Here is a 72,089-nt window from a genome sequence, read left to right as displayed (position 1 = left end):
ATGAAAAGTGGAAGCTTCCAGACAAGCTCAGGTCAAACCCCCGCCACCGCAACAAGAACAAGTGGTGTGAATTCCACGATGACTTCGGCCATACCACGGAGGAGTGTAACTCGCTGAAAGATAACATCGAAGACCTCATACGACGAGGCTACCTCAAGAGTTACCTGCTTGACCATAGGGCGGAAAGAGAAGAAAAAGAAAAAGCAAAATCTGGTAAGCTACAAGAGCAAGCCCAGAAAAGGGTCCATGAGACCGAAGGGCAAAAGAAAAAACCATTTCTAGTGGTGTTCGGAGGACAAAGGTCCGGCCACGCCAGCAAGAAACATCTAAGAGCTCTCTCCCACCGAGTCAACTTCAGCAATGTTGGGGAGAATCAGCCTACCCCCCCGAACATGACATTCACTGCTGATGACTGCCTCGGGACCCAGTACAAACATGACGACCCGTTGGTGATCGAAATGGATCTCAACAACCACAACGTCCATAGAGTACTAGTCGATGGAGGGAGCGTTGTCAACATCATCTTCAGGAACTGTTTTGAACAGCTCATCCTCGAAGAGGGAGAAGAGTCACTGACCAAGGTCAGTTACCCATTGATCGGATTCAACGGATCCACAGCTATTCCCCGAGGAAAGATCACCCTACCCGTTACAATCGGCCAAGGCCTGGCGGCAAGAAACGTCCGAGAGGAATTCTTGGTGATGGACTGCGACTCAGTGTATAACGTCATCATGGGACGAACCATGATCCACAAGATACAAGCAGTTCCATCCACATACCATCAGATGATGATGTATGTCTCGGATGCTGGCTTCGCCGAGTGGATAAAGGGCGATCAAGAGGTGGCAAGGTCAACCTGCCACACGGCCATCCGAAAGCCGAAACTAGGAGACAGTCCCGAGGACGAAGATGAGAAGAGTTCTCCCCCAGGTGGAGAAAAAGATGCCAAGAGGAGAAAGGCAGGACCGAGCAACCTGGTAAAGCCCGCAGAAGTTGATGCTCGACCAGAGACCCTTTCTCCCGAATCAGACCAAGAGATGGAAGACATTTCCCTAGAGGACGAGTCAGACAGAAGTGTCCGAATAGGCAAAGGCCTAGGCTCGGGACTTCGAATAGAGTTGATCCAGCTGCTGAGGGATCACAAAGACATCTTCGCATGGTCGGCAGCTGATATGCCAGGGATAGATCCGAAGATGATATGTCACAAGCTGGATGTCAGTCCCGAGGCTCGACCGATCAAACAGAAGAAAAGGAACTACTCCTCGGAGAAAAACAGAGCTATCGCCGAAGAGGTGAAGAAATTGCAAGAGGCAGGCTTCATCGAGCCATGCATGTACCCCAAATGGTTGGCCAATGTGGTCATGCTCAAGAAAGTGAATGGCTCATGGCGCATGTGTGTGGACTTCACAGATCTGAACCGAGCCTGCCCAAAAGATTGATATCCCCTCCCGAGGATAGATCAGCTGGTGGACTCTACCAGTGGCCACGCATTCCCGACCTTTTCAGGGTACCATCAAGTATTCATGCACCCCGACGATAGAGCGAAAACCGCCTTCATCACGAGCGCGGGAGTGTTCAACTACAGAATGATGCCCTTCGGATTGAAAAATGCCGGAGCCACCTACCAAAGACTAGTTGATCACGTCTTCGCCGATCAAAAGGGGAGGAACGTCGAGGTTTATGTGGACGATTCCATTGTGAAAACCGTGAAAGAAGAAGATCACATCAAAGACCTGGCCGAAACCTTCGCCAACCTGAGGAAATACAACATGAAACTGAACCCGAAGAAGTGTGTCTTCGGGGTGAAGTCAGGGAAGTTCCTCGGATTCATGGTAAGTGAAAGGGGAATAGACGCGAACCCGGACAAGGTCCAGGTTGCGCTAGATCTACCCGAACCGAAGACAAAAAGAGACATGCAAAGGCTAACGGGCAGGTTGGACGCACTGTCAAGATTCATATCGAAAGCTTCGGATAAAGGGGCACCCTTCTTCAAAGCTCTCAAACCCAAAACCCTCCCCGGAGGAGAAGCAGAACTCATCAAAAAGAAAGGTGTCCCGAGGAAAGTGGACCCCGAGCTGACATGGGAACAAGAGCAAAAAGATGCATTCCAACAGCTCAGGGCTCACCTAGCTCAACTGCCGACACTGGCCAGGCCCAAAGAAGGGGAAGCTCTATACTTATACGTCGCAGTCAGCCCCGGGACCGTAAGCGCAGTACTCCTCCGAGAAGAAGAAAAGAAGCAACAGCCAATCTACTTTACCAGCCGAACCCTGACGGACGCCGAAACTCGGTATCCACTCATTGAGAAAGTAGCATATGCAGTGGTGGTAGCAGCTCGGAAACTAAGGCCCTATTTCGACTCCCATCAAATAGTGGTACTAACTGACCAGCCACTGGAGAAAGTGCTAGACAAGATAGAAAGGTCGGGAAGATTGGCTGCTTGGGCTTTCGAGTTGTCTGAGTTCGGGATCAAGTATCAGCCGAGGACGGCCATCAAAGCAGAGGCACTTGCGGACTTCTTGGCCGAATGCTCATATCAAGAGGTGCTAGATGACACCAAGAGAACATGGGAGGTCTACACTGACGGATCTTCCACAGTGAACGGCTCGGGAGCCGGAGTAGTACTGCTACCCCCAGTGGGAAAGAGCATAGAGTACGCCCTGAAGTTCGGTTTCAAAGCAACCAACAATGAGGCCGAATACGAGGCAGCAATCGCAGGAATAGAGCTGTGCTTATCTCTTGAAGCCGAACATGTTTGCCTCAAGATTGATTCTCAGCTCGTAGCCAACCAGATCCGAGGGGAGTACGAGGCCAAATGGCCAAGCATGATAGCTTACCTAGCAAAAATCAAATCCTTAACGTCAAAGTTAAGATCCTTCGAAGTCATACTCATTCCCCGAGGTCAAAACGCACAGGCGGATGCGCTGTCCAAACTTGCAAGCTCAACGCTCTCTGACCTAAACAAGTCAGTCCATGTGGAAGTACACCAAGAAAGGAGCATCGACATGCCACCCCCTACAGTTTGCAATGTACGTCCCGAGCCAAGTTGGATGGACGCAGTCATTGCATACAAAGAGAGGGGAGAACTCCCCGAAGACAAGCTGCAAGCAAGGAAGCTGAAAAGGTTCAACCGGTGGTTCATCATTGACGCCAACGGAGAGCTCATGAGAAAGTCATTCTCAGCCCCGCTGCTGAAATGCGTAGGCCCAACCGATGTCGATTATATCCTAAGGAAAATCCACCTCGGCATATGTGGAAATCATATCGGAGGAAGGGCACTGGCACACAAGGCACTAAGGGCCGGATTTTGGTGGCCCACCATGGTTTCCGAAGCAAAGGCGCTGACAAGAAAATGCGAGAAATGCCAAAAGTTCGCACCTGTAATCCACCAGCCAGCCCAAACCCTTCAAGCAACACTCTACCCCCTACCATTCGCGCAATGGGGTTTGGATATCATTGGTCCATTCCCTTCGGCTGTGAATCAGAAGAAGTGGTTGATTGTGGGGGTGGACTACTTCAGTAAGTGGATTGAGGCCGAAGCAGTCTCCTCCATCACGGAGCAGCAGGTCCGCAAGTTCATCTGGCAAAATATCATCACAAGGTTTGGGATACCGAGGCTATTGGTCTTTTACCATGGGAAACAATTTGACAACACACCGCTGCAAAGATGGTGCAAACAGTTCGGTATCCACCTCCCCTACTCAGCAGTGTGCCATCCTCAGAGCAACGGCCAAGCCGAAGCCGCAAACAAGCTCATCCTCAATGCACTCAAGAAGAGAGTCGAGGACGAAAAAAGCAAATGGCTAGAAGAGCTCCCAGGAACACTCTGGTCCCTTCGGACCACCGAGAAGGAAGCCACAGGACAAACACCCTTCCACCTGGTCAACGGTTCCGAGGTTGTCATCCCTGTAGAGATCGGAACAGAAAGCTTAAGGGTCCAGGCATACAACAGGTATGATGGAGTCCATGGTCAAAGCAACGACCAACTTCTGTCCGAATCATTGTATCTACTAGATGAAGCTCGGGACGAGGCCAGAACTCTGAACGCAGCATATCAGCAAAGAGTCAGCAAGCACTACAACCGAAGAGTCAATGCCAGGCCTCTAAAGGTCGGCGACCTAGTGCTCAGAAACGCCGATGTAGTTCAGAAGGGAAGGATCCATGGGAAACTCTCGGCAACATGGGAAGGACCATACATCATCCACTCTGAAAAGAGGACTGGCACCTTTATGCTTAAACAGTTAGATGGAACCATCTTGAAGAACCATTGGAATGCCGATGTTCTCAAGAAATATTTTGTATGATCTAGCTTCCTTCCTTTTGTAATCCAAGTAAGTCGTTTAATGAAAAGAGGAAAGCCACAGGCACCATGTGTTTCATTAAACATATCCTTATGTCTTTTTATTCTATCACTATCCATGCAACTTCGGATCTGATCAATCCGAAGCTAAAATCAACCCGAAGTAGCCATTCCTTGGGTTCCAAAGGCCGGAGAAATAGCTAACTCAAAAAATGACCCGCAAGGTACCGTCCAGAACCTTCGGATTCGCGGTACCCAGGGATACTTCGTTCGCAACAAAGTCTCTCGAATACAGTTATAGCAAGTACGGCTCAAATCCACGGATTCCCGAAGCTAATAACTAAGAGGACTTGCGATTTCTTGCCCAGGTTTCCGAACCACAAGAACTCGGAAGAACGGAAGTAGACACTGGAAGAGCTCAAAAGTAGACTCAGCAGATCCACGGATCTGATGAGCTCAAAAGAAGACTCTATACATGTCTACAAACGACAAAGAGCTCAAAAGAAGACTCTTAACAGATCTACGGATCTGGAGAGCTCAAGAGCAGACTCTAATGTCAAATTCCAAAGAGCTCAAAAGCGGACTCTTAATGGATCCGCTGTAACGCCCCGACCTCTAAATCACTTATTAAAGCATAATTAGCAGCGGAATTAACCTAATTTGGTCGGGACATTACCTGCCGTAATTCCGTCTTGGAAATTACAAGGCAACATCATACATAAGCCATAAAAACCTCCAATTAATATAATAATCCTTTATATTCTCAAAGTAAAAGTACATAACTTACTAAAAGTCTTTAATTAAACTATTATAACTTTAAGCATAAACTAGGTGAATATTATTAAAGTGAAATTCCTCGCCTCAACTCTTTTCCGTCGATCCCCGTAGTACCTAAAATGGAAAACAAAACGGTGAGCCGAAGACTCAGTAACGACTACCCTAGCAACGTAAATTCATTTCAACTCATTTTATTTAATAACACAGGGAGAATAGAATATGTAAAACATTTAATAAAACATCATATTTAATTCATTCATAAACTTTTAATGAAAACGTCATTCATAAACTTTTAATGAAAACGTCATTCATAAACTTTTAATTAACATGCTAGTTGTCGGCAAGTACGAACCGTGAAGGAATTCTCCACTGGGCCTGGGCCCATAAGAGCCTGGGCTCATCGTAACATGGGGCCTGGGCCCTGAGCCTGGGCTCATAAACCATGGGAGCCTAGGCTCGTAATCCATGGGTGGACAGGTGTCCGTGGTGCATGCATGACCGGTAGATAGGAAGATGGTAGTTTATATACCGCCAGACAAACCAGGTCTTTCACTTTCATTTATCATGTTTTATGTATTTTTACCAAGCCTTGGCTTGTATTTCAGTTGAAACAACATAACTCTTTGTAGATCATAAAGCATCATTTGGATCCTGGGATCCATAAAACATCTTTTCATTCGTGGCATCATAAGAACATCATTTTATGAGAAAACTCAATCAAATCATATTATAACGAATAATTCAAACAAATCATAATTCATGCCCACAATCCATAAAACATGTCAAAACATTTAATTCATAAATTCAATCATAACGTCATAATTTCATAATACATTTATAAGGGGATTGCGGGTACTAGCCATAGACGTTACCTAACTTCCACGATTTTGCTAAGGATTTTCGGTGGTTCGTTCGTCCTGAGCTCCGAGTCCAATTTCTTCCAAAATAATAAATTATGGAATTAGTACTAAATCGATAAATAATTTGAAATCAATATTTTATAAATCATAAATTTTATAAGTAACGAATTTATAAATAACGAATTTTAATAAAAAGTATAATTTCGAAATCTAACGAAAAACATTATTATTAATCGAATTTTTAATCGAAATATATATATTTTATAAATCGATTTTCATGTAAATAATATTTTAAATTCCATTTTGATAAATAAAACTAGAATCTTATTTTTATAAAATCGATATTAAAACCTGAAAATAAGAAACAATTTATTAGTAATTAATTAGATTATAAAAACTATTTATTAAAACGCAAATACTATGGAAATTCTGAAAATTTTAGATTGTTCTTACCCAAGCCCAAATGGTTATGTGGCCCAATTTGTGAGGGGGTTTTGATGAGAATAAAAAAAAGAAACAAGGTATTTTGGTTCTCCCCTTTTTTTTTCCTGGAAATAGAACACGGCATGGGGAAGGGGAGAGGAGCGAAACAGGGGAAGCACGCAGGGAGGAGAGGGGGTGGTGGTTGGCTGGGTGGCTCGGTGACAAGGTGATGTGCCGGTGAAGGCGACGGTGGTGATAGGTGGTTGGTTTGCGGCGGCGGTACAGCGAGGGAGGGGAAAATGGGTGCGAGCAGGGGAGGTTCGGGGGGGGTGTTTCTCGGCGTTTTGGGCGGCGGTAGGGCGGCTCGCCTAGTTTTTTTTTGGGCGGTGGTTGATTGGCAAGGTGATGAAGGTGGTTGAGTTGGTGGTGGCGGGTGTGGTGTTGCGAGGCGGGGAAGGGGGAGGCAGGGGATGCGTGAACAGGGAAAGCAGAGGAGGGAGATGCGGTGAGGGGGTGGTGTTCGGTGGTGCTGGGGGTGTTGGGTGGCTGCGGCGGTGGTGGTTTAGCAGTGGTGGTTATGGTGGTGAAATATGGTGTTCGTGGGTGGTGGTGGTGATAAAAGGTGGTGGTGAGATTTTCAATTTCTATTTTTGGTAATTGATTTTGGTTGAGGAAATGGGTGAAAATTTGTGTCTGATAATAAGGTGAAGTAGAGTGAAGAAGAAGGAGCATTGCTTGGGGTCCAAGGAGTGAACTTGGACAGAATTGAGGGAAGGAGGGAAGGAAGGAATTGCTTCCTGGTTGTACGTGGAGAGCAAGGGAAGAGGAGAAAAGGGAATTTTGGTTCCTTGAGGGTATTTTAGTAATTTCACATGGTTGGACTAAAATTCAGAAATTTTGTTGCTATTTTAGGAAACTACTAAAAATAGAAATGTTTAACTAAATTAATTCTTTATAAAAATATCGTTAACGAAAAATAAATTTAGTTTCCGAATAAAATAAGAACGTTAAATAATTAATTTAGTTTCCGAATATAATAAATAAATTTAGAAATCCGAAAATAATTAAAATTTAAAAAGGTCGTTAACGAAATTAAATTATAAACTAAAAATAAATAAATCGTGTAGCAATATTAAAAATTCAAGCGAAAATAAAACTTCATTAATTAAAATAAAGTTCGAGTTTAGGATTTAAAACGATTTTAAGCTAAATAAAAATAATTAAGCATAATTAATCGAGTTTTAAAAATTCGGGGTATTACATTCTTACCCCCTTAGAAAAAGTTTCGTCCTCGAAACTTGAAAATTAGATTTATAAAATGTTTGTTGAAAATTGAAAACGCTCAAATAAAAGTATGATGTTTTATTTTAAAACCAAGATCTCAAAATTTTATTTCAATCCCGACAATGTCTAGCCTTCATTCCGCCATCATCTTTTAGGACTCCGCTTCAACTCGAGACCTAGAATCGAAGAGTAAAGAATGCAAAAGGGGCAAAATTATATATTGATCCTTAATCGTCATTAAGGTCAATTACGTTTCGCCATCGTCTTTCGTATCTCCACTTGATTTCATATAATAGGATCAAGGAGCAAAGAACGTAAAAGGGGCAAACTTGTTAGCATAGACTAGGCTCCTATTTTACTTTGCAAGATCCTGTTTGAAAATATTTTCCACCAAAAGTAGTAGTTTTTAATGCAAAATTATAATTCTGAAAATATATGTATATATAATAAAAATAAATATTTATCTATCAATTGCAATACTCAAATAGTTGTAAAAGTTATTAATTATAATAATAATCTCGTACTCTGAGCTCAGGAGAACTTCCATCGAAGACGGCATTCGCGTATAACCATTAGATTACCAGTATAATCATGTCAGCATAAACATAATCCATATCATAGAGACATAGTTCATAAATTGAAAATTTCAAATTCAACATAAGCATAACATTCATAATCATTTGATCTAACACACGAGCATGGTTGACAATAACATAATCATTCATAGAAAACATAGTCATTCATACATCATATTGTTCATGGGCGAATAATTAGAGACATTTCACTTTCATTTGCTATTGGCTCCTTTGCTGCAGAAATCTTTGTCGTTGACGTTCATTATTCGATTCTTTTTTATTTCGATCTCCGGTCTTTCGTCTATGTTGAGTGACTTCGTTAACTGCGTTCGTTGTAGGGGTTCGAATTCAATCACGTGAATAGGAATATATCGTTAGACATACGACTTGGTTACTTATCCTAAGGTCGAAAAATCTCATATTTTGCGAAGAATGCTAAGCCATCAAGCATGCCTTTATCATAAACAATCTAGCTTCTAGAAAACTTAGTTCATACTACCTGATTTTACAGACATGTCATTTTGTCAATTTCTATTCTCAACTCCATTTCATTCCTCAATCATTCATAACTCTTTTCGAATTTCATAACATTCATTAATATCATCAACCTGATAGACAGAATTCTTGATAACTTATTTCAATGCTTTATATGCAACCTCAATTTCATGTCCTCGCCATAAATCGTACTTTTCCTCACAACATTTTTGCAAAACCTTACATTCCCTAGTTCAACTTCCTTTATGGAGATTCTCAAGCATCCCTTTTAGATAAATACACAAAAATAATCCCTATTAAAGACGCAGAAAGGTAAACCAAGAATACCATCAACCTAACTGACATACTAATTCCTTATTACTTGTTTTGGTATAATCCTCAGAACTTCATGTGTAAATTCAATTTTATCTTTTCACCATAAATAATATTCTTGCATAACTTTTAAAAGTCCTAGCTTAGTTTCCTTATCATATCTGAATACACACTTAGGTACTCACAACCATAGAACAATTATTATAAAGGGTGCGGAATAGTAACTCAAAAATCAATTACACTCGCACGCTTTAAACCTTGAATAACCTTGATTTAATCGGTGACTCGCCACTTAAAATACAAACTTATGTTCTTTCGGTATCCTATCATTAACTTATCGATAGACTAATTCTTGATAGCTTATTTTGGTAAAATCCTCAAGATCTTATTCATGGGTCAACTCAACTGGATCTCTTATCATAACTCATGTTGGGTTTATAACTTTTCTGTATAACTTCTTAGCTTCCTTACTCAATCATTCTAGATAATAGACTTTAGTACTTATAAACATCAAAGTATTCATCGGAAATGTAACCCAAGAATCACTTTTGTTCATGACTTTAACACTTTAAAATTCGAATAACCTTAACATAATTAGTGATCAACCACAACCTTATGCTCGTTTCGTACTCCTAACGTTTATACTATCCTTAAAGATTTCGCAACCATCAAAATTCCTCAAAACCATTCATATCCACAAAATCTTTGAGTTCGCACCGTGTTTAACTTAACTTCTTCCAAGGAAATTCTTAAACCTTGCCTAGTCTATCTAGGGTAGAAAACTCATAACATGACATGTGACAATAAACATGAAATCAAGGGAAGTTCGATTCTAAAGCGAGAGAGAGCAAATCAGAATAATATCAGCGTTGGCGTCATCTTTGTCCTTTATCATGTAATCTCTTACGTATGTTGACAGGCGTGATGAATTTAGCATTTGTTATTGTTTCGTTCATGATTGGTCGAGGTTGATGTTCCGGCATTTGTTGGAGGTGGTTTAGGACAATCTTTAACGAAATGATCTTTTCCTCGACATCTATAACAAGTTTTCGTTTTAGCACGATATTCGCTTCCATTCGTTAGAGCATTTCGAAAGTCTCGAGTAGTTGATCCATATGATTAATCTAGTCTTCAAATTCCATCGAATCGGCTTGCGATCATAGATTGGTGGAGTCGGAGGTAAAAACTTCTTAAATAGTGACGCATTTTCGTTCGCATTAATTAGTGACTTTCTTTTTTCGAGAATATTTGACTAATTCAGTTGACATCGTACTTTCCGTTCCTAATCGTTCCATCATCTCCTTGTGGTTTTGTATAGATTAGTCGTCATAGGAATCATCATGGAAAACATCATTGTGTATGACGTCGTTGTTGCGCTTTGATGTGAGCTTCGTTCGTGGCATCGTTGGTAAGTTCGATAATCGATATTTCGCATAACATATTCAATCAAGAAAATATCAATAACATAAGAAATGAATCCCTTTTATCCCGTGCGTTCCTACGCTCACACTCATTTCATTTTAACTTGACTTGATTTTAACATATTCTTTTTAACTTATTCCTTAAAACTCTTTGCTTAAAGCCTATTGAATTCTACTATGCGCAAAAACCCGTAAGGTTTAGCACTTATGGTCCAGAACCTTTGCTCTAAATACCAAACTGTAACGCCCCGACCTCTAAATCACTTATTAAAGCATAATTAGCAGCGGAATTAAACTAATTTGGTCGGGATATTACCTGCCGTAATTCCGTCTTGGAAATTACAAGGCAACATCATACATAAGCCATAAAAACCTCCAATTAATATAATAATCCTTTATATTCTCAAAATAAAAGTACATAACTTACTAAAAGTCTTTAATTAAACTATTATAACTTTAAGCATAAACTAGGTGAATATTATTAAAGTGAAATTCCTCGCCTCTACTCTTTTCCGTCGATCCCCGTAGTACCTAAAATGGAAAACAAAACGGTGAGCCGAAGACTCAGTAACAACTACCCTAGCAACGTAAATTCATTTCAACTCATTTTATTTAATAACACAGGGAGAATAGAATATGTAAAACATTTAATAAAACATCATATTTAATTCATTCATAAACTTTTAATGAAAACGTCATTCATAAACTTTTAATGAAAACGTCATTCATAAAGTTTTAATTAACATGCTAGTTGTCGGCAAGTACGAATCGTGAAGGAATTCTCCACTAGGCCTGGGCCCATAAGAGCCTGGGCTCATCGTAACATGGGGTCTGGGCCCTGAGCCTGGGCTCATAAACCATGGGAGCCTGGGCTCGTAATCCATGGGTGGACAGGTGTCCGTGGTGCATGCATGACCGGTAGATAGGAAGATGGTAGTTTATATACCGCCAGACAAACCAGGTCTTTCACTTTCATTTATCATGTTTTATGTATTTTTACCAAGCCTTGGCTTGTATTTCAGTTGAAACAACATAACTCTTTGTAGATCATAAAGCATCATTTGGATCCTGGGATCCATAAAACATCTTTTCATTCGTGGCATCATAAGAACATCATTTTATGAGAAAACTCAATCAAATCATATTATAACGAATAATTCAAACAAATCATAATTCATTCTCACAATCCATAAAACATGTCAAAACATTTAATTCATAAATTCAATCATAACGTCATAATTTCATAATACATTTATAAGGGGATTGCGGGTACTAGCAATAGCCGTTACCTAACTTCCACGATTTTGCTAAGGATTTTCGGTGGTTCGTTCGTCCTGAGCTCCGAGTCCAATTTCTTCCAAAATAATAAATTATGGAATTAGTACTAAATCGATAAATAATTTGAAATCAATATTTTATAAATCATAAATTTTATAAGTAACGAATTTATAAATAACGAATTTTAATAAAAAGTATAATTTCGAAATCTAACGAAAAATATTATTATTAATCAAATTTTTAATCGAAATATATATATATTTTATAAATCGATTTTCATGTAAATAATATTTTAAATTCCATTTTGATAAATAAAACTAGAATCTTATTTTTATAAAATCGATATTAAAACTTGAAAATAAGAAACAATTTATTAGTAATTAATTAGATTATTAAAACTATTTATTAAAACGCAAATACTATGGAAATTCTGAAAATTTTAGATTGTTCTTACCCAAGCCCAAATGGTTATGTGGCCCAATTTGTGAGGGGGTTTTGATGAGAATAAAAAAAAGAAACAAGGTATTTTGGTTCTCCCCTTTTTTTTCCTGGAAATAGAACACGGCAGGGGGAAGGGGAGAGGAGCGAAACAGGGGAAGCACGCAGGGAGGAGAGGGGGTGGTGGTTGGCTGGGTGGCTCGGTGACAAGGTGATGTGCCGGTGAAGGCGACGGTGGTGATAGGTGGTTGGTTTGCGGCGGCGGTACAGCGAGGGAGGGGAAAAGGGGTGCGAGCAGGGGAGGTTCGGGGGGGTGTTTCTCGGCGTTTTGGGCGGCGGTAGGGCGGCTCGCCGAGTTTTTTTTTGGGGCGGTGGTTGATTGGCAAGGTGATGAAGGTGGTTGAGTTGGTGGTGGCGGGTGTGGTGTTGCGAGGCGGGGAAGGGGGAGGCAGGGGATGCGTGAACAGGGAAAGCAGAGGAGGGAGATGCGGTGAGGGGGTGGTGTTCGGTGGTGCTGGGGGTGTTGGGTGGCTGCGGCGGTGGTGGTTTAGCAGTGGTGGTTATGGTGGTGAAATATGGTGTTCGTGGGTGGTGGTGGTGATAAAAGGTGGTGGTGAGATTTTCAATTTCTATTTTTGGTAATTGATTTGGTTGAGGAAATGGGTGAAAATTTGTGTCTGATAATAAGGTGAAGTAGAGTGAAGAAGAAGGAGCATTGCTTGGGGTCCAAGGAGTGAACTTGGACAGAATTGAGGGAAGGAGGGAAGGAAGGAATTGCTTCCTGGTTGTACGTGGAGAGCAAGGGAAGAGGAGAAAAGGGAATTTTGGTTCCTTGAGGGTATTTTAGTAATTTCACATGGTTGGACTAAAATTCAGAAATTTTGTTGCTATTTTAGGAAACTACTAAAAATAGAAATGTTTAACTAAATTAATTCTTTATAAAAATATCGTTAACGAAAAATAAATTTAGTTTCCGAATAAAATAAGAACGTTAAATAATTAATTTAGTTTCCGAATATAATAAATAAATTTAGAAATCCGAAAATAATTAAAATTTAAAAAGGTCGTTAACGAAATTAAATTATAAACTAAAAATAAATAAATCGTGTAGCAATATTAAAAATTCAAGCGAAAATAAAACTTCATTAATTAAAATAAAGTTCGAGTTTAGGATTTAAAACGATTTTAAGCTAAATAAAAATAATTAAGCATAATTAATCGAGTTTTAAAAATTCGGGGTATTACATCCGCAGATCTGGAGAGCTCAAAAGCAGACTCTAAATGTCAAACTCCAAAAGAGCTCAAAAAAGGACTCAACAGATCCACGGATCTGATGAGCTCAAAAGCAGACTTTGAACAAATGTTCGGACCCTGATTCAGCAAGGCCCTGATAAAGTCAATAAAAGAACGAGTCTCTTAACAGATCCACAGATCTGAGGAGCTCGGAAAGACTAAAAGAGATCCGAGGACGCAAACATAATCCAGGGATCCCAAAACAAGTTAAATACTTCGGAAATGCAAAAAAGATAAAACGAAACAGCGAAGTCATTTTTATTCAACGTTTGGGGAGCAAATACGATTACACCAACTAAAGCTCGGATCAAACCGAGGAATCCTCAAAAATCGAAAGAAAAATGACTTAAAGCTAAAATCGGCAGCCATCAACAGACAAAACGTCGGCCTACCGAAGTACTAAGAAAGCAAAAAAATGAAATTATTGAAGTACAGCGCAGCACCGAGGCAAAAGAGGGAAAGGAAAGCACATATTCGGAGGCCCTCAACTGGAACCAACCGACTCTGAAGAAGACGACTGCCCGAATCCCTAGCTCTTGGGAACCTCAGAACCATCTCCCTGAGGAGCGTCCTTGGAGGTACCACCAGCAGTGGTATCACCTTCGGAATCCGCCTTGCGAATCCGAGCCTCCTCAAGAGCCCTTAAGCGCTCAGCCTCGGCTTCATCACGATCAGCTTGGCACTCCTCTAGATGGTCCTGGGCCCTCATCCAAATTGGAATCTTCTCATTCCAAGGGAAGTGAGGCATATGCTTCGCGAACATTCGCCGAGCACCCAGGATGCCATTCCAATACTGCTCCCTACACTGATCAGCAGTGTAGAGTTCGGCCTTGCTCCGCTCCAGCTGCCGAATGTACTCATTCTTCTCCCGGATCGCAAGCTGAAGAACAGGTACCTTGTCGGCCTCATTTTGGATCATCTCCCGATTTTTTACAAAAGTTTGGAGCCTGTCCACCGCATCTGCGCGCTCGGATTCCTTGACCCTAAGCTTAGACTCCAGGTCTTTGAGAAGACTGTCTTTCGCCTCAAGATCGGCAGCGAACTTGGCAGACATATCAGCCTTCTCCTTCTCAAAGCCCTTAATCTTCTCGGCATCCTCCTCGACTTGGAAAGCGAGCTTACCGACTTCTTTACCGATGCCCTCGGATAAATCCCAAGCTTCGCGACTGTACTTAAGATACAGTTGCTTTACTTCGGTAAGCTCCTTCAGAATCTGCTCAGCCTTCCGATCCAAGACAGGAATGTCACGAGCATAAGCTTCTTGGTACTTCTTCAGCTTCCTCTCCTCCACCATGCTGCACTCAGCAGCAAACGAGGACCAATAAACGGCCTGGAGAAAAAGACAAGTTAAAACAAAATCCAACGGAAACGAAGGAAAAAGGCAAAAAAGCAAATGCATAAAACCAGTTACTCACCTCACCCAGGAAGAACTGGGCCATCATGGTAGGATTCCTCTCCTCGGCCCCAGGAACTCTCCACTGAGGATTGGCCCGAAGAAGATTCTCCCTAGCAGCCTCAGGACCAGCTATGGAGCCAGCATGGACCGAAGGATCCTCTCCCATGGTCGATGGACGAGCGAACCGAGCCATTGTTTCCCTCACCTCCTCGGGAATTCGCTTCAGCGGAACGTCCGAGCAAGGGTCGGCATGGATCAGCCTATCCAAGGCCGAAATGGAGGTAGAGCCAAGAGTCTCACGAACTCTCTTCGTTCCCCGACGCTGCTCGGCTTGCTCCTTCACGAAGTCCGCAGAAAGAGTAAGCTTCTCAGCATCCGAAGCTACTGGAACTTCAACATCGGGACCAGTGAGGTCCACCGTCACCTTCTCTGGACCCTCCCCTTCAAGTGGGACATCAGCAGACTTGTCTTCCGCTTCGGCCGAGAAAGGAACGTCCAAACCAAGAACGGAGTCGGTCTCAAGAGCCTCCACCACCTCGGTAATGTCCTCAACCATAACCTTAGAAGGCGTGATCGGCTTCAGCAGAGAAGGAATAGCAACCTCCTCAGCGAGCGGCTGATCGACAGGCGGCGGCTCCGAAACCACCACACTCTTCAATTTTTGCCCTGGCAAGGGCATGGAATTAAGAAGATTTTTGGGAGGTGGCATGCCTTCAGAAACCGTTCCCTACAGAAACAACCAAAGGTCAGCTTCGAAAAAAAATAATAATAATAATAAAAGCATAGACACAAGAAGTATGCGCTAGGGAAAAGAAATCACACCTCCTCTGAAGTATGAGACGATTTTGCCTTCTTCGGATGTGTAGAAGACTTTAGAAGAGTGCTTCATTTCCTCTTCTTCTGATCCTAGAAGGAACCGAGACTAAACGTCAGTGGCCCAGAAGAAACCGAGAAAGAAAGAATCAAGATAGAAAGCGAAGTACCCGGCTCCTCAGAAGAGTGCTATCTATCCGAGCCGGGGACGAAACCGAAGGAACGGCACGCGGCACAGCGTCAGTTCCAGGACCCTAAAAAGACGGGTCAGGACCAGGATGTTAGCCGACGGCCAACCCGAAACATTAACAAAAGAAACAAAACCGGAGTTAGAAACACATACCGGGTCCGAAGTTGTCTGGAGAGGACGCAGCACTGTCTTCACCGGAACAACCTGGGGAGAAGAAACAGAGTCCCACGGATCAGCCCGAACTTCGAAAAGCCGAGCAAGGGCAGAGGGAGACAACACGTAATCCTTCAGGCGAGGATTACGAGGATTCTCTTTCCCAAACTTGTACTCGGGGGCCGAATCGTTGATGGTGCGCAAGTCCAAAGAAATGCCCAGAATCTTGGGGTCAATACGCTCGAAACCGTACTCTGCAAAATAAGTTGGGAAAGCAGTCAGGTAAACCAAAAAAGGAAAGGGAGGACGAACTCACTAAAACACGGTCCCAGCCGAAGGAAACCTACCCTTGTCAAAAACCCTGCTGAGACCGGCGCAAGCAAGAATGTCCTCCCGAAGAATGTAATGAAGGTTCGGAAGCCAGTTGGCGGGCAGTTTATAATTATCCTCCGAAGCCAAAAACCACTGCAGGAGGTCCACATAATGTCGGTGCCTCCGATCCGGAGCAAGCACCCCCGACATGTCAGGATCGGGAGTTACAAACCACTTTGGAGGGCGGTAGAAATTGGGATGCTTCGGATCCGTGGGCACACGAACGAACAACCATTCCGTCTTCCAATTATGGTCAGAACTGAGATACGAATAAGCGGTGATGTAATTAGGCTCGCCCTTCTTCCGAGACCTCTTGTTAACAATGGTCCACCAACCATACCCATCACCCTTGGAGGCATGGTTGAAGGATAGATCATGAAGGTCTCTGAAGACAGCCATAGAGCAAGGGAAATTCACAAAATCACACACCCACCGAAATCCGATGATGTGCCGCATAGACTTGGGGGTGAGTTGAGCCAAGCTGATGTTGTACGACACCAGAAGCTCGGAAACGAATGGATCTAGAGGAAAACGAAGACCATTTTCCAGTTGATGGGTGTACACAGAAATGAAACCCCTCGGCGGATGGGTCACCCGAGGACGCTCTTGATCAGGAAGTTCGCACCAATACCCCAAGGCATGCTGGATCCCATACAACTCTTCAGCTCTCCGATGATAGGCTCCCAGCTTCGCCTCCACCACCCAGTTACCATTTACTGACTTCTCCAACGGACCATCGATTTTAGTGGTCTCATGCAAAATCGGAGCAAGCTTGCCCTTCGGATCAGCCTCAGTCCAATGAACAGGAAACTCAGGATAAGACTGGTGGTGACCCGAAGAACCAGCTTTCTTACCAGAAGCAGCACGCTCGGATCCACTAGACCCCCCAGCAGCGCCATCTTTCGAGGCGTCCCAACCAGCCGAAGCTTTCTTCACCGGTTTTTCCGAGGTCCAACCCCTCGAAGAATTTCGCGCCTTCTCCGAGGGAAAATTTCCCCTCTCCTCAGAGGGACCACCAACAAACTTACCCTTACCCTTATCCTTGGCCATGGCTGAAGAGCTTAAATCTAGGGTTCAGAGGGAGGAGTAGAAGAGAATGCAAGAAAAAGAGCAGAATTCGGAAAAGCAAGAAAAAGAGCAAGGCTCGCAAGCAAGTTACCTTCCTCCGACGCGGAATTTGCCGACAAAGCGAACAGAGCAAGTTCCCGAAGGTCAGAGCTAACCGAAAACCGTAGATCTGAAGATATGTCAAGGCAGCGATTCACCAGAAAAGAGAGAACTTTTGAAAAGGAAGGGAAAGTAAAAGTTTGAAAAGAAGTCGCGTCCAGTATTTATAAGAAAAAGAAGGGCGCATCGACTCCCACGATTCCCACTACTCACAACAAGTTCCAACACTTTTCATCAATGCAAAAATAACTTCTTTTTGAAAAAAGAGAGGGAACCCTTTCGACTTCCGACAGTTGGAAACCCACCCATTTACTCCCAAATGGGCCGGGTCTGGGGGGCATGTTGTTTGGGCTCCCAATTGAATACCAATTGGGCCATTAAGTCCAAAGCCCAAAGGCTCACAACAACAACATCAAACCCACTACAGTCCAAAAGGCTATTCAGCCGCCAATCAAGGCCCAAGGCCCACTTGCAATAAATGACCTAAGGGCAATCATTGCACGAACACTATAAATAAGCCGTCATGGCTCACTTACCAAGGTACGTCCATTTTCACGCCTTAAGACCACTCTTCTAGAGAACTTCTCTCTCTAGAATCCGAGCATCGTTCTTACTTAGGCATCGGAGGGGCTTTCCTCGGAAACACCCCCGAGGCTAGTAACTTGTTTATTGTGCAGGTTGATTTGGACACAACACATTCGAGCTAGCAAGATCTTCAACACACACAAAAAGGGCCTTCATTCGAAGCCCATTGTTTCACTCGCTTTAACACCGAAACAACGTCTATTGCATTCGCTACTATAACTACCAACAACATCGATTCTTTTGCCGCTAAAATAATGTATTTGGTATGTGAAATTAGGGAATTATAGCGATTGTAATCGCTACAATAAGCGATACTATTATACATCATATTTCGTATCGATTGTTTTGGTCTACCCCATTGAATGTAAAATCAATGCTAAAGTCTACAGCAACGGTGTATATCGCCTCGAATAGCTAATTTTTGGGTAATATTTTCGTGGCGAATATATTCGCTACTATAGGCCAAAATAATCACCACGAAAACCCTTTTTTCTTGTAGTGTAGGCCATACTAGTCACCTACAAACCTGCAATACATAATAATATGATATGCATTCACGCATTCATACACTAAGACGAATGGCCCAAGTAAGCTTACATATAAAATACATGATTAATTAAAGCTTTAGGAGTTCCATCTTGAAAACCACAAGGATGGCCTAACTTTAAGCTCCTAATCTGCCATGTCTCCTCTCCTCTCATATTCCTAATATGTATTTTGAATCTACACTTCCTAGGATGATCACACACATAGTTCAATTTCTTTGAATCCTTCCAAGGACAGTCACACCTATGTCTACAATACACATTAATCCTCTTTATGTCTACAATACACACTAACCCTTTTGTACAACATGCCACCTAATTTCCTTTCTCAAATAATCTGAACTTGGAACTCTTAAACCCAAAATTAAAGAAATATGCCTTTTAAAGTCAACATCTGGATTAAAAACAAGATACCTTTCAACTTCATCATCTTATCCATACAAGCTCCCTTCTTCCTCTGAATCCTCATTCAGGTCCTCTTCTTCACCCACAAAAATATCAGTAAAATCTTCTTCTAGTTGTGGATGAGGTGGTTGCTGATTTCTTGGTGGCTGAGATGGTGGAGGGGCTGCCTTGTTTCTTGGTTGAGCTTGCTGATTTGCTGGTTCATGTATTTAGGGGAGAGGATTAGGCACACCAAGGCTTTGGTTCATACCCTATGTAACACCCTTACCAACACTGTCTGAAAACAGATAATGTGTTGGTCTATCCTCATTTCCCCTCTCAATGTTCAGAATATCATCAATCAAAATACCCCTTTTTGTAAACTGTGGAACAAGTTTAGGGTTTGACTAGTTTTTTGAGGTAGAGGTTGTTGTTTATTTTTCCTGCAGGGAATCAGTTTTGAGGGTCTAGTTAAGTATGTTGTTTTGGGTAGATTTTTAGTTAGGTAAGTTGGGCCAATTTCTGGGCCTGATGTGTTCCCTTCACCAATATCCCAATATAGTTGTTGGTTTAGGCCCACATTTAAAAACACATCATTATCCAACTCATCCAACCCATCAAAATATTCCATATAAGCTTGATCCCCTTTTGGAATATCATTCACTTACTGCCTCCCCTCACCTTTCTCACTCTTTTCACCCTCTCCCTCTTTTCACCCGGCCTCTCCCTTTTCAGCACTTTTTTTAATCTCCTCCCCCTCCATTATCTTCACTCCCATCACCATCTCCACCATCCTTCCCAATTCCATTATCTTGTCCACCACCATCTCCATCAGAATCTCCCTCTTCTTCTTCCTCATCCTCTCCCTGATTGTCATCATCACCCCCCACAAACTCCTCTGAATTGTCTTCAATGTCTAATTGACTGTAATAACCCCTAACATAACTCATTTTCTCCAACACAACTGCAGATTCTTCAATGTGCTCCATGAAAACAATTATGAAGTTGTTGTAGTCTATTGAATCAACCAACTCATTAATAGACAAATCATCCTTCTTCAATTATTTCCTACCCTTTGCTAAACTAAGACCTTTCCTCCTAAACCATATTTTCCTCCCACTGTTATACCCAAGATCGTGTTTCACAACATCTACAATAGTGTAATAGCTAATCCGACTATCCCCTTCTTTAATGTAAATCCCCATTCCATCATATTCTACCCTCTTATTTTTCTTTGTTATAAAGGCTCCACCATGCCAAACTTTCAAATTCACAACCTTACCAAGTTGCAATGTAGGAACACTCAGTTGTGCTCTTTTGTCTTCTTCCCGTGTAATTAACATAATTTACTAATTAATTAACTAATCACATGAACCTAAGCATAAATTAATTCAACGCATAATCACCAAATTCATCCGAAAAGTCAATAAATCAATTGAGCATAATCACCAAATTCAACAGACATGGGAATAATAATACAAAATTTCAAGCTTAATTTTTGATTAGTTTAATTACATCATTTTTGTTTACTATGCTTGCATATTAGTTTAATGGAAAAAAAAAATTTGATTACTGTGTGAGCATTTCTAGGGTTTACCAAATTTTATGTACTTATTCTTGCTAAAGGGAACAACAATACACTTAAATAATTGGAATTACCTGAAAGATGCCCTAGATGCTAAGAAAATCAGGATTGATTCTCTCAACTTTTGTACAAGGTACAAAGGACAACACTTTTCCCTTCTTTTTCAACCATATAATGTCACTTTCTGAACCACAAGAAAGAACGCTGACAACTTCTAAAGGAATCAATGACAACAACAAGGAAGATGAAAGAGATAAATGATGTTGGTTAAGGTTTTACGTACTCTTGACTGAAAATGGTGGTTGAGGGAATAAATTTTAGCAGAGAAGACAGAGGGGTAAATGAGAAGAGAAAGGGCGCTGGAACTTTGAATGTGGTTGGATGATGAGCGCGTGCTTACACGCGTTGATTTCCCTCCCAAATTGTGCCAACAAACGGAACCAATTGCCGAAAAATTGATATTTTGGCCGGAATGTTGCTATAAGGAACCATTTTTAAAATAAGATTTTAATTCAAGGTATTATTTGACAAAACTAAAAACATAAGACAGTAATATGGAGTAGTTCACAAAATGAGAAAAAAAGAAGATACTTTTTTACAATTTTACCATTTTTATATCGGATTTTTCATGAAATGACCCCGAGGTTTGCGTTAATGCACCAAATACCCCTAATGTTTCCCGAATGCACCAAATACCCCTGACCTATGCAATAATATCACAAAATGCCCTTTTGGCTGACGGCCGTTAACTCTCCGTTAGTCAGTTAATTAGTTAAAACATATTGCACCAAATACCCATGAGGTTTGATATAATGCACGAAATACCCCAAATTTTTTCTTTAAATTTTTCCAAAAAACTAGCCGTTGGATTTGAATATATAGCCGTTGCAAACCTTGATTTCCCTTATATATACCCCGCATACCACCCTGAACCCATCACCCCCCTTGCACAACAGCTACACCTGCACCCGCCTGCACAACACTGCAACAACAACAACCACACAACAACACCACCACCACCACCACCACCACCAACAACAACAACAACAACAACAACAACCACAGTCTGACAGCACAACAACTAGAACAACCACACAACAGCAACAACAACAACAACAACCAGACAACACAGCAAGAACGACCAGAAAACAATAGCACCTTCCTTTGGTCATGTCTATTGTTGGCCTTGTTTGTATAAATGGCTTCATTTCCACTCCCAACCACATGAATGCCCGTTCTGTAAAGCTCTGGTTCAAGAAGATATACTTGTCCCTCTTTATAGTAGAGGCAAATCAAACACTGACCCTAGACCGAGGCCAGTTCCCGGTGTTGATATCCCTAACCTCCCTTCCTGGCAACGCCCTAAAACCGCTATGCCGCCGTCGGGGCCCGACTAGGGTGATTTGTCGAATCTCAGGTTCGGGTTGTTTGGTGGGTTTATGCCAATGGCTACTGCTAGATTGGAAACATGACTATGTATGCTGGGTTTGGTGTTCTTTTTCCTTCGTTGATGAGTTTCCAGTTTAATGGGTTCCCTCATAACCCAATGTATGGGACTGCACATGGTTTCCCTTATTATCCACAGCCACCGATTCATGGGATGCACCATCATCACAGTCAAGGGTATATTATTCAACTACAACGACTAATTCTTTGAAAAAAATTAAAGAAAAAATTTGGGGTATTTCGTGCATTATATCAAACCTCATGGGTATTAGTGCAATATGTTTTAACTAATTAACTGACTAACGGAGAGTTAACGGCCGTCAGCCAAAAGGGCATTTTGTGATATTATTGCATAGATCAGGGATATTTGGTGCATTCGGGAAACATTAAGGATATTTGGTGTATTAACGCAAAACTCGAGGTCATTTCATGAAAAATCCGTTTTTATATTTGATAAACATGCTCTATGCGAATTTTGTTTGCATTGGGCAATGTCGTCAACATTTAAGTTCGTCAGCAAACATCAATAGCTAATTTGGGCAATTTCGCATCTCTCATCTGAATATACTGTTTATCATCACCTTCCCCAACCCTAATTCATCTAATTCTGATTCACCCCCCCCCCCCCCAAAACAAAAAATGTGCAGTTCAACAAATCCTCCAACTCTAATCTCTCTCCTCCTCACTCACGGCCACTCTCTCTCCCCTTGCCGCCATCGCCACCTTTCTCCGATCACTTTTCTCACTCATTACAGTCTCAGAAGCCGCACCCTCCGCCTTTCCTCCGCCATTGCCGAAAGAACCTCCAATGTCTCCTGGATTCCCCCCGATGACGCTGCAGCCGATGATTTTGGTGGCTGGGCAGTTCCCGATCAACTGACTTCCCAGAAAAAGAAAGGTTTTTCTTCCGATTTTGTTGCTAATTTTCGTTTACTTTTGATTTCCAAGAGTTTTTTCACTTTTGATCGTTGGAATTTGTGTAGGTTTTCCGCCATTTTTGGTTGCTGGCATTGGGACTTCAATCGCTGTTCTTGTCGCTGTTTTAGCTAATTTCGTGATATCAAAAAATGGTTAGCTTCTTCATTGGATTATGACAAAATCACTTTGATTGGTGTTACTAATTTTTAGCTAATTCTTATTAGTTCTTTTCTTTTACTCCCTCCATTCCAAAATGTTTGTTATGTATTCCTTTTGGGTTGTTTCAAAATGTTTGTTACACGGGGAATCTTTCCTTTTATAAACTTATTATAATATTATTTTTTGTGCCAACTTTTAATTTTAATTATTTCTTTACAATTTCCCAAGTATGTTAAGTTAGCCATCTTTGTGCTTTTCCATTATTAGTTCATTTTGATAAATAAAACAATCTTATTGGTGGTTGTAATTATTAGTGGATTGGGGTTTTACTTGGTTTATTTTTTTAATAAAAAACCAAAAGAATCTTTATTATACGTTAATAAACGTGCAAAAGTCCAAACGTAACAAACATTTTGGAACGGAGGGAGTAGCTTCTTATTGTTAGTGTAAACCATTTTCCTTTTTATTAAGCGTGCTTACTTTATGCTAAAAAGAATAAAATTTTGTGGATATGGTTTTTAACATTAGTGTTTTTATTCAGGATTCAGATTGCCATTAAGTAGTTCATCTCCTGGTACTTCGGTGGAAGTTGCTGTTGAAGTCGTCGAAGCTGTACCTACTGATTTTGATGCATCCGATGAAGAGATTGAAGTTTCAGAGAAGTCTGAGGCGGATATATCTGACGTGGTGTCGAAATCTATGGCATCAGGTATGATTCTTGGTTGATACAAACTTACCAACAACTAGAATTTTGGATGTTTTGGAGACCTTAGTATGTTTGGACAAATTATTTAAGTAATGATAGAGAACATCAATGCACCTCATTCTTTCCCCTGATTTGTAATGGATATGCTGTTCTTATGAAAGCTGGTTAGCATATAGCTTAGGGCATAGGACTAAGTTCCCGTTTGTGGCGAAAAAAATGATATTGAACTACTTATTCCTATGAAATGGGAGAGAAAAGTTTAACGATGATGGTTGATGTTTTTGGCAACCTCCTGAAACAAATCAAACAATAACAGAAACATTCCAAGATGACTGATTCCATAATACTCATGCAATTAACAATGACAGAAAAAATAACTAAAACAAAAAGAACCTTTTATTAGAATACAGGGCATTTGAAAAGTCTCTTGTTGAAGAACCTGTATTAGAGATTCAGAAAATGTAGAAAAAGATTGAATGCCGGTGGCTGCTCCTTCAAGTTGACTTGGAAGAAACTCCGTTGTCCAGCCGGCTTTCTCTAAAACTGTCACTTTATTGTGATTCACAGCTTTCGAAAAGAAGTGACAACCTATTTGGGAGAAAATTCCTTACTGAGCATTGTATTCGGAATTAGGGTGTTAGACAACCTGATATAAAATCAAGGGAATATAAGTAGATGCAGTTATTACGTTACTTTGTTATTTACGGAGTATTTTATCTTTCTAGTGCACCCTTTATTTTCACTTATTTTCCGATCCATCTTTTAGTCGTCTTTACATTTTATGTTTTAGATACTAATTTTTTCTCTGTCAGTTTCTTTCTAGCTTTCTGTAACATGGCTGTCGTATGATATTCTTTTTTATTACTTTGTTATTTTAGATGCTCTTGCTCTCTGTTAATTTTTTTTTTCCTGCTTCTGTCTTCCCCTAGTGAGCCTTTTTCCCCATTTCCTCTTTGTGTATCTGATAGGCTTTAAGAATGAGGAATCAAGATTAAAACTTTCTTATAGGTTGATGTAAATGATAACACATACTAGCCCACTCCCCCCAAGGGATATTAGGTTTTAGTTTGGATTGGCTGTGTGGGTTTTTAATTCTTTTATTACTTTTTGATGATGCTTTGGTTTACTAACTAAGATAGATAAGTTTACTGCATGGTGCTAAAGAAAGGTAGAATTTGATTTGCAGAGAAGCACCAACCTCGTGTTGTTGATGTTGTTGTGGATTCCAATCAGCAAGAAGCTCTGAACGCATTGAAAAAACTGAAGGTTTGTTCCTATAACTGCTGTTTGATTTGCTTTTAGCCTATTGCATGTCGCTTTCGTTGGAGGCCTTGGAGCAGCTTCTGTGATCTCATATGTATGTGGGGTTTTGCTGTAGTTTTGTTTTGGTAGATTTATACGGAGTTGTGATGTAAAGTAGTTGATTAAGGCTTCTTCACTAATCACTACCATTTTTTTATTTAACGACACAAACATAAACGTTAAACTGCTAATTGTCTGTTTAACATCTTGGCCTACTGGGGAATAAAAGAAAAGCCTAATGAGCCCTACCCTGTACACCTTTGGCGCCTGACCTCTAACCTATGTTTCGGAACGGATTCTTTCTTGGATCTTTATAGGGATGAATCGATGATTATGTATCAATTTGGGAGTCTGCTATGTAACTGAAGAAGTCTATCTGTGGTCTTGTAGAAAGCCAGTGTTTCAGTGCATTGTGTACAACTCACAAGATTATTCTATAATATGGACCAGCACACTTTTTGCGTGCTCATATTTCATGTCAAGTAAAATGATTATGTCCACCTATTTGCCTACTTTGGTAGATGCCTAACTCTATGGATTGTAATTTACGTGGCATGATTGTTTTTGTCATGCGTGGCTTAAGTTTTGCACCAACTTTGTATATAAAATATATTTATGATAATCTTGAGGTGTTGCTGCAGTAGTGCAGATGATGAATCGAGTTTAGTCATTTCAGGCTTACTGCTTTAAATGTAGTTTTCTTAAAATAAAAACTTCGAATTCAGTTCTGAGCATAGTATTCTGAAATGTTGTTACGGTATGCAGATTTTAGATGAAAATGTCAAAGCTAATGAACTCTGCACCAGGAGAGAATATGCGAGGTGGTTAGTTCGAGTTAGTTCATTATTGGAAAGGTACCAAAGTTCGAGGGCGTTATTTTTGTTGATTCTATCTTCTTCTAATTGTTGCAGTTTTCTAGTTTTCACTTCCCAGAACATAAAATAATTTTTGGTTCACTTTTATTGTACTCCCTTTAGGAACCCAAAGTACAAGATAACTAGTACGTCTGGGTCTGTAGTTTCTGCATATGAGGATGTGACTAATGGAGACAAAGATTTTGACTCCATCCAAGGTAATGATTAATCTTCCTTCTATAGGATTTGTGTTCGTTTTACTAAAATTAAGTGTGTTGCCATTGCATTTCAGCCCTAGCAGTAGCCGGTGTTGTGCCAAGTAAACTGTCACTGAAACATAAATTTGATGGAGATTTGAGTTTTTCCCCTGAAAGGTACTGTGTAACTAAGTCCTTTTAGGGCATGCTTGGATGGGGGTAATAAAAGTCGAACCATCTTAAAAAAAGAAAATGAAGGTGAATTGAGGTGGTTCAAGGAGGGTGGTGTCAGTGTGGTGGTAGTATGATGAGAAGTGGTGGTGTTGTCAGGAGACGAGAGGGAGGGGAAAGCTATTACTCCTCAAATGAGGGTAATAATCACCCTAATGGGATGGTGGGTAACTATACCACCATAATGAGGGTAATTGTTCCCCTTTTCCTTTTCTTTTCTTCTTACCAACACTAACTTATTCTCTTTTCCACCTCTTCATCCCCTCATCTTCACCTTCTTTATTTTAGTTTGACTTCTATTATGCCATTAATGCATTATCCTCAATCCAAGCATGCCCTTAATGTTCCTGAATGTGTTGGCATGAACAGAAATTCATTACTTCCAGTGAATTTAACAAGTTTATATCTCAATATTGCAGATTCATATCTCGACGGGATCTAATAGAATGGAGGTCCCAGCTGGAATATGGTTTTGCCACCACAGGAAATCCAGAGGTAGAAAATTTTCAGAATATTATTTTTAATGCTTTGCTAGTCATAGCTGATCAAGAATGTTTTTCAACTTCTAGAGCCTGACTCTTTAACAGTCCAGATACTGAAATCAAAATTGGACCTAATGGATGTGAGGAAGACAAGCTCCGATGAATGGCCAGGACTTTTTATGGATATGCTTGCTGGGGACAGAAGCCTACTTAGAAGAGTTTTTGGTAGGTTGTTAGCTTTTTCCTTCTTCCAAGGTCTCATGTAGAAAGAATTTTGGTCCCCAGTGCATGTGGTATCCGGTATCCCCTACAGAATGTTGGTAGGTCAGAGTCTGGGGGATCTGGTAACCTAAGAGGTCTTCTTGGCTATTGACACAAATTTCCCACAAGTTTTTTAATATTTACAATATTTGCATGTTGATGATTGCATTTACAGACATGGCATACTTTCATGGCACTCCTCTGAGGCATACTAGTTCTCTGTTGTTTAGGTGTCAAGTTTGTCGGCACTTATGCATGTTAATGCATCATAGTTGGTGTCTTATTGTCAGTCTCATTGCAGGACAAATTAGGCGACTTCAGCCAAACAAACCTTCAACAATAGCACAAGTAGCTGTTGCACTCACAAGTGGCCGCATGATAGAAGCCATTCAAAGTGAATTGTTAAGAATGCAAGACGAGGAATCTTCTAGGAAAGCTGCAAAAGAAGAGATCAGACAGGAGTTATTAGATCGAGGGGAGATAGAGAGGTGCTGGGCTGAGAAGATGGAAGAGGAGAAAAAACGTGGCCTTGAGGTGCAGCAGTTATATATAGATGCCGTCAACCTTTTGGAACAAGAGAAGATTTTTCAAGAGGGAGCTTTAAATGGGTTTTTGAAGGAGAAAGCTGCAATGGACTGCCAGAAGCAACTTTTGGAGATTCTGAAGGAGGAAATCAATGAAATATCCGAGAGGCTTGCATCAGAGAGAACTGAACAAATATCTGATGAGGAAGTAACTCAAACTCTTCGTTCTGACTTGCAAATAAAGAAGGAAGGAATACTTGATGCCAAGTCTGTGCTTGAGGCTGAGATTGAAGCTCTTCGAATCTTGAGGTAGCATTTCCTGACCTTGAGTTTGAAAATTGTTTTTATTTTATTTTTAATACCGAGCATCTGGTCTATGATGGCCTTAGAAACTTATTGAGACCATACAACAACAACAACAAAGCCTTGTCCCAAAATGTTTTGGGGTCGGCTAACATGAATCGTCGTAGGAGATCGTCATTGTCACCAATCAAACCAGAAAGGAGCGGGAAGTTAAAAGAATAAACCAGGAAGAAGGAGAAAGTGGAATTAATGAAAGTAAGATAAGTTAATATATATATATATAGAAAAAATAGTATAAGGGATAATAAAAATAAGTAAATTTTAAAATAAATAAATAAGTAAAATAGGTACATTACCAAAAAAAAGGAAAAAATGTATAAAAATAAATAAATAAAATATTATGAAAGTAGAGAGAAAGAGAGAGAGGGGAAGAGAGAAACTGTATGTCAGTTATATATTATTCATCCATATCCATAGGCATATATATAATATATACACATACATATATTATATAAGGGTAAGGGTATAATGGGCATCCATCCTAATATATATTTTATAACACTCCCCCTTGGATGTCCATTATCCAAAATAATACAATGCCTTATAATGCGCATGAAATGCTGCCTCGTTAAAAACCTTACCAGGGAAAAACCATGGTTAAGGGAAAAAGAGTGAACCGCGCATTTACTCCCCCTAATGACAGCATTACTAAAGATCTTTGAGACGGCGCAAACCAATGAGGTGAATCAACTTTTTAAATGTAGCAGTAGGAAGCGCCTTAGTAAACAAATCTGCTAAATTTTCACTTGAACGAATCTGCAAGACATTTATATCACCATTCTTCTGAAGTTCATGAGTGAAAAAGAATTTTGGTGAGATGTGCTTTGTTCTATCACCTTTGATGTATCTTTCCTTGAGCTGTGCAATACATGCTGCATTATCCTCATATAAAATTGTTGGTGCCTCTTTCCCGGAAGATAAACCACAATCTTCTCTTATATGCTGAATCACAGACCTTAGCCATACACATTCACGACTAGTCTCGTGAATTGCTAAAATCTCAGAATGGTTAGAGGAAGTAGCTGCAATGGTTTGCTTCATAGAACGCCAAGAAATGGCAGTACCTCCACATGTGAATAGATATCCAGTTTGTGATCGGCCATTATGAGGATCTGATAAATACCCTGCATCTGCAAAACCAACTAAACCTTCTTTTGATAAATTAGGAAAGAACAAACCCATATCTTTCGTACCTTGTAGATAACGAAGTACATGTTTAATCCCATTCCAGTGCCTGCGGGTTGGGCATGAGCTAAACCTTGCTAACAAATTCACAGAAAATGATATGTCAGGTCATGGAAATCTTTCATTTCAAATTCTTTCTTTAAACATTCCACGGTCATGGAAATCTCTTCAGGAGTTCCAACAATGTTTAGATCATCAACATACACTGCAATTATAACAAATCCTGATCCAAATCTCTTTATAGAAATGCATGGGCTAATAGGATCATTCTTATAGCCTTCTTTCAATAAGTACTCACTAAGGCGATTATACCACATACGCCCAGATTGTTTCAATCCATATAGAGATCTATTCAATTTGATAGAGAAATGTTCTCGAGAACTTGATTTTGTTGCTTCTGGCAACTTAAATCCTTCTGGGAGTTTCATATAGATATCATTATCCAGTGGGCCATACAAATAAGCTGTGACTACATCCATTAAGCGTAAGTCAAGTCCCTCTCTCATTGCCAGACTAATTATATATCTAAAAGTTGTTGCATCCACCACAGGAGAATATGTCTCCTCATAATCAATACCAGGTCTTTGTGAGAATCCTTGTTCAACTAATCTTGCTTTATATCTTTCAATATCACCATTTTCATTTTTCTTTCGCACAAAGACCCATTTATGTCCCACTGGCTTTACATCTTCAGGTGTACGGACTACAGGTCCAAATACTTCTCTTTTTGCAAGAGATTTCAATTCTGATTTTTCAACTGAATGCGTTTAATTAATGATTCAGCAAGACCGTTTTGTGTATGAACATGTGCTACAGGATGTTCAACATTTATCCCAATGGACATGCAATAATCATTGAAAGATTGAGAAGTAAATTCACCAGCATTATCAAGACGAATAGACTTAATAGGAGTATCTGGAAAATGTGCTCTTAATTTAATCAATTGAGCAAGTAATCTCGCAAACGCCAGGTTGCGAGATGATAACAAACATACATGTGACCATCTAGTCGATGCATCGATTAAAACCATAAAGTATCTAAATGATCCACATGGGGGATGTATTGGCCCACAAATATCCCCTTGTATACGTTCCAAAAAATTGATTGATTCAAAATTTATCTTAGCTGGTGATGGCCGAATTATCAACTTTCCTTGTGAGCAAGCAACACATGAAAAATTATTAGAGAGAATCTGCTGGCTCTTTAATGAATGCCCACAAGAATTTTCAATGATTTTTCGCATCATAATTGAACCGGGATGGCCTAACCGGTCATGCCAAACTATGAAGCTATCAGTAAACTTCTGGTTTACTATAGCATGTGTTTCAATAGAATTAATTCTCGTGTAGTACAAACCAGTGGAGAATGTAGGTAATTTCTCCGAGACAGTCTTTGTGCCATTAGTTATGCTCGTGATTTGAAGGAATTCATCATTTCCTTCACTAATTGTCTCAATATGATAACCATTACTTCGAATATCTTTAAAACTCAATAAATTTCTTTGAGACTTGGGAGAATATAATGTATCAATGATGACAAATTTAGTTCCCATAGGCAACAATATATTTGCTCTTCCGGAGCCTTCTATAATATTTGTACTACCCGATATAGTACTCACACTAGTTTTTCTCATCATCAATTGGGAGAAATATTTCTTATTCTTAAGTATAGTATGAGTAGTTGCGCTGTCTGTAAGACACAATTCTTCATCATTTATTTCCCATTGACCTTGAGAGGTATTCATATTCTTCAAGGAAATAAAAATATGTGTCACAAGACTAAACATGTCCAAAATAAATAAAAATATGTGTCACAAAACTAAACATGTCCAAAATAACCATTATAAAATAAATCACTCAAAATAATACAATATCTTAGAAAACACACAAGATATAAAGTCATAATACAATCACAAAGTTCATAACTTAAACACATAATGTCATAATTAAAATACTACAATTTTATACCAAATTCAACATAACATATTAAAAACTTAATTATTCCCTTCAGGGGAAGTATCTTCAAATACAAGATTGGTCTCAACATTCTTTCCTTTCTTCTTCAATGATGATTGATAAAGGTCAACAAGGTGTTTTGGAGTGCGACATACGCGTGACCAATGGCCTTTTCCTCCACAACGATAACAAACACTAGTCACTAGACCTGTCAAACGGGTCGGGTCGGGTCGGGTCAGAGTCGGTCAATTTCGGGTTCGGGTTTAATCGGGTCGGTCACTTTCGGGTTCGGGTTGACAAATGCTTGTTCAAGACCCGGAGTGTTCGGGTTCGGGTTGACCCAACGGGTTGAGAGCTTTTATTACGCCTTTTTTCTAATATATTTTTTTTAATGTTTTTTTTGGTAAGTAGCCGGTATATTAACAAGTTATAACCAAAATATATATACATTCTATAAGAATAAAGTCAGTATATTAACAAGTTATAACCAAACTCATCATTCTAATTCTAATACCATAAATTCCCAATAAAAATGTATGAATAAAGCCAAAAATCACCACTTTGACTTAAAAATCAACACTAACAGTTATATACACGTACTTTAAAATATAAAATTTTGATAAAGGGATTACATAATCACATACACACGACGGGTACAATCCCCCAAAGTCCCAAACCAATTCCGGAGGAAATTTATCCAATTACTACTATGAAAAGTATAATTACAACTCAAACACGGTGAAAAACAAACAATTATCAATAATCCAATCATATATACAATGTAACTCAAAGAACAATTAACTGATAGTTTCGAGAACATATGAGAATATACATTAACTAAGGGATGGGGGGTTGAGACGTGCAAAGCTGCAAGCAAGGGTTATGTCGAAGGAACAACATCGAAGGAATGAAGAACTTAATCCAGCATGGTTCTGGTATTGTTGTCAAGAGGTCTTTCTGCAACTCCAATGGTTGCAATGAGCATTATTTGTGTTATTATAGCCTCATTCTTTGATACCTTCTAAAATAAGGAAATCAGAGAGCTTGAGACAGAGAGAGAGAGAGAGGGAGAAAGAGAGAGAGAGATGAGTGTTTGAGATTGAGAGGAGGCGGCTAAGTGGCTAACTGATACGGTAGTTTTAGGTTTAGGTTGTTTTTTCCTCTTTTTCAAAAAAAAAAAAAAGTAATTAATTAACTCTTTCATTTAACACTGAACCCGACGGGTCAGACCCGACCCGACATGTTCTTGACCCGAAAATTTCGGGTTGTTCGGGTTCGGGTAAAAGCGGGTTACGGGTTGGAAAATCTTGTTCAAGACCCGTTTTTTTCGGGTCGGGTTCGGGTCGGTTTTCGGGTCGGGTCGATTTTTGACAGGTCTACTAATCACATTGTCACTTTTTTCTTTCTCACCTTTACCATCTTTGCGGTCCCACTTCATGTGGGAATGTGAGCTCTTGTAATAACCTCCACGACCTCTACCATAGCCACCAAAACCACGTCCACGCCCACGGCCTCGCCATTGGCCACGACCACGACCACTGCTGCTGGCGTGGTCTTTGTTCTTTGATATTTTCCCGCTATGGGATGTCACATTCGCTTCAGGGAATGGAGTTGAGCCAGTAGGGCGTGCTTCATGATTTTTCATTAACAGCTCATTATTTTGTTCAGTCACAAGAAGACAAGATATCAATTCAGAATATTTTTTAAAACCTTTTTCTCGATACTGTGTCTGCAGGACAACATTGTTTGCATGAAAAGTGGAGTATGTTTTTTCTAACATACTGCATCAGTTATTTTCTCTCCACATAATTTCAGTTGAGAAGTAATTTTAAACATGGCTGAATTATATTCACTCACAGTTTTCTGGTGGTCATACCTTTCCTTTAGATTACTCCAAAGGATTTGTGGGTCTTTAACTGTCAAATACTCAGTTTTAAGCCCTTCATGGAGGTGATGGCGAAGAAATATCATACCTTTAGCTTTATCTTGACATGTTGCTTTATTTCCTTCTTTTATTGTGTCACCAAGCCCTTTAGCATCTAGGTGTATTTCAGCATCTAACATCCATGACAAATAATTTTTTCCAGTAATATCAAGGGCCACAATCTCAAGTTTTGCTAGGTTCGACATAATTCACTATACAAGAAAATAATAATATTAATTAAGGTCCATGTACAACAACACTTTAAAACTTATTACGAATTATGTGTACAAAATTTTCAAGTGCAAAACAAAAATATAAATAAAAAAAAAAATCTAGCAAAAATGACTTCGTCTAAAATCGTCAATAGATTACTACCAAGTGAATCACTACCCCAAACGAATATACGCAAACACAAAAACAAAAGTTTAATACACAAAATAATATGAACCAATGCTGAAAATTAAAATAAAATAAAATTGAAAGAATTTCATAGGATGTAGAATTAAAGAACCAGTAACATAGGAAAGAATTAAAGTAACCAAAATTCGGTTGCGTATTAAACCAGCAGTTATGGAAAAAATTATTGCACATGAAATCACATGGTCACATGAATTATTGGCGTATTGGGCATGAAGTAAGCATGGTCGCATGATCAGTTTTCCATCAATTAGACTATAATCTAATACTGCATGATCGGTTATGTGCAGTAACATGTACGGACAAATTATCATAAACATGATATCAATAAGCAATTAAGTATTGCGAAAGTTATATTATCACCAAATTCATGCGTAAATTAAAGTATTGAAGAAGAATATGAAAGAATTAAAGTGACATGAAGCAATTGCGAGAAAGATATACAAACATGTTCTCAATATCGGACAAAATCACCAAAGAATTAAAGTGACATGAAGCAAACATGTTCTCAATATCGGACAAAATCACCGACAAGCAATTCGTATTATGAAATTAGCATGAAATTAACAATCATGTGCGATAATAATTTGCGAAATACTAAACATGAAAAACTAATTAATCATGTGCGGCAACGCAATACAACTTAATTATGACAGATAATATCATATATACGGGGTAACAATTATGTAAACAACGGGTAATTATTGGTCAATTGCATCAATAAGAATCAAACAAGTTATACAGCTATTCTGGAGTATTAAATACGTACAAAGATCCAATAATTAAAATACATACCAGAATCTATTGATTGATTTGTTTGATTCGTTCCCTTTCCGTCACCAAACAAGATTAATGATAAAGGTTGACAATTCCAATTATCTTCATCAATTAGAGATGGTGCTGATAACGTATTATGAAAGTAGAGAGAAAGAGAGAGAGGGGAAGAGAGAAACTGTATGTCAGTTATATATTATTCATCCATATCCATAGGCATATATATAATATATACACATACATATATTATATAAGGGTAAGGGTATAATGGGCATAAAAAACATAAATAAATAAGTAAAAGTAAGAAGAGTCAAAATGGAAGTTGTATAAGTCAAATGAAGTGATCAATGTATATTCTCTCCCTCCATTATGTCCTATCCAACACCATATTTTCCTCAATCCCAAGAAAGCTCCTATCAAGCTCAATCACCTTGCTCCAAGTTTTATTAGATCTTCCCCTACCCCTTGCAATTCTATCACTTTGCCAACCTTCTAGCCTCCTAACTGGGGCATCACTTGATCTCCTGCTTACATGCCCAAACCATCTTAAATGTTTTTCCATCATCATAAATTCAATCGGTGCAACCCCTACTTTCTTCCTAATAATCTAATTCCTCAAACGATCCTCTCTTGTATGCCCACACATCCAACGTAACATGCACATCTCCGCCACATTCATCTTATGCACATGACAATGTTTCACTGCCCAGCATTCCGTGCCGTATAACAACGCCGGCCGAATTGCCGTGCGTTAAAATATTCCCTTCAGTATTTGGGGCATGCCTGGATCACATAGGACCTCGTGACACTTTTCCACTTCAACCAACCTGCTTTGATTCTATGAGCCACATCGTCATCCAATTCCCCATCCTTCTGGATGATAGATCCTAAATAACAGAACAGCCTTGGACAATTTTCCCATCTAAGGTAGTCGGCCTGGATTAACCCGAGCAATTATTTAGACCATAGATATATATTTTTATTTTAAAAAAGTTGATCTTGCTAACATGAATCTGGATTAACTTGAGCATCAGCATTTTACTACATATTTTAGAAAAATTACAAGTCTTTAGTAGAAAGAAGGAACAATTCAAGGTGTGATCGTAGCTTAGGGTTGTGCATGGTGGTCATGTACTAATATTGTATTCCTGATCAAAATATTGATTCTTTTACAGGCAGAATATTATCGTCTATGGGCAGAACAACTTAAACCATTCCTAATTTAAGACATGACAAATAATGACAAACTTTAACAAATCCTTTAAAATTGTTGGACAATTTGTATACTTCTGCCATTAAATCTTAGTAAGGTGAATTTGGTAAGGCAACCACAAACCTTAATAAAGTGACAAATGATTTTGGACATGGTCAAATATTATGGAGTGGGAGAGAGTATTTGGTAATCATCATATCTCATGGTGCAGATCTTGGATCGAAGATGAAGCAAAGAAAAGCAAAGCTCGGTCTAAGGTTCTTGAGGAGGTGGGGCAGCGATGGAAATGGGATAAACAATTATAAGAGATGCTTCAGGATAAGGAATACTCCTTAATCGTTTGTTGCTTTGGGAAAACATAAAGATTTTGTTTGTTCTTTGGTCACATTTGTGTAATAACCTGTCTCAGGGATCTTGTGCATTTGTAATTAGATTAGGGGCATTAGGGCTGCGTTCTGATTTCCGTAGCCATCATCTTCATGCTCAAGGAGCGACCTGACCTGACGTGTTGGCATTGACCCTGTATATATGTTAATGGCAAAGCTGCCATTACGCACATGTTCAAGACCAATACAGTATATTAGGCCCATCACAGTCCGTTGCCTTTATCAAATTTATTACTCATTTTATTTATCTATACGATTTTTTTTGACAAAACCTATCTTGAAAATATACCATTTTACAAAATATTGCCTTGTGAAATTTTTATTTACTAGCTTAAATTATGTTTTTGTGTTGGAAACACTACCATGTTACGGTTTTATCATCTTAAAATTAAGATATCTCTTCAAAACTTATTCACCTCTTTTATGTCTAAAGATTGGGACCTATAAAATATTTGTGAAAGATCAATATCGGTCCGAATTGAATCTTTATAGAAAAAATAAAAGAACGAGGTTTAACTTAATTCACCATATACTCTCGCGTTTTCAATAATTCACTATATACCCTTGAGGTTTACATTTTTTCCATGACTTACCCTTAATGCCTAACGTCGTTAAATTTCTGTTAGGTTACTCTTTCTCATTCACTTCTTTCTCGTTTCTCCCTATCTCCAAGACATCACCACCCCTCTGCCATCCCATTTACCCCCACCTCCCAACCACCAAGCAACTACCACAAATATGTTGACTTTCATTCTGCCCTCCCTCTCCTCCTCACTCGGGCCTAACTAGAAATAAAATCTCGACCCACTCGGGATTTGCTCTAAAACTCTTCAATATAATAGCGCAATAACAACTCAGTTACAATCCTAATAGAAACTCAGACCTTACTTGAGTTCCTCTACGAACTCAAGTTCCCAATAGTTGTTCCCTCAAACAACTACGGTTACTGCTTCTACTCTGAAGCTTTCTCTCTATTCACTCAGGCTTAACTCATGCCTACACATGCAATAAGAGTTCACTCAAACCCTTAGCCGAAACAAGACTTTACCCAAAGTCTCTCTCTCTCAAAATAAAACAGACGTTTGAATAATAAACACTAAGAAACAGAAACTTGGAACTCTAAAGGAACAAGTATGTGGAATTGACTTAATAATGAGGAAGACAAAGTATATGGAGTATATAATTATTTTCCACAACGCCGGACACTTTGCAAAGGCTAAAACGCTCACTTTTTATAGGCAACAATTATCCTCTTCCCCAAGTAAACTTCCACTTACTTAGCCATGTTTCCTACAAAGTATGCATGATCTCATGACTAAGTAAACAGGAGAACGTGTTGAGTAAGGATCAAGTACTGCCTTACGTTTCTCTACAGATTTGAGCAGTTACAATTTATGCATCCTAGTTTCTAGGCATGAATCCCATGTTCCTAAAAAAAATTCACTAAATATCAGTTATAATAAACGTGATTTATTCCATGGTTTCATAGGATTCCCAACTTAATAGGAACCTACCTAATTAATCTACTCATAAACATAAATTAATCTTTGACTACCTAGGATTCCCAAATTAATAGGACTCTAATTAATTAATCAATTTAATGAATTTATTCCAAAATATAAATCTTATTTATCTTATTAAGAATACTAGACTTATCAATTACCTTATTTATCTTATTAAGAATCATAGACTTAATCAATTACCTTTTTTATTATAAGACTTTTAGTCAAATTAAAACTCTTCAATAGATTATCCTAAAATAACGATTATATTCTAAGTTAACTGTCAATTAGATTAATACTTACTGACGTTATATTTAGGAAGCATACCAAGTTCCTAGATACAAGTTCCTCATACACGAGTTCCACTAACACGAGTTCCTCTAACACGAGTTCATGTTTCCTTACATTGAAGCCTATAATGTAAACTCATACACACAGACTTCCTCTCTCCGAGTTCCCCCTCAGGAACTGCTTCGGAGTTTCTCTAGCTTATCTGCAGGAACTTTGTAACCTCCAGCTTCTATAGAGTTCATCCTTAGGAACTTCTCTACAGTTCCATTTCTAGATTTTATGCTTCTTTGTTATAAGAATTTCACAATCATCAACTTCCATTAAGCTCTATCATTGATGACTTGGTCCCAACTATTTATTAATGATCCTTGCCCACATATAACTTGAAAACCACGTTAGTTGAATACTTTAATTTGCCATCATCAAAACCATATTGGCTCAACATCTAAGTTTAATTTGGTGATAACTACTTGTTAATTTTGTAAAACAATCGGTAGTATTATATACTCTGTGTATTTTTTTTCTTCTATAGACAATTTTTTATAACTTTACAAAATACTTCGTAAAAAAGAATCTATTACTTTATACTAAACAGACATTAAGAATGAAACATGATATTTCATGGTGCTAAATTTTCCCACCAAAAAACACTTTCCTAAAAAACATATATACCTTATTTATTATTTTATTTGCTGATCTCCTTTTGTATGAACTTCTATGTATGGAAATAATATACTCCGTACGATAATAGAATATTATAGTATTAGACGATTCTGATAATATTTTAGTCAAATCAACATATAAATTATAGAAAATATATTACTCAATATTTTGGTCACATTATTTGTATTAAGCATATCAAATATTGCGGTCAGATTATGTATTAATGTAAAATATATTAGGTTATGAACAATATAATTCATGCGAAAAAACCATAAAGCCAGGAATCCAAATTAATTTCCACATAATCAATTAGCATAATTTAGTATACATACAATGTGATGCGTGCCTTCCCTAGCTTCTCCAGAACCGAACAAGAACAAGTATAGAGCTTCAAATGTCGCCCCTTTGTAGATAGTCTACAGCACGTTCAGATCCGCCTTAGGTTCAACCAACTAGGATATAATATAAGGTTTTATGCACTCGGGAAATCACAATAAGTGATAGGCAAATATGAAACTTGGATGAATTTAATGTGTTATCAAACTTTTAAATTGTGTGATCATGAATCATATATTTATAGGGTGGAAATAAAGAAGTCTATTCCTACTAGGAATTGATTAACTAAGTCCATTAGGATTCTAGTTAAACATAACCACTTAGTATTCTAGGTATAATTGAACACTAATTTATCCTAGAATTCTAATTAATGTAGGATTAGGAAAACAAACAACTTATGGGTCAAGTAACTTGGCGCCTAAGTTGATGACATGTGCGTGTGGGCTTGGGCCTTGGCGCCCACGTTGCCTTGGCGCGCACGCTGCCTTGTCTCGCAGGCCACGCTGGGCGATGGCTTGTCGTGCCATGCGGGCTTGCTCGTCGAGCAATGAACTGGCTCGCTTGCCGGCCTGTCGCTCGTCGTGCTTCTGATTCGTTTTCCGAACAATATTTACGTTTCAGATAATATTTCTGACTCCGACAATATTTCCGATATCGACAATATATGCGATTCCGATAATATTTCCGTTTCCGGTAATATTTCTGATTCCGGTAATATTTCTATTTTCGTTAATATTTTCAAATACGAACCATATTTCCGTTTCTGGAAATATCTTCGACTTGGATAATATTAATATTGTCGTCATGAACCATATTTCCGTTTCCGATAATATCTTCACTTCCGGCAAATATTCTTTCTTTGCCTTTTGATGATTTTAGCTCCCACTGGAACCAAGTTCAATCATTTCCGAATGACCATAAATAGAGTATTTAATGAATATTATATTCACTTAAATACTTGATCCGCTCACGTACTATTTGTGTGACCTTACGGGTTCAGTCAAAAGTAAAGTTGTGGTATTAATAATAATTCCACTTGAATTGAAGGGACCTCTACCTAGGCATTCGGATCACTTGATCTCACTGAATAATTAACTTGTTTAATTAATACTGAACTGCATTTATTAGACTTAGCATTAAATGCATTAAATGCAAACTTGGACCAAGGGTATTATTTCCTTCAAAATATATAATGTGCAGTAGGAGATTATATTATATAAAATTAAATGAGTACGTTCAAAATTTATTAATTATGCATCTTTAAGGGAAAAATATTCCGGTTAAATATTTCATAAAAAGATGGTCAAATAATCTATTACATTATACTAAAACGGTCAGCAGGAATGACACATGTTATTTCCTGCTGCAAAATTTTTCCGCCAAAAAACTCTTTCCTAAAAAACATATATACTTTATTTATTATTTTATTTTCTGATCTCCTTTTGTATGATATGCAGTATGGGAATTATATAAAATTAAATGAGTACGTTCAAAATTTATTAATTGTGCATTAGAGTTAAGGGATAAATATTTCGGTTAAATATTTCATAAAAAGATGGACAAATAATAATATTACAATATCCGTGCGTGCACGAGACCGGGTTCTATTCTGTTTGACTTATTTTGACTTATTTCAGACAAAATAAGTTCAGCAAAAATAAACTTTTTTCTGACATTTTCACACACAAATAAGTTTTTTTCGGATAAAATGAGTTTAGATAAGTTCAGTCAAAATAAGTCCAATAGAACGAAACCCTAATCTAGTAAAAAAAAATTAAAGGCACACCATGAGATGACATGCATCGCTCGGTTACTTCATTTTCCTCTCTTTTAGTGTATTATAGATAGATAATAGTTAAAGTTTTTAGGTGGTAAACCAGAAATTCAAGTTTTTTTAGGAGGTAAACACATAATTTCCAATTAATAAGAATAATTTCACAGTTGAAATTGGTAAAGTGTATATTTTTATGGTAGCAATTACTTATTACCAAAAACAATCCATGCATTTATATAAGGTATTTTCAATTAAAATGTTCAATGGTGCGAGGAAATAACCAGTACTCTGCATTTGACAAGCCATGAAAGTAGAAACAAATCAGAAAAGCAGCCTGCAAATGTGGCACAAGTGATTAGCTAATTTGAAGCATTGAAGTGGGTTCAATCTTGTAACCACGCGTCTAATGCTTATATACATACTGATCAACAACTTATTAGGTGTACTCAGACATACAATAGTAATGAGTTAATGATAAAATATTTGAGAATTGGAGATAATAGGTTCCAAATTAGAATCCCTTCTACCAATATGAACACTTTATTACTTTTATTCTCCCAGGACTCCAAAAAAACATATGCAATATCGCTGCATAAGCATACTGTATCAAGTGATCCTGTCAATGCAGCTCTACAAAAGCAGTCAAACTTATCAAAATAATTGTTGTTTTTGAAGGGCCAAAAGATATGTTCCATACAGCTTGATTACTTTGATCATCAGCCCGCCCTTGGGAGAATCACTATTTTATTGTAATTACAAGACTTCTGTCTGTAAACTTAGCACCTCCTACTTTTCCTTGAATATCACGAGGTAGCACGATCACTCTTCTCTGGTCTCCGGCTTCCACCAGCAACTCCGATCCACCCCGATACTGCATGTGTTTAACTAAGAATAATTAAAACAAATACAAAACACTGATGGACAGGAGGGGTGTGTGTCAAGGAGTGGATAAGGGTGGAAGGACAAAAAAACTGCAAGCACAAAATATGTCTATTATACTTGTGTTTTAAAACAACTCATTTCATCAGTTTTAATTCTAAGTACCCACCAGAAGATGAAGTTTTGAGACTTTTTCTTTTGCTACCCTTTTTTCTCTTTTACATCACAGAAACATCCAGTAAAGACTCTAACAAGAAGTCTAGGTTCACTTACGCAAGAACATTCACCTCAAAGGTTACCAGGAAAACCATGAAGCCATGGACCGAGTCTGGTGTTAGTGGTGAGGGTTAGTGGCAGCACTGGTAAATTGGTAATACCCATCTCACTACCAACTACTGTTTTTCAATGACATTACCCCCACCCCCTCCCCCGAAGTTCTGGTCTCACAAATGTCAATGAAATCAATAAGTTGCTTTCACTAGAAAAGAAAAGAATCAGTCAGGCACTCAGAGTCTCAGACAAATAATCAAAACAGAATAGTCTCATGAAATGCAACTACAGTAGTGTACGATGATATGGCAGCACCGATAGGAAATAGTCAAGCCTACCTGATACAGCTTGATCTCTGACTTGGCAAAGCCAGGCATGAAAAGAGTGATACATCTTTTCGAAGGATCAAACTTGACTGGGGACATTATGTTGCTAGGCTTCTCATTCGGCAGATGAAAAAGTTCTCTTGCATTCTTACTCTCAGTATGCGAAATTATCATATCCCAATCCAAGGAAGAATATTTTGCCAGATTTGGAACTAATGCAAATGTCAAAGGCAAGAAATTATTCTTGACACTTTCCACAGATTCCACACAAGAGTTTCGAGAAGGATTTCCTAGTACACCAGAAATACTAGCACCAGCTTGGATTGTACATCCCCAGTAATGCAATGCAGTATTTACAGATATGGGATTACATGGATCTACTACAACGTAGCAGCCAAACTTTTGTGGATCTGCATAGGTCGAAGCTCCTCTCTGAAGATAGAAAACCAATGCAATCAATAACCAATTTTCATAGATAATTGTCGATGTGGGATAAGAAACTCCAATACCTCAAGAACCCGCTCAAGAGAATCCCATACTTCTGAAGTCAATTTCCCATTGAAACTGGAGCCTCCACTCGAATTCATGGCCTCATCTACCAATCTCAACACTGACGGACCAGCTAACCTTCCAAAATCAGTTTTTTCAGCAATGCTACGTAGATACTTAACATACAGCCTGCAAAACAGAAGCAAGAAAAAAAACAAGCAGATAAGTGAAGCAATTTTTTCTTTCCATTGTTCTATAAAAGAACCAAAAAGGGTGGGAACACCAAGATCATCTCATCACCTTGCACCTCTTGCAGCACTTATCATTCGTAAAGTCTCCTCGTTGCTTATACCATCATATATGACTACATCAAATTTGTCTTTGATATCAGTGCTCAGAGCTTTAATTCCCAGAGTTCCAACAAACTTTTCAAGGGCTAGTGCAGAAAATATTGAATCCATTCCAGGAAGTACGCCGAGCTCTTCCCCAACAATCTAAATACACAACCGACAGGGATGAATGACTTCACATATAAAAAGAAGCAGTTAAAACACAAAGCGACTTTTATCTTATAGTTCAATAAAACAAGTAGCTGTTACATACCCACCCCTTCAAGGGCTCCTTGTGTCAAGTTAATACGAGCATCAGCTTTCTTTAGCCGCATAAGAGGATCAAGGAGCATCTAAGATTATCATAAATATATTAGCTTGAGAACAGAAATGTTTAATTGTCCTCCTTCAAAAAACAGAAATGTTTAAAAGTTCTCGAATAAGAACTAAGCAAAGGCAAAGTAACAAAATACACACTTGAGTTGTTTCCAACCTAACAGCTGAAAGGTTGTCGCTACATATGGCCGGCGTTGTTCCAATATTACAATTCAGAAGGTATTCAGCAGTGAGATTCATTGAATGTGTCACCAAGCAAGTCCTAAACCCTGCTTTTGCATAGTGCTGTTTCAAGAAGGAACTATTGTTAATGATAGTTTCAAAGATTAAGCTCTAGTACGGGTGATTCCAACTCAATAGCTGTTATTGATGAATAGTATAAATCATATGGCATAATCATAAATAAATAAACTTTCAAGATATACATTTAAACCCAATTTTTATTCATACAATCTCAATTTTTATTCATTTACTCCACTTATTTCGTTTCTTTTTTATTTCCACCTTTTTTTTTAATCTTTCTTACCAATTAAATTACGGGAATGTCACGTTATTTGCACTATTCACAAATCCTCTAGGATAACATGCCTTTGGTACAAACACAGGTTTCAACTTTCAAGTGAAGGAAATTCGTGGTATAAATAAGAAGTATTAGCTTACCAATTATCATTTACATGAACAAAGGAATGGGAAATGAAGTTTACATCAACAACAACACGCACCACTTTGTGGGTCAGAATTGAATAAAATCATGGGATACTGAATTATTGTTATACTGTCAAAGAAAAACTGTGCATCTTCCATCCATTCTACCCACCCCACCCATATGAGTATTTGAACATACTGTATAAGCTGGATTTAATTATGAATATATGATTACCCAAAGAAAATAAACCCTTCCGATTGCTAAGCGAGTAGTTGAGAAGGGGGATTAAGTTGCTAAGCATTAATTCATGAATAAAACTTTAATCAAATTAAAAGGGAATTTGTACGAACCTGTGCAGCAAAAACAGCTGCAGTAGTCTTTCCAGAACCTCCTTTTCCCAGAAAAGTAATTAATTTTGGCGAACTTTCATGGGTGATTTCGTCACTAGAATTAGCTTGCATAACCAAATGCAGAGCTTTTCGCCCTCTTTTTCTTCTCCTTCCAGTTAATTGTGGATGAGTAAGATTGATGAAATTAGGGTTTGAAGAAGGTGAAAATGGAAGAAATATCAATGATTGAAGAGAGGAAGTGAGAGAAACAACCATTTTCTCCGAAGCTTACTCGACTGATTGGGTGATATGGAAGAAAGAACTTGACGCGGAAGGTGACTACTTGAGTCACACGAGTCCTTAACTAGTGATAAGCTCTCTGCTAAATAGCAACTCATTTCATATCAGCCCCTAATCCTTTTAAGGTGACTTCAGTTCGACTCCTACCGCCCTATTTGTAATTTATATTGTCGTTTATAGATATTCGCGTATACACAAAAAAAAAAAATTCAAAGTTGCTAAATTTTAATTATTCTAACAAATATAGAAAACATCAACTTTTAAATTTTATAATTAACTTACTTCTACTCTAATCATTATAATAAAAATAGAAAACTTTAGTTAAATGATAGTAAACCATACACGTTATAACTTTTAGGAATATTTTTTAAAAAATAACTAGAATAAAAATAACATTCAACACTCCTTTTCCCGTTTTAAAACAAAAACAGTATTATTGTATTGCGGATATTACTAGGCACTTCACCAATATTCAATTCATACCATTTACATAATGTATTATTTTTTTTTATTTTTTTTTATTTTAGAGTATTGTGGAATGTATTGTTATGAGAAACATGTAAGAAATATTACATAGCAGCTTTAAGATCCAAACTTGTGACTACAAAAATAAATAAAAAAGAAAAAACTTGACATGTTACTTTATAGGAAAAATTACATTAAATAATCCAACCTTTCAATGATTTTCCGTTATTAATCCAACATTTGGATTATTATCTAATAATCTAACCTTTGATACCCATTAACTTCCATTGCACCCAACCGGTCATCAACATAATACAACAGGTAACATATACACGTGTCATTCCACCATTTGTTACAATTTATTAATTGTTAATTCTTTTTTCTTTCTTTTTTCCTTCTTCTTTCTGGGTTTTTTTTGGTTTACTTCTTTCTTTCCTTCCTACCTCTTTCCTTCCTCCCTCCCTCCTCCATCCTGTCATTATCATCAACATCAATTACTCATCAAAATTAAATATTGATGAGATTAATCCCTCCATCCAATTAACCCCCTGTCATCACCTATAATCTCTCTCTACATAAATCAAATTATAATATCAATAGAAATTAAATGTCACTTCACAATACACAAGGTCTTCCAACTAGAATCAACCAAATTCTTAATAATTCAACTTAATATATGAGGAAAAGTATTCAGAAGTGATAGAAGAGAAGGACGACGGCATAGGGTCGTCTTCATTTGAGGTTTTTGACCTCTTTTAGGAGGGCGTCGGTTGGTGGGTGTATCGGTGGTGGTGAAGGTGGGGCAGGACGCGGGACTAAGAAAAGAGTGAGGAATAAGAAGGGTGGCGATGAGATGGTGGTGATGGAAAATGACTCATTTTTAAGGAAAGTAGGAATTCAGAGATGGTGGGTGGAGACTGGATCTTTTAAAAGTGAAGGAGTGAGTAAGTTGACTCATCCAAACAAGTTGAGTTAGAAATATGAAATTTGTAGAGAGGTAGAAAGGAAGAAGAAAGAGGAGGTAGAAAACAAAAATTTAAAAAGAAAAATTTAAAAAGTTAACCTTTTTAGCCGGTTACTAGTCATTTGGGTTCAATAAAAGTTAATGGGGTGCAAAGGTTGAATTATTAAATAATAATCCAAAAGTTGGATTATTATCGGAAAATCGTCAAAAGGTTGGATTATTTAAAGCAATTTTTCCTACTTTATAATAGTTGTTAAAAAAATAAAAAGAAAAAAGAAAGAAAGTAAGAAGTTCCACCGCTATTCATCTTCCCCCACCATTCATCTTCTACCTCTCATTCATTCTATTCATTCTGCACCCAAAAACACAATTGCTCCATTTTAATCTCTACCTAAACACGGGAAATAAAATCTACTTTAACCTTGCTTTAATATCATTTATCTCCGTAATATCAGTATTTATATGGAGTCTAGTCACAAATAGCGAACTCGGTATTCCAACAACACCTTAAATGCGTGAGAAAGATACATGTTTAAGAAAGCAAAACCAAATCAATATATAAAATGATAGTCGAGGCTTTCATTCAACTTAAACAATATGTAGCATGAAAAGCCTTGATTTTTGCAGACTGGATGACAATAAAAACTTGACAATTTGAATGATCAGATAAATATTCTATCAGTTGATCAACATATTGATTCCACAAAGTGCAACTCAATAATTTTTTTCCTAAAGTTGACAACACAACAAAGTTAGTTCCTATAATTGTATTTTCCTTTAAAAAAATCAGAAATGCATTTACTGCAAATCCTCTAGTTGAATATTGAGCATTTTATGTGGGTTACCATCTTTAACAAATTGATCAATTGATAATATTCCAGAAATATATCCAATACAATCTGTTTTCACAAAAAATCAATAATAATTGTAAATAATATATCTAAAATAAATTTAATTCTTCAAAAATAAGTTGATTCATTTTATACCAACCAATACTTTTCTAGATCTTTTAATGCTTCATAAGACTTTAAATCAAAACCATGTATAGGAATATTGGATAATCCAACCACTTCTATGATTGGACTAAACATTCGAAAGTTAATTTTGTATGGATGCATCATGGGTTTATAGTCTCCAGCATTCTTTCCAACATTAAAATTTGAATTATTGTATGTTTCTCCTTGGGTGAAAACCTCCTTAAATCTCGCAATAAAAGCCCATTTTATATAAGCTTGAATCTTGCCTCCCTAATATACAATAAAAAAATAAAAAAATAAGTTAGCAACATACTGTTTCGCGAATATTAACATTGAATATAGCACAATATGAATGATTTAATTACCTCTGCATCTAGTTGTAGACACCTACTTTTGTCCCCATTCCCGAAAGGGAAAGGTTCGATGATGAAAGCATAAATCTCCACTTGACAACGCATCTCCTATAAAATAAACGAATCTCAATTCCCCTTTTCATTTCACCCGAAACCTGCTATTTATGGAAACCCGCTAAAATAGTAACTGCCGTAAAAGGTAGCTTCTAAAAGTGGCAAATCATAAAGGATAGAAACCTGTCAGAATTAGATGTTGCATTCCAACATAAATCCTAAATGAGATAGAAAACTGCGAGAATCCTATTCCTAATGTGATTCGGAAATAAGAGTTACGTATTAATTAAAATCCTAACGAGCCTAGAGTTTGTAACGGGCCCAGACGCATTCCGTCATAAAATTGATACGCGCTGAAAGACTCGATTAAGTCTCAAACTCTACGGATTTCAGGAATCCGAATCTGACTAAAGGAAACAGCCCAGACCCTATTTTCAACGCCTGGCTCTGGGCGCCGAAATCTTCGGCGCCCAGGCCTGGGCGCTGAAAATACCTGGGTACGTGTTTTTTTCCTAATTCTTTGTGGATTAGAACTCTGCAATTCTATCTTTCCACGAACTCTTCCCTATAAATAGACCCCTAAAATAGACGTGAAAAGAACACACAACACACACAATTATACTCTGAGTATTGACTCCAACCCTTAGCCTAAGCCTCACGCTGCGAAATTGTTCACGCGTTCTGTCGCAATCGATCCATAAATCGAACAGAACGTATCCTGTACCATAATTGAGATTCGTTAAATAAAAAGGAGAAATAGCAAAGTCAAAGTGGTTAGTTTTCTGAGAACCGTGACGCACCTCTCAAGGGTGCGTCGTAATGTGTCCCTTTTCGATGATTTAACTGCTTTCCTCGCCCTTTTTATGAACTGTTAAACTAACTAAATCTGATTGTTCTATCACGCCTAACAAATATAATATTTTTGGGAAATCGGATTATCATGCTAGGTCCCTTAATGCTATTTAAATCAGATAATCACGATCGAATTAGTATTATATGTTGCATATTGCTAAAATCAACTCAGATTAGTTTAATAGTTAACGCATGTCCCTTCAATTATTTATGCTGAGCTAGTAAGGATATCCTGCCTCTGGAGTTATCGACGAGCGAAGTACTCCTCTCGGTAGTTACAGTCCCCCGAACCCTCAATCTCTACCTTGCGGGTGTATGTTGAGAGATCCCCACACCAGGGATCCCAAGGGAACCTACGGCCGTCGTGGTCAAACATAATTGCACTCCCTTTATGTCACGATAACCGGGTTTTGTCAGTTTTTCTCATTGTCGTTAAAAACTGAATGGCGACTCCTATATTACTAGTCAATTGGGTGTAAACTCACAGGAAATCCAATTACACTTGATTGAATAAAAAGAATCGTCACACCCACGAGGGACGAGGTCACGCATTAGCCTCGTGCTTTTTCGACCCCCTCACAGTGGCGACTCCACTGGGGATAGTGAAGGAAATACTTGTGCTTGTAGGTAATCAAAATAGCCGAAGGGTGAAACGATCCTACCCCGCGTTCATTTCCCCATCAAGTTGGGACGACCTGAAAATCAGCATATTAATGTGAACGGGAAGAACCGCATAACGAATCTCGGCTCCCTCGGGAGTTGGGACTAAGGATACCTTTTCCCGCCAATAGGGGGGTGCATACGCCGCGCATGTTTCCCACTCGGTACTTGTGCAGGTAGTACACCTATCCCGAACCCAATCGCTCGCTCATTAGGTCCCTCTCGCCTGCATGCCCCCTTGGCTAGCACTTGCGGGTTGGCCTCTTGAGCGAAATTCGTCTGTTGAAGACACTACCTCGACCGGGGCATGTGTTGGATCTACGATAGAAGCGGTACCAAGCCAGGCGCAAATAAACTACCCATAGAAGCCTATCATAAACTACGTGGCATATTTAATTTTCAAATCCATGTTTGTAATGTAGTTATGTGTAGCGAAATATGTGATTGTGTGCGACAAACTATCCTAGAAAACCAACGACCTTAAAAATTGCCCAAACATTCATAGACTAATTTGCCAAAGAGTTATACCGAAATACGTGTTCCGCAAACCCGAATGATCGCCACAAAAATAAGCGACGCTCGGGATGGCCTGTAACGAATCCCACAAACGCTGTTACGCGTAAAGGACGTTATTAAGCAAGCACGTAAATCGAAGTCGCATAAACAGAAGACAGAAAACGAGAACCAGCTAGGGACGCATTTTCAACGCCCCTGGCTGGGCGCCAGAATTTCTCACGCCCCTCGCTGGGCGCTGAAGTTGCTGCTTGGCCTTCTGGTCAAGCGCAGCAGCCTCGGTACCCGTGCGAAAGGAAAATACGTAGCACAAAAAATGTTCGTAAAAAGAATTGCTACGAGGGCGTGAGAAAAGCACTCGATTTCAAAAGCGACTCGTGAAAAAATTAATAACTCTTTGTGTCGTTGTTAGGCCTCCTACGACGACAATACTCGGCATCAAAACCGAACGTGCTAATAACTATGAATGTCACACGGGCGAGTGTTTCTAAAATCCAAAGAATGACCAAAATAAAAAAAAACCAAAAAGTGTACCGACAAAAGAAAGAGTGAAAAACCAATTTAGAGAGTCGAAGTCTAGACTAAGTAATGCTTGAAACTTTGGGAACCTAAACTTTAGCTTATCTTATGCCTAGGACTGGTCCTGCCACTTGGTGCCGATCTGGGAATCAACGGTTAGTGCGACTCGAAGATACATCGCCAACACCAGGTTTAGTGACTCCAAGCTCCGTCCGTCATCCCTCATTTCAAGGATCTCCGCTTCCCCAACCTCGATTCGCACCGTCAAACATGTCCATCGAAGATTTGCAAGAGAAGATGGCTCAAATGACCCGACTCATGGGCCAACTAAAAATGGAAAATGAAGCTTTAGCGGCTGCGCAAGCCAAAAATGACCTCGATAACGAGAAGAAGATTGAAAAAATGGTCCTACAGCAAACCATGGGGAGCAAATACTTCTCCTCGATCCTGAACCTTTTCCTGGCAAACTACCAGAAAAGTTCAGTTCATCTGACTTACCAAAGTTCAAGGCCACGGACAACCCCCGTGATCATCTACTGAGTTTTGTGAATGCCATGAACTTGAAAGGCGTGGACAAGTCCATGTACTTACCTGCCTTTCCTTTGTCCTTGGAACCTGTGCCGCTCAAATGGTACTATCACCAGGACCCTAAGCTCTTCAGTCTTCCCCACTTGGGAAGACTTTGTCAATGTCTTCATCAAGCAATACTCGTCGAACATGGATTTCCAAGTCACCATGCGCGAGCTGGAAGTTCTCTTCCAAAAGAAAAATGTGGGTTTCACGACCTACTTTGCTAGATGGAGGGACCAGGCGGCCCAGCTAATCAATAGGCCTCCCGAAACAGAATTGGTCCAAAAATTCATTGACAACCTGGACCCGGCTTACAGACAACACCTTAGGTACCTGGGACTTGACACTTTCAAAAGAGTTTATGATGTGGGAATAAAGATCGAGGACGACCTCGCCAAAACCATACAAAGCAAACCCACATATAAGAACAACACCTATAATCGGGGTAACACATCCCAAGCCCGAAGAAGCCCTGGAAGATGGGTCCGAGACCGAAAGTTTGCCCCACTCGGGTCGACTTTGGTACAAACCTTTGAAAGACTAACCAATCAAGGAAAGTTGAGACCTATAGGCCCCACCCGTGACCCTCCTGTCAAAAGCAAACATTGGGTCGAAGGTACTTACTGCAAATTCCATCAAGGAAATGGGCATGACACTGAAAACTGCTGGAATCTAAAACATACGATCCAAGACATGATAGAGGATGAAGTGATACCTCTCCCTAACGTTGGCAAACCCAACAACAACAAGAGCCCACTCGGCTCTTGTCACATCTCTCTCGACCAACCAGAGAATTTCGACCCCACGGTGTATATTACACCTCAAGGTGCACCACTCGCTGTGGTCCCTATGGATCGAATCGAGAGGGAAGTGTGCGGTGTGTGGAATGATGATGCTGAAGATATTTACCTATCTCAAGTGTCGGGCCAGGACCTCTTCACTGAAACTTGGCCCGGGTATGCTCTCATTGACACCACCCCTCAGGAGCCCGAGGTCGACAACCTCACCCGATCCGGAAGAATATACCAACCGGATATTCACCCACCTCCTATGGACGACATCCCGGTTAGGCAAACTCCTGAGAATGGACGGCACGCCACCGTCGCAGAAGTCATTGAAAATCCTCTCCTGAAACAACTAAAAAGAACCAAGGCCGAGATTACCATCTGGAATCTTATGTGTACTTCAAAGGAACATCGCGAAAAGCTTATTCGCTCACTTGACCTCATCTCAGTACCTACAGATATCACACCTGACTCATTGGTTAGCCATGTCACGAGAGATGCCGGAGAAAAGGCCATAGTTTTCACTGATAAAGAATTACCCAAAGAGGGGGGTGCTCACAATAAAGCCCTTTACCTAGTGGTTGGATGCAAAGGACAAAACATCCCCCTAGCGCTCGTAGATAATGGTTCGGCGGTTAATGTATGCCCATTGCGAACCGTCCATTGCTTGGGGCTAGGAAACGATGACTTCCAAACCTCCACACAAGGGGTACGAGCTTATGATAACTCCCGAAGGCCTGTATTAGGAAAAATCAACCTTACCATACAAACCGGGCCTGTGGCACGCACCACAGAGTTTCAAAATAATCGACATCAAGCCCACTTTCAACCTCCTCTTGGGGCGACCTTGGCTCCATGACTTAGGAGGTGTGGCTTCTACCTTGCACCAAATGGTTAAACTTAACCATAACGGGGTAATACTAGAAATCCGCGCCCCTCCTCTCGACGTCAGTTGCACTATGGTTGGAACGGCCGAAACTGCAGACGACCTTTACGGGTTTCAAATGGAAGAAACAATCCAGTTCATCGAAGATTATGACCCAGCATTCCTAGACCCGCATGCATCCCGAGTCATCCCTAGAATGCTGTTAGCTCAAGGTTATTTCCCAGGAACCCCATTGGGCATAAGGAGGAAGGAATTCACATTCCATCCTTTTCCCAACAAATCTACTCCCTTTGGCTTAGGTTATGAACCAACGGAGGAAGATATTGCGGACCGCCTGTCTAGGCTACGCCTTAACAAAGCCAAAAAAACCACCCTCCTTTCCCCATATCAAAGGACCCTTAACGGGATGTTCGTTCGGGAAGGAGAAGAACACCCATGCTGTGATTTCCCTGAACCCTTTGTTCAGGATGGCTTGCTAAAACCCGGATTTGAAATTTTCCATGACTGCCACACCTTGGATGAGGCACCCCACCTCACCAAGACTAAAACAGCTGAAATATTGGACAACCAGGCTCTATGGACATTGTTTAACGAATCGAGGCCTATGGAGAACGAGACTGTGATGACTACCCTAGCTTTACAAGATGAAGGTTTCGATCCAACCCGGTTAATCTCTCCTGCATCAACACTAGAAGAGGTCGAGAACGGATGGGTGAAGACATATCAGTGGGTCAATGCAAAAGGAATGGAATTCAAGATGAGTACCGGTGAAGGACCGAAGTTTTATGAGACTAAACCCCAGGCTTGAGCCACATAGAGCACCATTAGCAAAAAGCGCCTAGTAGTTCTTTAGATTGATAGAAAAAATAAAATAATAGAGACTTTAGATAGTCCTAAGGCCCCTTAGAATATGGGTCAGTCTTATTTCAGTGTGTTTTCCTTACTTTCCGAATCAATAAAGGCGTAATATTTCTCCTAAAATTTTATTCTAACACTAAATAAACACCAAATGTACTTGCAAAATACAAAAATAAAGAGGCGGCCCACTCCAGGACCAACAAACAAAGCCCACTCGGTTTTGAAATAGTGCCATGGGAACCAATTCCCGAAACCCACAAAATAAACCACACTATCCCATTCATATCCCCAAAACCTAAAAAGCCAAACCAGTGTCATCATAAGAGTCAATCCATGCAAACCCAGAATCAAAGAAAATCAAAATCCAAAACAATGCAAATGTTACCAAAAAAACAGATTCATAAAACATAGATTCCATCATACCCTTCACTAACAACACCTCAAAAACCTACACAAAGATCTTCATAACTTCCGCACCCTAACCTCATTTTCAAAACTGTTTCGAGTCACGAATAGAAAAAATTGATTCGGACAAAAACGCATTTCACGCTAACAGTCAAAAAAGCCTCCAAAGTAGCCTCAAAATTGGCCTTTAAATACGAGCAAAATATCAAGGCACAAAAAAAAGAAATGCAAGAACATGTGAAGCAAAGCGTCAAAAATTGACCGCCCAAGTCATTTTCAGCGCCCAGGGCTCGGCGCCGAAATTTCTGACGCCCCAGCCTGGGCGTTGAAACTCTCTGCCTGACAAAAAAAAAAAAATTCTTTTCAGAAGTGCTCGTCATTTTATCCGCACAGAACGGAAAAATAACGAACACTTGGGGGGTACAGTACGTATCCAAATAGGCTTACCAACCAAGAATATAGCCATACAAATTAGTCGAATTTCGAATTTCATATTTTACACGACTTATGGCAAAAAAATGGCAGATGAAAATAATGATAATACTTCACTCATTTGACCGACTAAGTAATATGTTTCCACCTCAGGGCATATCTACCGAAATCCGGCATACTAGAACTAATTCAAAAGCTAGAACTACGCGCGACCTGATTCTGACAAGATACGTAGGCAATCCTTACCAAGGATTCGGACCAATAAAAAAAAACAAATATTCTTTGTGCAAAAAGTGTTAGACATATAAAGTACATAAAAAAGAGGAGAAACAAAAATAAATGAAAATGAAAAATAAAAATACGCCTTTATTAAAAAATAATAAGAAGGAAAACAGAGTCCTAAAAATAAAAACAAACACAACTGAAATAAATGGAGGGCACCTACACCCTAGCAAGAACTACACTACTCTAGTTCTTCTGGATCATCAAATAAAGTCTTGTAGAGAGCAATATTCGCAGGATCCACCCCCACAGTCTTCTGCGCTGCCCCAATGTCAATCTCCATAAGAACCGGCTCCTGGACACTAACTTCCAAAGATGCCAAGGCTTCAGAAACATTCTCAGTTATAGCCCGCTCAGCCTCGAGGGCACAGGCAATGGTGGGAGAAGGATTATTATCATCAACTAGACTAGCCACTGTTTCTACAGGCGGCTGAGCCTTCCTAACCCATACATTGTTCTGGCGACGATCTCCGCGAGAGCTTGCATTTCTTTTAACAACAACAGACCCCTTCATGTTAGGCATCTTTTTAGGCCTGAAACTGGAACGGGGAGGAACTTCCTTTCGCTTTCGATCAGGACGAGCTTTCACAGTCTTAATACTATAGGTACAAGGTCTGGCAGAATCAGGACCCTCATATTTAACACGAATACGAGGTATCAAAAGCTCAGCCGGCTCCCCATTTCGAGCCTCGGTCCTCACATCTTTATCATCGGAGCTCATCCACAACTTGTAGTTTTCAGAAAGACCCACAAAGCCATTTGTAGCTACGGCCCAACGCGGGAGACCATCATAATACTTAGCCCACGCTAAGACCCGTGTTTGTGAAAAGGCCGCTACCTTAGGTGGTACCGTATCAGAAAAGGGGATAGTCTGCCTTAAACCATATTGACGCATGACTCGGTAAGGGAAAATATAAATGGGACGAGATAGCCCCAACAAAGAAACATAAACCGATACATCAGAACCACCTGTCATAGTAGTCAAACCCCACCATGGTACCACCCACTTAATAGAACAAATGCCATAAGTAAAAAAGGAGGTCCATTCGGCCTCGTCCTGGCCTTGGTGCAAGTATTTTCGGTTACCCAAGGCTATAGGGCGATAATGTTTAGGATCGGCAGGAGCTTCCAAAATTCTAAGCCGTTCCGCAAGCCAAATCTGCGAAAACAGGTACAATCGAATCAAAAGAATGAAAAAAAACGATCCCTGGGGCGCAGTTTCAACGCCCAGGACCAGGCGCCGAAAACTCCAGCGCCCAGCCCTGGGCGCTGAAACTCAGCCCCAGGCAAAAAATATATATGCAAAAGTGGCGTATGCGTGCGCAAAGAAGAAAATTGATTACCTGCAGTAATAGGGGGCTTCCCTTAAAATGTTCGGATTTGGCATCCTTCTTCAACTCATCCGCACTCAGCAAAGTCTCGGCAACAACCAACGGCATGATAGAATAGCAACTTTCCATCTGGCTAATCAAGGGGATCAACCTTATGTCACCGAACTCACCATTGTTATTCGATAGCAAATAATGATTCAACAAGCAAAATACAAGGGCTCGAATATTCAATTTCTGTTCGGTCATATTCTTACTAGGCCTAAAGTGATGTTTTACAAGTTTTGCCAAGTTAACATTATCATCTACGACAATTTCAGCAAACATGTTATCATCTAGTCCCAGGAAAGCCCTTATGGTTGTTTTTGTTAGGTTATGATACATATGATATTACATAAATCATGCGGAAACAACCATTAACCCAGGATTACATATTATTTACACATAATCATATAGCATAATTTAGATGCATACTCTTTGTTGCGTGCCCTCCCTAGCTGCGCCCGAACCGAACAAGAACAAGTCTTTAGGACTCCAAGTGTCGTCCCTCCGTAGATAGTCCACAGCACGTCCGGATCCGCCTTAAGATTGACCAACTAGAATCGCCCTTAAGGTAATAGAATTTTCGGCACTTTTGAGCAAGATGTGTGACTGAATTTTTCTCTCAAAAACTCACTTTGAATACTTTTTAAACTCGTTATAAATTGTGAACCCAGGCCACATATTTATAGGGGTATGGAAAGGGAATTGGAATCCTATTAGGATACGAATTAATTAAACCTAGAATCCTACAAGAACTCTAATTAATTAATTTATCAAATAGAATTAGGAATTTAATCATTAACCGAACTCTGCACGTTTTAGGAATCGTGCATGAACACAAACACTTACGCACACACACACGGAAGCCACGATGGGCCGCCCATGCGCGTGCGTGCGAGCAGCAGCCCACGCAGCGAGGCCTACGCGAGCTACAAGCCCACGCAAGCACCTGCGCGCGCTGCCACGGCCTGCCTTGCGCTGGGCCTGGCGTGGCCTTGGCTGTTCGTGTGGCGCGCTTGGCTTGCTGGGCGATGGCCTGGCTTCGTGCTGGGCCCTCGTCCGGCAGGCCTCGTCCGATGCTTATTCGTACGATACGCTTCCGATTAAATTTCCGATTCCGGAATTTATTTCCGATACGAACAATATTTAACATTTCCGATTCCGGAATTAATTTCCGTTTCGAACAAATATTTAATATTTCCGTTTCCGGAATTATTTTCCGATTCCGATAATATTTCCGATTCTGACAATATTTCTGTTTCCGGCAATATTTCCGATTCTGGCAATATTTCCATTTCCAATAATATTTTCCGATACGTACCATGTTTCCGTTTCCGGCAACATCTACGACTTGGATAATATTTATATTTCCGATACGATCCATATTTCCGTTTCCGGCAATATCATCGTTTCCGGAGTATTCATTTCTTGCTTGTGACGATCTCAGCTCCCACTGAAACCAAGATCCGTCGATTCCGAATATCCATAGATGGAGTATCTAATGCCATTAAATACTTGATCCGTTTACGTACTATTTGTGTGACCCTACGGGTTCAGTCAAGAGTAAGCTGTGGATTAATATCATTAATTCCACTTGAACTGAAGCGGCCTCTAGCTAGGCATTCAGCTCACTTGATCTCACTGAATTATTAACTTGTTAATTAATACTGAACCGCATTTATTAGACTTATCATAGAATGCATACTTGGACCAAGGGCATTATTTCCTTCAGTTTTACCCTCTTCAATAGTGCCAGGGGTAACAGGAGTAGCATTAGTAGGATAACCAAGGATCGCAGCAAATTCATCGGGCAAAGGACATATTTCGTTGCCCCGAAAGGCAAAAACATGATGATCGGAGTCCCAAAAGCTTAGGGCAGCATGCAGAAAGTTATAATCAATATTAATTTGTTGTAAGCCTAAAAGTTCCTTAAGTGGTATTCTTTTAACAAAGCTTTTTCTGTGGGAGTAAGGGCCCGTAGCCAACGCCTAACAGTCAGTTGGAGTGAGAAAGTAGGGATCGACAAGGCAAAAGCAATGAGTAATTAAAGCACAACAAAAAGGAGAGAAAGAATTTGAGAGTGGTGGAAAATAGGGACGTATCTAGCCCCTATATATAGCTGAACGCACCCAATGACATCCTGATCCCATTCGGAAACGTGTTAGGAAATCCGAAAGTCAAATATCACCAGGAAAAGACTTTCAACGCCCACGGCTGGGCGCCGAAATGTTTAACGCCTGGCCTTGGGCGCTGAAAATGCAGCCCAAGGCCCAGATTTCACAAAACACGGAACAGGAAAGGACTTAAGACCGTGTTGCTAAACACGAGGCCCTATTGCAAGTAGGATCAAGCCCAAAGCACCTTTAGCTCCCAAATAAAAAAAATAAACATTAAAAACTTGGTCGAAACCTAGACTCGTCTCAGAAAATGCTTATGTACACTTTTCAAAAAAACAAGTTAAATATCATGGTCATTCTTCGAAACACCAAAAATGTGTATCGTTAAGTCGTTGGTTTTCCAAATAAAAAATGTTTGTCAGTCAAAGGATTAATCCGGGCCAAGCTAAAACCGGATGTCGCCTAAAAACTAAAGTCGCACTCCACGGCTTCACTAAAGTAGCACACTACTATAAAAGGTCGCTCGCACATACGAGCATGACCCCAAACATGATTACAAGATGCGAAAAACGACCGACGAGCCCCAATGCTTGGGGGGTCGCGAAAAATAGGCTCCAACAAGGAGCGCACGATCAAAATCATATTCCCGGACTGCGCCATACACCGTATCATGTTTGGATATCTCAAAAAAAAACAACAGGTTCGACCTCATCGAAAGGTCGTCATTGACACTTGTGCGCGGTCCTCTGATCGAAGACCAAGTCAAGCCGTAAAGACTAGCTCAAAATCACGAAAGCAGACAGTCGCAAGACAAAGGTCCGTCTGAACACGTTGTCAGCCCACGTTCAGGTTACAACTAAATTCGAGCATCCCTCGAAAGAATTCGCTCTTGCAAGAATGAATAAAAACAAATTCTCGAAACAAATCACAAAGAACCAAAGAAATAGGAACTTGCCCATCTTCAGTCGGCAAGATCGCGTCACAAACCGCGCGAGTTCCCAAATTGAAAAAAACGAATTCAGGGACGTCCACCCTCAGCGGACAGGGCTCGCCCACCCTCAGCGGGCGGGGTCTGCGTCACTAGCCGCGCAGGTCCTCAGTTTTCGAAAAATAAAGTCTTCAAATTTAAAATAGGCTCGCCATCTTTACCCGGCGGGGTCTACGTCACAAACCACGTAGGTCCTTATTTTCAAAAAAGCAAAACAAATTTCAAAATAGATTCGTCCACTTTTATCGGACGGGGCGTCCACCCTTAGCGGACAGGTTCGCCATCTTTAGCCAGCGGGGTCTACGTCACAAACCGCGTAGGTCCTTATTTTCAAAATTCAAAAACAGATTCGTCCACTTCTATCGGACGGGGTGTCCACCCTTAGCGGACAGGCTCTCCATCTTTAGCCGGCGGGGTCTGCATCACTAACCGTGCAGGTCCTTAGTCGCTGCAGCGATAACTTTTTCTGGTTTTCCCTTTTCCAAAAATTAAAAGGATTGGTTTTCCGTTTTTTCCAAAAAAAAGCGATGTGCTGGATTTTCCTTCGTTTTACGTCCCATAAAAACAAGGGGGTTTTCTCGTTTAGTTAGCCCTGAAAATGGGAATCTTTAAAAACACTTTTACCTCGTGATTGGGCTTGGCCAGGCCCAATTACACTTTATAGCTTTGATTTTGAAAACATCTGTAGCTACTCCCAATGATAAAGTGAGGGAGTTTCTACGCACCTTTAGATCCTTCCAATGACAAAGTGAGGAAGTTTCTATACTATCAGTTGATAAATCCCAATGACACGTGAGGGATATGTCGACACTTCAAGTGATGACCCTTAAATCAAATGTTATCACTCGGGGGCTCGTGAGACCCTCGCAAAACAGGTCACATACACCATGGCTTGTGTGACGCACTCCGTCTAATACTTTGACCATCGTCTTACTCCAAGACTCAGTCAAAGTGGGGGCTAACTGTAGACACCTACTTTTGTCCCCATTCCCGAAAGGGAAAGGTTCGATGATGAAAGCATAAATCTCCACTTGACAACGCATCTCCTATAAAATAAACGAATCTCAATTCCCCTTTTCATTTCACCCGAAACCTGCTATTTATGGAAACCTGCTAAAATAGTAACTGTCGTAAAAGGTAGCTTCTAAAAGTGGCAAATTATAAAGGATAGAAACCTGTCAGAATTAGGTGTTGCATTCCAACATAAATCCTAAATGAGATAGAAAACTGCGAGAATCCTATTCCTAATGTGATTCGGAAATAAGAGTTACGTATTAATTAAAATCCTAACGAGCCTAGAGTTCGTAACGGGCCCAGACGCATTCCGTCATAAAATTGATACGCGCTAAAAGACTCGATTAAGTCTCAAACTCTACGGATTTCAGGAATCCGAATCTGGCTAAAGAAAACAGCCCAGACCCTATTTTCAACACCTGGCTCTGGGCGCCGAAATCTTCGGCGCCCAGGCCTGGGCGCTGAAAATACCTGGGTACGTGTTTTTTTCCTAATTCTTTGTGGATTAGAACTCTGCAATTCTATCTTTCCACGAACTCTTCCCTATAAATAGACCCCTAAAATCGACGTGAAAAGAACACACAACACACACAATTATATTCTGAGTATTGACTCCAACCCTTAGCCTAAGCCTTACGCTGCGAAATTGTTCACGCGTTCTGTCGCAATCGATCCATGAATCGAACAGAACGTATCCTGTCCCATAATTGAGATTCGTTAAATAAAAAGGAGAAATAGCAAAGTCAAAGTGGTTAGTTTTCTGAGAACCGTGACGCACCTCTCAAGGGTGCGTCGTAATGTGTCCCTTTTCGATGATTTAACTGCTTTCCTCGCCCTTTTTATGAACTGTTAAACTAACTAAATCTGATTGTTCTATCACGCCTAACAAATATAATATTTTTGGGAAATCGGATTATCATGCTAGGTCCCTTAATGCTATTTAAATCAGATAATCACGATCGAATTAGTATTATATGTTGCATATTGCTAAAATCAACTCAGATTAGTTAATAGTTAACGCATGTCCCTTCAATTATTTATGCCGAGCTAGTAAGGATATCCTGCCTCTGGAGTTATCGACGAGCGAAGTACTCCTCTCGGTAGTTACAGTCCCCCGAACCCTCAATCTCTACCTTGCGGGTGTATGTTGAGAGATCCCCACACCAGGGATCCCAAGGGAACCTACGGCCGTCGTGGTCAAACATAATTGCACTCCCTTTATGTCACGATAACCGGGTTTTGTCAGTTTTTCTCATTGTCGTTAAAAACTGAATGGCGACTCCTATATTACTAGTCAATTGGGTGTAAACTCACAGGAAATCCAATTACACTTGATTGAATAAAAAGAATCGTCACACCCACGAGGGACGAGGTCACGCATTAGCCTCGTGCTTTTTCGACCCCCTCACACTAGTAAAACCATTTCAATAGTATACGTTTCACTCGGATAATTGAAGGCAGGAACTGTCCATAGTCGGATAAACCTTGCTAGTTTGTATCGTTATGTTTTCTATGGAAGGATTAATATTGTGAGACTAAAACTTTGTGCCATTTTTTCTTCTAACAAATAACGTTTAGGTTAATTGTTGTGTCATATTATTGTTGGATGAGAAGGGAGTATATATAATGTTGTTTATAGCTGGTTGAATTAGGCGTAACCCTAATTCTTTGTGATTACTGGATTCTTGACAAGCTTACAATATTCTAGGTAATCTATCTAAATTATACAATTTTTTTTTTGTGTGTAATCATTTTCCATGATATTGATGTTATCTTTTTTATGTTTTCCCTATTTTGCAGGGAATTATGGAATATTTATGGTTTGTATAATCTTTTTTTTTTTGTTTTTTTTTTCTCGTGACCTACCTTTTAGGGGATTCAAATTTTTCTGTTTTATATATTATTTTGTATTTGTTACCTATAATCTTGAAAATTCAATTTTGTACGTTATTTTTTAGTACATACCTAATTTTATGATAAGTATGTACGTTACTTTTTAGTAGATACCTAGTTTTATTATTTTTTGTAAATATATGGGTTGATGATTAACTATAATCTTGGAATATCAAATTTGAGCACGGTTACACATACTCATCTCACCAATCTTTAATTGATTTTTTTTATTTTCTAAATTTTAGATACTCCAGCTATACATTAACGGTGGACCTATTTCATGGTAATTTGTTTTTATTTTGCTTTTTAATTTTTTCATATGGGCTGATGGTTACCTATAATCTTGGAATATCAAATTTGAGCATTGTTGCACATACTTACCTCAACAATCTTAAATATATTTTTTATTTCCTAAATTTTAGACCAAAACTTTTGATGCTTTTATTATACACCATAATTTTTATTTTGCTTTTTATTTTTCTATTCTATCTAAATAAGTATACGTTTTATAATTTTGAAATCTCGATTTTAAAAATATGATAAATTAAAAAGGAAAATTTCAGGACGCACCCGGAGATGTCACATGTCATTCCTGGTGTGTCTTTTAGTATATAGTGATAGATGGTCTAATTTAACCATCTAAATAAAAATTCATGATTCTTTGTGGGCTTTAGAGGGGGTGGTGGGTGATTGATTTCGTGGTGGGTGGGTAGGTGGGTTTAGGGGTTAAGGGTAGCTTTCATAGGTTTTTCTAGGTTATATTGTTATATGTATCTTGGATGGGGTGAGAGAATTTTTATTGATGGGGGATTTTTTGATGCCCGTTGAGTTGGTTCTATGGGTTGGTTTGAAGATTTTTGTCGGTGGCTTGGTCGAGCAATGGTTTTTCATAAGTAAGATAGAAGCTCAATACAAACCCCTTTGTTGTTTTTCAAAGAAGAAAATCAATATATCAAGATGAAAAATTAAAGATTATCATCATTGTCGAGACTCAACTGTGATCTAAAAAATTAAAATTTCACTTTGTCTCATTGGTAAGACCATTATAACTTATATAGTGAAAAATAGAATAAATAACATTCAAAACCTGTCTCCCCTTTATAAAAGATAATATTGTTTTATTACCAATATTACTACACACTTCGCCAATATTCAATTTTTATCATCTGAGGATGATATAGTTATGAGAAACATGTACTCCCCTTGTTCTTGAATTTTATGTAGGAACAATGACTAGTAATGAACGAATAAACTTATCTCAACCAAGTCGTGGCGTGTATGAACAATGCCGTAAAGTTAAATTTGACCCGTTACGTACACACGGCCTCTTGACAATCATGCAACCTCCAGGGTTACACGGCATCTATCTCGTTGGTGTAGTACAAAAAGATAGATTGAAAACGAGATTGAACGCTGCCCAAAAATGAACCAGAGAATTGGCGTTTTAGAGGAAAAAGCGTAGAGTAATAGGTTTCTATGTATGTTCTTGTGAAGGAAAAAGGCCCCAATAAATAACGGAAAGACTGACCAAATTCTTCCGGAAGGAAGTAAATTCGGTAATCAATTCGAATCAATCAATGACTCAATTTACGGATAAAATCTGTAACCGTTATGGAAATTATCTGGTTACTATATATGACAAACTAGATGTTACGAACAAGACTGAGCGACGTCAAAAAGGGACCCACCCACACCCGCAAACGCGCCGCGCCACTTGCCCGAGCCCGGCCCGACCCGGCCCGGCCAGGCGCGCGCGCGTGTGCGGTGGCCTATATAGCTTCCTCTCAAGTCTTCTAACAAACATAGTAGTAGTAGGTGGATATATAAAGTGGGTAAAACTCCTGTTTTTTGCCAATGTGGGACAAACTCTCTTTTATTCTTTTGAAGCAAAAAATCTTATGGAGGGAAACTTCAACAATCCCCCACATGATTCAAAAGAACAAAAAAAACTGGGAAGGAACATTTTTGGCAACATAGACTTTTGTTTTGAAAGTGTCAATGTCTTTTGGACTTGAATTAACACCCAAAACATACAAAAATACCTTACAGTCGTTTTAGGTAGATTTCTCTTTGAACATATCACGAAGTTAGTAAACTATTTTTGCGCATTTCAACTTTACTCAAATCAAGACTCGTTTTCGCAATTTGTAATTTTTAGTTCCCCACAATTATCCGAATTTTCATGAATTCTCTAGTGGTCCTAAGCCTTAGGGACTCTCGTAGGGGATTGGGAGTAACCCCCACATTACGTACCTTGAATACCTAAGTACGGGGTGAAGGAAATAATGCCCTTGGTCCAAGTATGCATTCAATGCTAAAGTCTAATAAATGCGGTTCAGTATTAATTGATTATACAAGTTAATAATTCAGTGAGATCAAGTGAACTGTATGCCTAGCTAGAGGCCGCTTCAGTTCAAGTGGAATTAATAATATTAGTCCACAGCTTACTCTTGACTAAACCCGTAGGGTCACACAAATAGTACGTGAACGGATAAAGTATTTAAGTGAATTAAATACTCCATTTATGGATATTCGGAATCGACGGATCTCGATTCCAGTGGGAGCTGAAATCGTCAAAAGGCAAATTATGAATACTCCAGAAACGATGATATTGCCGGAAACGGAAATATGGATCGTATCGAAAATATAAATATTATCCAAGTCATAGATGTTGCCGGAAATGGAAACATGGTACGTATCGGAAAATATTATTGGAAATGGAAATATTGCCGGAATCGGAAATATTGCCGGAAACGGAAATATTGTCGGAATCGGAAATATTATCGGAATCGGAAAATAATTCCAGAATCGGAAATATTAAATATTTGTTCGAAACGGAAATTAATTCCGGAATCGGAAATATTAAATATTGTTCGAATCGGAAATGAATTCCGGAATCGGGAAATTAATCGATAGCGCGTCGTACGAAATAAACATCGTACGAGCTTGCTAGACGCAAGGCCCAGCACGAAGCCAGGCCTGCGCCTAGCAAACCGATGCGCGCAAGGCAACAAGGCATCCCGCCAGCATCACAAGGCCCAGCCAAGCAAAGCGCAAGACCAGGCCCAAGCGAGGCCAGCAGGCTGGCACGCCCACACGTGGGCTGCAGCGCTGCTGGGCCAAGCCTTCTCCGCGCGCGCGCACCTAGTGGCCCTCGTGGGCTGTGCGTGCGTGTGTGCGTTGAGTTCGTGCATGCATCGAATCCTTAAGCAATTAGGATTAGAATAAAGATTAATTTCCTAAAGCTACTAGAGTTAGTTGTTAAATTAAATAATAACTTAATAGTTTTAATTAATGTCTAATTCTAATAGGATTAGATTAATTGAAACCTAGTAGGCTTCTAGTTCCAATAATCCAACCCTATAAATAGGTGATGGCATTCACAATTTATAATTACCCAATTCAAGTATTCATATAGTTTTAAGGTCAAAACTAAAGTTAATAATTTGCCACAAATTATATTCGAATAACTTAAAACCTTAGGTTGAATTCTAGTTAATTAAATCTAAGGCGGATCCGAACGTGCTGTGGACTATCTACGGAGGGACTACACTAGGAGTCCTAAACTTGTTCTTGTTCGGTTCGGAAGCAGCTAGGGAGGGCACGCTACAAATGTATGAATCCTAAATTATGCTAATTGTTATGTGGCAATTAATTTGGATTCCTGGCTTTATGGTTTTTCCGCATGAAATATATATGCTTTATATGTATCATAACCTAACAGTGGTATCACGAGCCTCTAATTAATTCCATAAAAAATTATAGTTAACATGGTTAAATTTTATAAATTTGCAAAGAATTAAAGGGGTGATTAATTTCGATTTTTTGTAATTAATTGCAAATTCGTGCGATTATTTAATTATATGTTCGCAGAATTTTCGGCAGTTTAGTCAATAATGATCGGAATCGTATAATTTTATAGTGAATTTCGCATGTAAACGGCGTTTTAAAATTTTGACTAAAATCAAAGATTTGATGCCGAACCCAGAATTCCCAAATTCGAAGCCTAACTATGACGTTTCGGAGGTTTTACTTTTTCGAACGCAAAAATTTGTAATTTTTAAGATGTTAAATTAAATATTTGCGATTCTTGTTTGTAAATCTTGAATCTATGATTGACCTACTGTATATGTTTAACAATTTTAATGCCTAAGCTTGTTAATTATACAACCTAATTTGTAATTGTAATTAATTTGTTGAAATTCGAATAATTTAGAATTTGATTTGATTTTCATAATTAATTGACAATTTAATTAGGAATCCATGATTTAAAACCACCATAAAATTTATTAAATTTGGTAAATTTTAAAATTTTATGACCTAGATTTGAATCCATGAAAATAATCTTGATCGGAAATTAATTTGAATAATAAATTTTCGATTTTTCGCCCTAAATTTATGAAATTAATATGATTTATTAATTCGTCTATAAATTTAAATTATAAAGTTTTGATTTTATAAAAACCGCTCATGAATCTTGCACGCACAAAGCAATGGACGCTAAGTGTTACCCTTAAGGGGTGTTGTATAGTGCGGGCATGCGACGACGAGCAAGGGAGCTCGTCGCCCATGCGGTACGAATGCAGCGAGCAAGCATGTGGCATGCGAGCACAAGGTAGTAGCCTTGCCTTGCGACGTGCATGGGCGGGTGGGGCGAAGAAGCAAGGCAAGTAAGCAAAGGCGCAGGCGCGGGGGAGCGAGAGCTGGCTCGACCAGCGAGCGTTGCCCCGCACCATCGAGTGCTACCTTGCCCAACGAGGGATGCCTCGCCCACAGCGAGCGAGTTGCTGCTGCGCGTAGGCGTGGCTCGGCTTGCTGCGTCTTGAAGGAAATAAAGCCCTTGGTCCAAGTATGCATTTAATGTTAAGTCTAATAAATGCGGTTCAGTATTAATTAAACAAGTTAATAAATTCAGTGAGATCAAGTGAGCTGAATGCCTAGCTAGAGGCCGCTTCAGTTCAAGTGGTAATGATATTAATCCACAACTTACTCTTGACTGAACCCGTAGGGTCACACAAATAGTACTTAAACGAATCAAGTATTTAATGGCATTAAATACTCCTTCTATGGATATTCGGAATCGACGGATCTTGGTTTCAGTGGGAGCTGAGATCGTCAAAGGCAAGTAAATGAATACTCCGGAAATGATGATATTTCCGGAAACGGAAATATGGATCGTATCAGGAAATATAAATATTATCCAAGTCGTAGATGTTGCCGGAAACGGAAACATGGTACGTATCGGAAATGGAAATATTGCCGGAATCGGAAATATTGCCGGAAACGGAAATATTGTCAGAATCGGAAATATTATCGGAATCGGGAAATAATTCCGGAAACGGAAATATTAAATATTTGTTCGAAACGGAAATTAATTCCAGAATCGGAAATATTAAATATTGTTCGTATCGGAAATGAATTCCGGAATCGGGAATTTAATCGGAAGCGCATCGTACGAATTAGCATCGGGTGAGACTTGCTAGACGAAGGCCCAGCACGAAGCCAGGCCCGCGTCCAACAAGCCACACGCATCAACACACGCCAAAGCCTCGCCAGGCCCAGCGCAATGCCAGGCCCAGCAAGGCATGGCGCCCGCGCTCAGCGAATGGGCTGCGAGCATTGGGCCAAGGCGCCGTGCAGCTCGCGTGGGCCGCGAGGCATGCTCGCGGGCTGTGCGGTGCTCGTGCTCGTGCTCGTGTGCGTGCTATACGAATCCTAAAGCTATCGGAATTCGTGCTATGATTAAATCCTAATCCTAAAAGATAAAATTAATTATTTAGAGTTCTAAAAGGATTCTAATTAATTAATTAGTATTCTAACAGGATTCGAAATCCTTTTCCATGGTTCTATAAATATATGCCTAGGGTCATAAATTTATACACGAGTTTTTTAACAAGTATTCAGACAATAAAAGCTGTGATTTTTGAGCAGAAAAATCAGTCACATTACTTGCCCATTTAGCCGAAAATAATAGTACCTTATGAAGGAAATAGTGCCCTTGGTCCAATTATGCATATAATATTAAGTCTAATAAATGCGGTTCAGTATTAATTAACAAGTTAATAATTCAGTGAGATCAAGTGAGCTGAATGCCTGACTAGAGGCCGCTTCAGTTCAAGTAGAATTAATTATATTAATCCATAGCTTACTCTTGACTGAACCCTTAGGGTCAAACAAATAGTACGTAAACGGATCAAGTATTTAATGGCATTAAATACTCCATCTACGGATATTCGAAATCGACGGATCTTGGTTTCAGTGGGAGCTGAGATCGTCACAAGCAAGAAATGAATACTCCGGAAACGATGATATTGCCGGAAACGGAAATATGGATCGTATCGGAAATATAAATATTATCCAAGTCGTAGATGTTGCCGGAAACGGAAACATGGTACGTATCGGAAAATATTATTGGAAATGGAAATATTACCGGAATCGGAAATATTGCCGGAAACGGAAATATTGTCAGAATCGGAAATATTGCCGGAATCGGAAATATTGCCGGAATCGGAAATATTGCCGGAAACGGAAATATTGTCAGAATCGGAAATATTATCGGAATCGGAAAATAATTCCGGAAACGGAAATATTAAATATTTGTTCGAAACGGAAATTAATTCCGGAATCGAAAATATTAAATATTGTTCGTATCGGAAATAAATTCCGGAATCGGGAATTTAATCGGAAGCGTATCGTATGAATTAGCATCGGACGAGGCCTGCCAGACGAAGGCCCAGCACGAAGCTGGGCCATCGCCCAGCAAGCCAAGCGCGCCACACGAACAGCCAAGGCCACGCCAGGCCCAACGCAAGGCCAGGCCCAACAGGCCGTGGCAGCGCGCGCAGCTGCGAGCATTGCTGCAGCTCGCGTGGGCTTGTAGCTCGCGTGGGCCGAGCGGCCGTGTGGGCTGTGCGCGGGCATGGCCTGCACGCTTGCGGGTCATGCTCGTGTAGAGTTTGTGTTCACATACGAAGCCTAAAAAGTATAGGATTTATTTAATGATTAAATTCCTAAACCTAAAAGATAAATTAATTAAAATAAGAATTCTACTAGGATTCTAATTTAATTAATTCGTATCCTAGTAGGATTCGATTACTTATTCCATGGTCTATAAATATGAGTTAAGGGTTCATAATTTATATCGAGTATTCAAGTATTCAAAGTGATTTTGAGAGCAAAATTCAGTCACACAATTGCCTACAACTAGCCGAAAATTCCAACTACCTTAAGGGCGATTCTAGTTGATCAAGCTTAAGGCGGATCCGGACGTGCTGTGGACTATCTACGGAGGGAGGACACTTGGAGTCCTAAAGACTTGTTCTTGTTCGGTTCGGGCAGCTAGGGAGGGCACGCAACAAAGTGTATGCATCTAAACTATGCTAAATGATTATGTGTAAATAATATGCTTTCCTGGCTTTATGGTTTTTCCGCATGATTTATGTTTTGTCATATGAATCATAACCTAACAGTGGTATCAGAGCCTCTTATTATTTTCATAATCTAAATTGCATAAACATGGTTAAATTTTACAAATTTGCAAAGAATTAAAAGGGGTGATTAATTTTCGTAATTGTTAATTAATTGCAAATTGCGTTTATTTAATTATATGTACGCAGTTTTTCGGCAGTGTCTTCGTTACTCATCCAAATCGAGTGATTTTTGTGTCAATTCCGCATATAAAAGACATTCTAAATTTTTGACAAAAAAAAGGCATTTTTCGGCCGAACCCAGAATTCACAAATTCGAAGCCTAACTATGACTTTTCGGAGGTTTTAGTTTTTCGAACGCAAAAGTTTGTAAATTTAAGATGTTAAATTAAATATTTGCGATTCTTGTTGATAAATCTTGAATTTTTGATTGACCTACAGTATATGTTTAACAAGTTTGAATGCCTAGCCTTGTTAATTATACAACCTAATTTGTAATTATGATTAATTTGTTGAAATTCGAATAATTTAGAATTAATTTGATTTTCATAATTAATTAATAGTTTAATTAGGTATCTATGATTAAAATCCACCATAAAAATTGTTAATTTATGTTAAATTTTTAGTTTTTATGACCTAGATTTGAATCCATGTTAATCGGAAATTAATTGATTAATAAATTTTCGATTTTTCGCCCTAAAATTATGAAATTAATATGTTTTATTACTTTGTCATTAATTTTGAATTAAAATTTTTAAATTTTATAAAAACTCTCATTGATGTTGCACGCACAAAGCAATGGAAGCTACGTGTTACCCTTAAGGGGTGTTGTATAGTGCGGGCACGCGACGACGAGCAAGGGAGCTCGTCGCCGGTGCGGTACGAATGCAGCGAGCAACATAGCGCATGGCGCGCGCACGAGGCGAGGGAGCCTGTGCGTGTGTGCCGTCTGTGCTATGCGATGGGCGAGGGCGACGATGCAAGGCACGAGCGACGAGCAAGACGCGTGTGGGCAGCGATGCTGCCGCGCCACAGTGCGCCTGGCTCGCCCAACAAGCAAGCAGAACACGCAAGCAGGGAGCGATCCCTCGCTCGGCGCGCGCTGGCCTGCGCAGCAACACGCGACACAACACAAGGCTGCGCGCAGCGTGGCCAGCAATGGCCCGTGTGCGTGTGGCGTGTGGCTGCCTGTGGCGTGTGGCTGTGTGTGCCTTGTGCAACGATCGATCGAGCGGGGCGCGCTGCCTCGTGGCTTGATGGGGCTTGGGCGCAAGCCCAAGTGCCTCGTCTTGCGACGATTGGTACGTTTTGATTTTAATTTTGAATTTTCAGTTCGGAAATAATTTTAATTAACTTTAAAATTGATAATTTAAATTGTTTTCTTAGGAGTTTAATTTTGAATATTATAATTATTATAAATGTTAATTTATACTAATTATTTTACTAAAATTAAATCCTTGAATTAATTTAAATTCATTTAATTCAACTGAAAATAAATTAAATAAATGGATTCAATTATAATTTTATATGAGCTTTAAATTTTATTTAAACTTGTATGTTTCCGGTTAGACTAGAAATACATTTTTATGTTTAAAATTAGTAAAGCATATAAAGTTATTGGTTTAAGTGGGAGAAATTTTAGTCATAAACTCTTGATTAGGTCTACAAATCCCTTAAGGTTAAACAACTTGATTAGAATTAATAAGGACTGAATAATTGGTAGATTATTGGTGCCCTTAATTAATTGCTGCAAATATTTATGTGATGCATAACGTGTTTTACTAACCAGCTATGTGGGCCATTCATGATAATGAATGGGTGAATGGTATATATTGTATATGTATTGTTTTGCAGGTTATGAAGTGACTAGTATGGCCCAAATAGGATAGAAAATATAGTCTGCGTACCATTAATTTAAATGTAATTGGTGTAAAGTACCAAAATTGTTTTTCAATTCAAATATGGTCTGCGTACCATCAAATAGTTGTAATTAGTTTAATTATAGCTTATCCTATTTGAAGAAAATGGCGCCTCCCACGGAGATTTTCAAGACGGACTTTGAAGTTGAAGCTTCAAGATGAAGTCGGGCCATACTAGATCACATTTATCTTATGCATGCTTTAAGTTATTTATTGTTTTTAAATATGTCTTAAATATGCATGAGATCGAAGCTTGATTATGTTGCATGATTAAGGATTTTAGTTCACTTAAAATCTAACCAACATAGTAAGAGCCTTAAGTTCCAAACTTAAAAATTGGGTTAAAAGGTGCCATGCCAAAATAACACTTACTTGGATATCCTTTTTTCATCGATCTTAGTAATAGTTTTCCGCCATAGCGAGGTGTTACTTATCGATACTAAAGGGGTAAGGTACACAAATAATTGTGAGTACATGTTAGTTTTGGTGAAACTCAACGATATAAGTAAGGAGTCCTTTTATGTCGTGGCAAAATCGATAGGTTTACCTAATAAGCTCTTAGACGTACCTATCAACCAAGAGTAGTTTCTAGACTATTAGCAAAAGGCTTTTGCTTACCTAAAATATTTTAGAATTGAGTCAAAATGTGCTTAATTCTTCATTGATTTTAGGGTCTTGGAATCATTTTATTCACACCTGCCGGAACAATAAATTCGAATAAAATGCTTGTTTAAATTGCATGATTGCTTTAATTTTCAAGTTATTACTCATGATAAATGTTTAGACTTTGCCTGCTTCAATGTATGTTTTAATTATTGTTTATAATTAAATATCTTGCACTGCAGTAAACCCTTTTAGAAAGGTAACAGTAAATTTCCTCGATTGGTAGTGAATCCAAGAACGATTCACGGAAATGAGAGAAAATGAGCAACTTAAAGTGTACGTTTCTTTTAGCGACTTTTATGGTTGTTTTCGATATCAAAATCGAATGGCAAACCGATTGGTGCTTGTGAATTCAAAATACACTGTAGTTTTGAGATCATAAAGCATTGAGTTTAAACGCTCAGCTTTACCAATGGTTAACAACCTAAAATCTTTTTCCATTTAATTATCGAATGAGTCTAGTCCCTAGACATTCGAATAGATCGATGCTTAGAGAACTTTAGAAGCTTCTGGTAAGATCATCTAGTTGAAACAAAATATTCAACATAAATTAAAATGGTGAAGAACCTTGTTGGTGACATTGGACAATGTCTAAACAAAGTATAAAAGTCAACACTGGAGAATTCAATTCTTAAGGCTGTTAGAAAGGGTACAAGAAATGGAAAAAACAAGGAACAAACGAAAGGAATTTACGATTCCGTCTCCACCTA

The 72,089-nt window shown here is 39.2% G+C and overlaps 2 protein-coding genes across 2 annotated transcripts; one reads left to right on the top strand and one right to left on the bottom strand.

The window, feature by feature from the left end:
• Positions 1–22,629: 22,629 nt before the first annotated feature.
• On the top strand, positions 22,630–36,149 carry LOC110775953 (uncharacterized). Its single transcript, XM_021980546.2, has 11 exons — positions 22,630–22,990; positions 23,076–23,162; positions 23,711–23,878; positions 25,062–25,141; positions 25,943–26,031; positions 26,155–26,249; positions 26,324–26,405; positions 26,879–26,954; positions 27,052–27,166; positions 27,504–28,035; positions 35,769–36,149. The coding sequence occupies exons 1-11, from the start codon at positions 22,732–22,734 to the stop codon at positions 35,860–35,862; spliced, it is 1,677 nt and encodes a 558-aa protein (XP_021836238.1). The 5' UTR covers positions 22,630–22,731; the 3' UTR covers positions 35,863–36,149.
• A 4,842-nt stretch (positions 36,150–40,991) lies between these two features.
• On the bottom strand, positions 40,992–44,501 carry LOC110775954 (uncharacterized protein At1g26090, chloroplastic). Its single transcript, XM_021980547.2, has 7 exons — positions 44,135–44,501; positions 43,280–43,423; positions 43,081–43,155; positions 42,774–42,967; positions 42,494–42,662; positions 41,997–42,416; positions 40,992–41,380 (listed from the first exon to the last, which is right to left on the bottom strand). The coding sequence occupies exons 1-7, from the start codon at positions 44,387–44,389 to the stop codon at positions 41,249–41,251; spliced, it is 1,389 nt and encodes a 462-aa protein (XP_021836239.1). The 5' UTR covers positions 44,390–44,501; the 3' UTR covers positions 40,992–41,248.
• Positions 44,502–72,089: the final 27,588 nt, after the last annotated feature.

This window comes from Spinacia oleracea, chromosome 3, assembly GCF_020520425.1.
Source record: "Spinacia oleracea cultivar Varoflay chromosome 3, BTI_SOV_V1, whole genome shotgun sequence".
NCBI classification, from domain to species: domain Eukaryota; kingdom Viridiplantae; phylum Streptophyta; class Magnoliopsida; order Caryophyllales; family Amaranthaceae; genus Spinacia; species Spinacia oleracea.
This window is presented reverse-complemented; position numbering and strand designations above follow the sequence as displayed.

Bases quoted from the DNA above. Each gene is read 5' to 3' on its own strand.
- LOC110775953 (XM_021980546.2), top strand. From the start codon at position 22,732: ATGTGCAGTTCAACAAATCCTCCAACTCTAATCTCTCTCCTCCTCACT. The intron at 25,142-25,942 runs GTTTGTTCCTAT...TACGGTATGCAG, and splicing joins ACGCATTGAAAAAACTGAAG to ATTTTAGATGAAAATGTCAA. The intron at 26,250-26,323 runs GTAATGATTAAT...ATTGCATTTCAG, and splicing joins AGATTTTGACTCCATCCAAG to CCCTAGCAGTAGCCGGTGTT.
- LOC110775954 (XM_021980547.2), bottom strand. From the start codon at position 44,389: ATGGTTGTTTCTCTCACTTCCTCTCTTCAATCATTGATATTTCTTCCA. The intron at 43,424-44,134 runs GTTCGTACAAAT...TTCTTGAAACAG, and splicing joins CAGCTGTTTTTGCTGCACAG to CACTATGCAAAAGCAGGGTT. The intron at 43,156-43,279 runs GTGTGTATTTTG...TGATAATCTTAG, and splicing joins TTAGGTTGGAAACAACTCAA to ATGCTCCTTGATCCTCTTAT.